Source organism: Brachypodium distachyon, chromosome 5 (assembly GCF_000005505.3).
Source record: "Brachypodium distachyon strain Bd21 chromosome 5, Brachypodium_distachyon_v3.0, whole genome shotgun sequence".
NCBI classification, from domain to species: Eukaryota; Viridiplantae; Streptophyta; class Magnoliopsida; order Poales; family Poaceae; genus Brachypodium; species Brachypodium distachyon.
In genome coordinates this window covers 4,041,322-4,112,257 of record NC_016135.3, presented here as the reverse complement: position 1 = coordinate 4,112,257, position 70,936 = coordinate 4,041,322, and the positions used below count along the sequence as shown (strand labels likewise).

The following is a 70,936-nucleotide window of genomic DNA, read 5'->3' as shown; positions in this document are numbered from 1 at the left end:
TGAGGTAACATCAGAGGTGTTGTTTGTCGGGACCCCGGGAATTTAATTTGTACATGATAAAATCAACCACATTGGGGCAGGTCAAGGCAGCAGCTCATGCCCATAACTTTGGATGTTATGAGTCAAATGACGCCCCGGTGATCAATCTTATCCATGCACAAATAAAATTTCCAGCGCCCGCATACACATCCGACCACCCCAGGATCACATACACGCAGATTATACATGGTGGAAGGATGTGTATGGAAAACAACATTGGATATCACAACACAAGCCTTCTACAAGATAGAGAAAATAAAGGTATATGTTACATCTGTCATACATAGAGCAAACAGTAGGTTACAGCCCAAAAGACCTGAAGGTCTCAAGTAGTAACTTAGTACATAAAAATTCAGCAGCGGAAAGGTAGATAAGAAACCAGGATGGCAGTCACAAGCCATCTCACAAAAGCCCAAAAAATAACCCACAAGATTCAGCCAACCGCGATAAGCCACTAAACGTCGTTATCATAAAAGTCTGCAATGCTTGGGTCACCTGCAAATCTAGGAAAATCCTAGGTGAGTACAATTGTACTCGCAAGACTTAATTGCGCTTGATTGAGAACAGAGCATGTAATAAAATTCTGAAGCATAAACATTGTATCAAGGTGGCAGCAATACTTGTGACCATGAGTATTGAAAATATGAGATAATTAATGATACCTCGACCCATTTTTCTAACAAATAACCTCAGGTCCAGCATGACAACATTACTAAGAACATTTACAAGCAATCAAGTTAACAATTTACAATTTTCATAAGGAAGGAGCCGGTCGTTTACAAGCACCAGCGGGTGTTCCGGAGGTTTTTCCCAAATGAGGGTAGCAAGTCCTCAAGAGGGAAAAACTGATCCGGAGGCACTCCTAGTGTGCTCACGACAGGTCCCTAGGGTTATTGGTAGCATCTCGGTGATCAACCCGGTGGCCTCCAAAAATGTTAGATACTCGACGTATGGTTCGAGGCACCAAGTTAGATACCCGACGTATGGCTCGGGGAACCAGCAACTTGCCACCGTTTGTCACGACATGCTACCACGCCACTCTTACTTTTCAAATTTAAGTTGATTAGAGCATCCATTTAATGCCAGCTACTGCTGGTCCAGAATCAAACAACTCCTAACATACTAGTTACCAAACTCTGTACAGAAAAATACACACAACAGCTTCTAACAGCAAAAGTGATTAATTGCTTGAATAGAATTGGTAAATGAATGCAACAAGCTCTGCTTGCCTTGTTCAGTAAACTCCTGCTCCTGTTGAAGATCAAAAGAAGCAGTCCCTTCCTCTCCGAAATCTACCAAAATCATTGAATAACACCGGAAAAGAAAGGAATAAGGAGAAAATAAATACCAGCAAATATGCATGATGAAAGAAAGATGGAATGTAATATTACTGCAGTTTGTTTCACCAAGTTTTGATTTGTAGAACAAAAGATGTACTGCCTGGAATAGAACATTAAATCAAATAGGGGTTAATCTGGTACCCTTTGTTAAAACTAACTTTCCGGTAATAATGCAGTGCATAAAAATGCTAATAACAGGTTCTGCACTAATTCTGAACATTTGCATGTTGATTTTATATTACTTGGTGCCAGGATACAAATAGGTTGTGCACTAACTCAGAAAATTCACAAGTTTAAGCAAGTTAACTTGAGTTTTTTTCAAAATTCCTGATTTATTTCGAAAATAGCAACAGGCATATATATATTTTTGTAAAGAGAGAGATAGAGAACCTGAGTATAACATGTGTGCCCAAAATGTAGGGATCTTTACATGTTAACCATTTTTACTGTCAAGCATTGATAGACCTAGGCATGATTTCTAGTTTAACAACAAACAAACTATTATACAAGGGTACAATCAGATTTTTCCATAGAAGAAACATTCAAAAGGATAAAGAAAAGAGAGCATGAAAAGAAATACACACTGAAACATGCACACACACTACAGATCTAAGCTAGAAAGGAGCAGCACTACACATGCATGTGTGTGTACATGCATGCAGCAATGTTGGCAACTTTTCCCATCATCAGCTCGATGCATGCATACATGCTTACTAACAGCTTGCAGAGAGAAAATGGTGGGGGCTGGAGATGAACATTCAGAGGTACTGGACAGAACCAAAGCAGGGAGAGATTTGATTGTTTCAGTGTCTCACCTAGCTTATAAGGAGAAAGCCAGCAGAGCTGCAGGTAAGGAAACAGGTCGGGAGAGAAATTGCAGCTTGTGGTTCCTGAACTTGGAAAAATGGAGCTCGATCTACTCAGTTACTGCTCAGAACTCTGCTGCCGATCCGTACGGCAAGCGACGATGCAGCCGCCACGCTGTCCGAAAGCTTCGTCTCCTGGAGGACCTAGTCGACGGCCAGCAGGGAAAAACATCCATGGGAACAAGTTCAAGGAGAGAGATCGAAAGAAAACTTGAAATCACTCCCTTACCAAGGGGAAGAAGCTAGGCTTTCTCTGCCCCTTTGCTTCCAGGATGAGGAGGGCACAGAGGTGGCTCTTCTGCTGCCTTGGTTGTGAAGGGGACTGGCGGTCAAATTGAGAGAGCTATTGGGGGAAGATGCGGGTGTGAAGGTTCTTGTATTGGCCAGTTTGGGTGGTGGGGAGAAGAGAAGAAAAGAATATAGACACAGTGCTAGCCGTGCTATACCAACGAGTAGGTGTTAAAGGTTTGATGGTCTGCTAAATTTTTTTCTTCTCTTGCTTCAAGTAATTTTTTTTAAAATCATCCATAAATAATACCCCACATATAATATTTATAATTGCAAGCTATTCTTATAGATCAAACAAAATATACTTTAGTGTCAAATACCAAAATTGTATATTTTTACTTGAACATATTCAGAGTACTTTATTAGCATAAGATACAATTGAGAAAAATAAAGGTACTCAAGAATCTTTTTTTTAGAGTTATGTTGTCACAGGGTAAGTTATTGAATAAATACACTATTGACTTAAGCTAACAGGATAAATCTTGCATGATGCATATAATGCACAAATCATAAAAATTAAACATGGTACGATATGCCTGCATGAATGCTTACAAACGATGTTTATGTTATTTGCAGACTGGGTTGTTACATTGTTCGTCTCCAGGCCTGTCTGGTGTGACTCCTGCTGCATCCACGTCCGACTGGAACTCGGGCAGCCAAAGTCACCCTACGGAGCTCAGGGACAAAGGCGACGTAGCCGTCCCGTGGATGGCGGACTCCAGTTCAGCTAGGATCCTGGTGCGGGCGTCCTCCTCGCCACGCCCTCGGGCGCGGAGAAGCAGGCCGGCCATACACCAAGGAGACCAAGGAATATCTCCTCGTATGTTCTCAGTGACCTCATCTATCACCAAGTAAAAAAAAGTATGGGCTCAAGGCTAAACCTTGATGTAGTCCTATAGTAATTGGAAAGATATCGGTCTTGCTATTTCCTGCACGAACACTTGTCACAACAATTCTTCCCTGCAGAGGATTAATTGGATGGTGCTGTGTGCTTACATTTCAGTCAAGCTTCCTCATGAATCACATTGTTCTGCACAATGGGCTCCGACCGTAGGCAGAGCGGATTGAATGGTGACACTTGCATTACAACTTCAGTGAGCTGGGTATTCTCCAGACTATCGATCGGAACCAAAGTTTAGTCTGTAAATCCCAAACCTTAACCTTCTTGGTTAGTAATTTGGTTATAGATCGAACTCAACTTATGTATTAGTAATAGAAACTCAATTAACTTCAGTATTGGTAATAGTATCATGTGAGCCTGAGAACCAAGCATAGCTTGGGTGGTCAGTCATGTAGGTGTGCTGAGCGTTCTTATAGTTTAAGTCAAAAAATAAAAAATAAATATCACATGAGCCTATCTGACCAACAGAGCCAATGTCAACATTCAGCAAGAAATGCAACAAGTACTCCGCACTTCGCCATGATCCGAAAAGCATCATTTACCTACCCTAGAGTACGTGAGAGGTACAATTAGTCTAGTCACTAGGTATGAATGATACTCCATTACAATCAAGAAACAGCCATCGAATTCAGAACTTATAACAAGAGATAAGGATGGGTAACAGAAATTCAGTTCTGAGGAGTTGGAACTCATAATGTATAACAGAGGATAATAAAGTCTTACTTGCATTTCGGTTGTTTATCACAGGCTATAGAATAGCCTTCATCAAATCTGAATCTCAGGGTTCCTTCGGAACAATTGCAGATATTAATCAACAAGTTCCAGTATTAAGTAGGATAATGTCGCAGGCTTGCCTTGCAAATTGACCTGAATAAATTGCCTACAAATCTCGGTACAGCAACTGGGATATACTTGTCTGCAAAACCAGCAAATACATTTTTTTTAAGTGAATGTGGCATGCGTTACCTACAGAAAATACTATTACTGTCGAGATCGGAAGAAAGAGTTGAGAGAGCAATTTTTCTTTAAGCATTTTCTCTAGCTTCCATAAAGCAGGCAATTCAAATGTATTCACAATAGTGAAGTAATTGCAGGAGATGATAACAGTTCATTTGCTAAACAATAACGACAGTATACATCTAAAGGATTAAATTCCCATGCTAAATACAGGCAGGTCGAGATCACGTGGGATTGAGCGTTCTACTCGAGCTGCACTGCGCCAATTCTCTGTGAATTGATTACATGTCATTTTTTATCTACTCCCTCCATTGGAAAATAAGTGACGTGGATTTGTATAAGAATCTTATAGAAATCCAAGTTTCTTATTTTGGGACGAAGGGAGTATATGTTTTCGATATAATTATGGAACACTGGAGAGAAAATTAAAGTTAATAAGCTAGAAGTGTGTTTATTTCAACAGAAGCCCATAAATTTTCTAACAAATGATGAAAATGTGGTGTATCTGTAGGTACACATACATGCTTGAGACTTTTGGTCAGACTAGCTGAAATACCCCTGCGTGCGTTGCAACGGAACAACAAAATAAAATGATACATTCAAAAACATGCATCAAAACATCTCTTTGCTCTTCTTTAACGATCACCAAATATCCATTTAGAAAAAATTTCTTCCGAAGATTGTGTCTTTATATTCTAGTCTCTCAAAATAGAACAATAAATTTTTTTCTGAAAATTATATAACATCACCTGGTCAAAGAAGTTTTGAGACGGAATCACTTAATTTTTTTAGTTCTCTCCACTATCTCACTTCACCTGTTAAAACAAAGAGTTAGAAGGGGCAACAAATTTATGTTTTGGCAGTTGGATGTTCTCTCTACTATGCCCTAGGTGCTGCCAACATTCTCTCTCGCAGTCTGTCTCATTAGCTTCTTCTAACAATTCGCCATCTCCTCGTGTAATTTAGTCCTAAGAGGAGACGGCCGTGGTTGGGAAACGAAAGAGGGGACCAGCCATGGCCGCGCCTGAGAGACAAATGGGATGGTCGTGGCTTCAGTTCCTTGTCTGATGGGTGCCCGATCGAGTCTCATCTTCCGACTCCCGAAGTGTTTCGGCGGAGCGATCCCGCTGGCCATGGATTTCCTCGTGGAGTTCCAGTCCAATTCAGTGCAGGTAACGGGCCAACCGGCTTAGTAGTTCCAGTCCAATTTGGTGTAGGTGTAGGTAACAAGGAGATGGCCAAATATACGTGCAATCTTGGGGACTCACAATTTTTTTGAAAAATTTGATAGACGACGATGAAGAAAACGGTCCATATTTTAGATAGGTTAGATTTCAGAACTGTGGGTTAACGGTCCAAAAGACCTCAATTATTCGTATTCGTTGTGCCGATTTGGACCTTGCGGATATTCTTGAGGGTTTCCGGGCACCAACTGCCACATTTCTATACTTTTATCTGGGTTTTCCTCTTTCATTGACCTCGCCCAGGAAGGTCTCGTTCCAGCTGCCTATTGATAAGACTGAGTCCAGGCTCGCTGGATACAAAAGAAAAAAATGGTAAGCAAAGAGGAATTCTCACAATTCTTTCGGTCTGTCATTTCATTGATTCCGGGTTTCCATTTGCCTGCTCTGCAGATGCCTACTTGGATCAGGACAAAGATTGACAAATGCAGACTTTGGAAGGGTGATCTCAGCTGTGCCGGTTCTAGCTGTCTTGTTAGCTGGGCAAATGGCAAGCCTAAGATATTTGGGGGTCTAAGCATCTTAAATTTGGACAAATTTGCTACGGCTCTCAGGTTGCGGTGGGCTTGGTCCAGTTGAACTGAGCCTACCAAGCCATGGATTGGGATGGACGCCCAGCTCTCGGATTCGGATTCTCAGTTGTTTTCTGCCCATCTTTTTTTTCTTCTAAACTTACCATCGTTTATAGAAGAAGCTGCAGAGCAGCAATAACAACAAAATTCAGTTACAAACTAGCCAGTATCTCTCCACTGAAATACTGAATACCACTACCTGGAGCCCTACCAAAAACCCCTTCCCGCAGGAGCTTAGCACGGCACCATTTCTTCATCTTGATCCCAAACTCAGATAGTAAGACCGACGTGCTAGGGCGGATTCCATCGAAACCACCTTATTTCTGTGCCTCCAAAGTGTACAGAAGATAAGAGTTGAGCTTGTTGTGAATCCCTTCTTTCCTTGCTATCCACCGCTAGAGAGGACCACCAATCCTGAATTTTTGAATCTGTCGATGGCATCCAGGAAACTCTATCCCAGACAGATAGGATTAGGAACCAATCCTCACGCGCAAAAACACAACCTAGCAGAAGATGATTGATGGTCTCAGGTTCTTGTGAGCAGAGGGGATAAGCAGCAGGGTCATCCAGACACCTATGTTGCAGTCTATCCGCAGTCCAGCAACGGTTTCGGCAGACCAATATACATGAAAATCTTGCACTTGTTGGGGGCTTTGGAACTCCAGATGAGATCATGTCCAGGCAGATGCTCTTCCCTCAAAGAAAGCCACATAAGCAGATTTAGGAGTGAACAACCTGAGGTGGACCAGTTCCATCTGAAAGTATCATCACCATCCTATAGTGTAACCTGCTCAACCCGATCCCACAGCTGTAAGTATTCAGTGAAGTTGTCAGCTATAATGTTCAGGTTAGATTTCTCGCCCATTGATGATTATCCGATCCATCCGCCACTGAAATTGTCAAGTCACCCCTAGGAACAGCATTCATGATGTTAGGACCAAGCTCTTTGATTCTGGTATGGATCCAACCAAAACAGAGTATTATGACTATTCTTAATCGAAGCATTAGTGGCCGCCTCAAAAATCACAGAAGACAGCTTTGGCAGTTGTAAACTGAGATCTTGCCATGGCCTCCATGGCTCAGTGTGCTGGAGCCAAGACCACCAATCCTTCGGGGAGTGCAAAGATCCTGCCAAGCCACAAGACAATGACCACCTCCAACATATTTTATTCCTTTCCAAAGAAACCCACGACAGACTGTCAATGTTGGCGATAACCTTGACTGGGATGTCCAGAGACAGCATGGCATAAACTGGAATAGCACACAATGTCAATTTGACAGCAGTCAGTCTACCCCCGTTAGTAAGCATAGGAGCGCGCCAACTTACTAGTTTCTGCCCAACCTTGTCCACCTGGACCTGAAACTGAGCCACCAATGATTTGCGAACACCAAGCAGTAAACCCAAATAAGTACATGGGAAATTGGGAAGCCAGCACTTTGGCATTGCAATTCGCTGGCAAGGATCTCCTACTGATCATCAGAGAAATTACTTGGCAAGATTAGCAACAAGGCCCGAGGCCACACCGAAGTCATGCAAAAGGGCAGCACAAGCAGAAATGTCACCCCTCTGTCAGAGCAATGAAAGTAACCACGTTGTCCACAAAGATTAATGTGTGATGCCGCAAACCAGTCAGAGAGAATACCATCTTCAGTAGCACAGACTAGCAGGGAGTTGAACACATCCATAGCAAGAACAAACAGCATCGGGGACAGAGGGTCTACTTGACGAAGGCCCCGCCAGTGTATCGTCTCCTCTGGGAGGCCGTGCCCAGCAGGCCACCCACCCAAGACATCCAACGCCTAGCGAAACCCCTCTTGAGGAGCACGTCGAACAGAAAAGGCCAGTGTAGTGAATCAAAGGCCTTTGTGATATCCAATTTGAGCATGACAGAAGCCCTGTTCGCCGGATGCAACCCCCTAGCAGAGTTTTGAACCAGCACAAAATTATAGTGCAAACATCGCCCCTTGATGAAAGCGCTTTGGTGCGGACCAATGATCTCAGGCAGACGAGTTGCCGACCGATTAGCAAGGACTTAAGCAATCAACTTCCCCATGGCATGACTTAAACTGATTGGTCCGAATTTTTTATCCTAAGAGCGTCCTGCTTCTTGGGCAACAAACATAAAAAAGCCTGATCGACCGCTTCCATGCCATTGATGCTTTTCTGGAAGGATGCCTGGCTGCATGGTCAGAGTGGACGTGGCTCCGGCACTCTTCACTATGTCATCCCGGAAAAACAGAGTTCTCATGCAAGCACTGTTAGACTATAAGTGGATTGCGGATTTAGGTATCATTTTCAACGAGTCTCTCACCCAATTCGTCCAGATCTTCACCGGGGTTTGCAGTATTTCCCTTCTGCCTGAAGTTCCTGATTCTATTTCATGGAAGCTCATGGCCAGCAGCAGCTACTTTGCCAAGTCAGCTTATCTGGCACACTTGAAGGTTCAATTAGGAAACCATTCATGAAGCTTATTTGGAGTTGCTGGGGTCCTGAGAAATGCAAGTTTTTCGCTTGGCTTTTTGTTCAAGATCGGCTTCCAACGTCAGATATTATGTCCAAGAAGGGTATTGACAACGGCAAGTGGTGCCCTTTCTATCATATTGTTTAGGAATCAGCATTTACCTTCTCATCAATTGTGCCTTTGCCTGCCTTGTTTGGCCATTTTGCCACTTGGGCTGGCTCCCAGGTTTTTCTTCCAGCAAGCTGGCCGACCGGTTCAACTGAGACGTTGATGTACATCCTATCTTTATGGTCAGTCTGGAAGGAGCGCACCAGCAGGATTTTTAATAATAAATCCCTCTATGCTAGACCTGTCTTTCATTTTATCAGAGCTGAGGCGTCTCTTCTTTGTTCTGTATTTTGTGTAAACTTTCCTGGTCGATTTCATTTCGACCATCTTGGCAAGGAATAACACGCTGTGTTGTCTCATCAAAAAGAAAGAACTAGAGTCATCAACCATGCTGTTGTCCTAGGAACTTAATTTCCAGGTGCAAGAATACAAAATTTTCACAAGGTACCTGAAAAAAAATTACCTTTTTAACATCCAGTTGATTAGCATTTCTGCAATAGTTGTCAAATCTTTCCCAGAAACTTTTCAGCTGCTCCTGCCATTCAGTTGACCCAGCAGAGACATTGTCTAGCTATTAATGTAGCAGAAAAACAACATTAATAGGATTATGGCAACAGTTCGATTCTCATATTACTGAAGGGTGACATAAGGAATAAATCTTCCTACCCCTGCGTCTTCTATTCATGACATCATAACCATACTCCTTTTTTTAGAGAAAGGATGGAAGTAAAATCTTCCTACCCCTGCGTCTTCTATTCAGGACAGCATCCCCAAAATCCTTTTTAAAGAAAAAGGTTATGTATCATATGTATACTTAGTATTAAAAGAATATGTTATGAGTGAATTTCTTCAAGTAAGTCATCCATAGCCTTAGCGCAGAATTCCTTCTTGACTATTTATCCTTTGATCCACTAAAAGTCATCCATAGTCTCAGCGCACAATTCCTTCACGACTCTTCACCCTTCATTCCACCATGATTAATGACCAATAGCAGAGTAAGCTTCAGCGAGGATTAGGGAGACTGTACACGAGGAGAACTGCCCCTTAGGGTAGGCTGAGGCTAGACTAGCTATCACACATATCTTCACATTTGAATTAGTTAGATGCATCTCATTACATTAGAATCGATGCGATCTTTATTTGATAGGTTGCAGTAAGCATCCTTGTTAGATGGCTGGCTATGCAAGCACATCATTCTCATTAGCAATGAATAACAGGTGAAGTCTTCCCAAATTCCCACAGTTCAGCTTCTAGTATCTCCCTTCGCCATGTACTCTAGATCTTTTCCTGCCCCAGTCATTGCCCTCCATCAAAGAGATGTTTATCCATGTTGTGAACTAGGTTGGTGACAAACACAGGGTTGGCAGTTATTTATAGGAGCTATGAAGATACCGTTCATGAGAAAAATCTTAGAAAAGTCCCCTTATCTGAACAGGCTAAATTTGCTTATTTGCATATCTGTCTCCATGTTTTTTCTCTTTCCTAGTAGTTCTACTGTGAACCTGAAGCCATGAATCATACTGGAACTGGACCAACTGGCCAAACAAGTCAACTTTGCATATTATGAAACAAATCCACATTTCCAGAAAGTATGACTACTATGTTACAGCAAAACAAATTATGAATACAGTTACAAACTTTCTTAATACCAATAGGCTTCAGTCGTTTATATATGGAATTGACTTTATTTCCTGGAATTTCATATTGCTGAATCCATGCATCATTAAGTTGCCACATGCCATATGTTACACATTGTGGCATGCGCAGTAATGCAGAGATAGCTGCATGAGCCAACCGATCAGACCATGGCTTTAGGTATATTAGAGCATTAATAAGATCTAGCTCTAAACTGTCAGATCAGATATAGCTATCCAACATTGAAAAAATGCAATGAAATACATTTGGGCATATCAATATATCATCAGTTCATCACCCAAGGAAGTAGGGTAGTAGCATGTTACGCTACCTGCAAGTTTGCAACACTCTCATTCTGAATGTATATGTATATGTATATGGCCTTCCAATTCCCAGTTCCTTGCTTTTTAATCTGAGAGGATAAGGCACAACATGAAAATCTTATGTTAAGAGGAAATAAATAATAAGGGAAGGTAGGTATCTCATGCTTGGACAATGCTCCGAGTAAATAAGGAAAATTCAACACGTAGGATTGACCAGTGCAACCTCAGAATAATGTCATGGGGGTTTAGTGAAGTGCTGCGCAAGATGCACATTAACTCGAGACACCAAGTTCTTCACCTGAGAAAAGGAGATGCACCAGTATTGTTGAACTAGGAAAGTGGCCCTGGCAAATGCAAGGGCGTCATCAAAACCTGTTGCAGGAATCGACTGAAAGTTTTGTAACTTCATAGGTATAATTTTATGGCTCTATAGGTATTTGTATTTTGTTATTACAAATAATTAGCCTATGAAACAACGTTGCTTTCAAAAATAATATTATGGATTTACAGTAGGTGTAGGGAAGCCTTAGAGCCCTTGGCAGTTGGCACTATGCCATCTTTTCCTGTCTTTTGGGGCTAAATGCTGGCGACCCAGGGCTGGGTCCAGCGACTGACCATTGGCTTCTTCCTTATTCCTTCTTTGGCTACTCTGTGGATATGATGGAAGTTTGGGATAAAACCTTGTCCAAAATCTTCTTCAATATGCCCAGAATGTTTTCAGATCTGAGACCTTCAATTGCTTCCCCCTCCTTGCTTTCTTGTTGCCATGGTGGTCGACGGGAAGATGGGGAAGAGAGGTCCCATTGCTTTCTTGGATCGGAAGCCTTTTTCTCCTTTTCCTCTTGGTTGGATCGACCATTGCCTTGCATCCAATCCATTGCTCAGTCAATCTTCGGTAGAGCCTCAGTTCTCAAGCCGGTGAAGGTTTCTCCACTGACAATTCGCACCATGAGAGGCTGATCTTTGATTATGAATTTGTGGAGGAGCTGTCCCATTCCCCGGGGATGGTCATCTTCAAGGTGAACTTGCCGTCAGTGCTCCGGTGTTTGGAAGTCGCCGGAGTTTAGGGGCTCACTCTAGCAGTTCGGTACTTGGGCATCTCCAAGATTTTTGGTGATGATATCGTCTTCTTCCTCCAGATCCTCAGTTAAAGGATCGCAAGGAAGCCTTCTATCCTCGAGCTTCAACACATCGTCAGTGGCAATTTCAGGATCAGAATCATCACCGACAACGACTCTCCCCATTGTGGACTGTCGAGAAGCTTCAGGATCACCTGTACTACTACTACCACAGGGGGTGAAGATGTTGTTTCACCACACATGTCTCTTGGGGGAAGTTGTAATTGTCAAACATTTTCATGCTCTTTTATGTCTGTGTTGTACATGTAATATCCTGAGGGTTTATGTCCTCTTTTAGTACAATGTAGCAGCTTGACCTTTCATGAAAAGACACGCATCATGACTAAACTGTGCACCTTTCCAAGTTACAGGATACCCTCTAAAGTGTGCAATCCAAATTTCCGTACATTTGAAAAATAATTAATAAATAACTATTTGGATTTATTAGATTAACAGTGTACCATTATATTCGTCTTGAAAAATAGTTTCACAATACATATTTTTCATAATTATTTACATATCCATACAATGAATAATGGTCAAAGTTGCTCATAGGAATCTGCAACTTTAACATCCTCTCCAAACCATAGTTTATACCTATCCTTTTGGCTCTTCATGCTAAAAATAGGTGAACATAGTATCACATTTTGTGAATTTTGCTACACCAAAGAAAATTCAATCAATTGAATTGAACATTGATAATTCTGTTTCAAACAGACAGAGCGAAACTTAAACTTTTACATAGTATGACATTCAAATGATGGAACAACAAAATTGATTGCATTTGACATTTGGTACCATAATACTTCGGAAATAACACAATAATAAATAATATACTCAACTACATCAAACTAATCAATTTTGGAACCTCGTTAAGAGGTAAACAAAATTAGCTAAACTGACTGCATGTAACTACATTGAAATTTGCAACTAAATACAGATTATGCGAATAGAAATTTAGTAACAACATTTCTCTTGGATTTAGAGCCAACACAATAAATGAAGATGCCACTTGATGAGTTGATGTATAGATTCAACAACAGAAATATACTAGAATTGAATCTAGAGACTCAGTCCAGGTCAAAGGAATATTCCGATAATTTTTATGCCACTTGATGACTGAATGTATATTAATCAATCATTTATGGTCATAGACTGAGATAAATTAGTAATAAAAGAGGCATTGTCGCATGTCAAACAAAAAGGCATGGATATAAATACAACAGAACAGAAAAATGCATGGATGTGACTTCAGTGAAGTTAGTTCTCCGTACATAGCAAGGCTTGAAAGTTGATCATGCAGAGAAGTCCAGTGTGTTGCCTACACTATTGAAACCGAAGCCGGAGGTTTGGAGAAGTAGAATTTTTCAAGTAGCGAGCAGATAGATTCTCATTTAGGAGCAAATATACATTTAGTATGTCAAAATGGAAAGAAATGCTAGAAAAAGCATATAATTTTTCAATTGAAATTACACGTCAATCCTATATTCTGCATTTAGTTTTATTTATCTGCAGCCTGGATGTGGTAATAACTGAGGAAAATTATCTGTTGAATCTTAAGGCATTTTGCACTGAAAAATCCGTGTATCTTAGCAATAAAATACCTTGGTCCACCTTTTCGTTGGAAAATTGGTTCATCTCACGCATCCAACCTCATGCATAATCTGCATCAATTATGAATATGTAATAGAACAATATATAATGCCTACTATAAGAAAAGAAGTTTCAAATAAGAAAATCTCAGAGCTGAGGCGGCAGCATCACTAGATTGGTAGATGCGCCAATAGTAAGGTACTCCCTCCGATACATATCAATTGTCTCAAATTTGTCCAAATATGGATGTATCTATGCCTAAAAAGCGACTAGATACATGTAATATTTCGACAACTACTATGGATCGGAGGGAGTAACAGAAATAGAGAAGTAGAGAACAAATGAATTAGATGGTAGGGAGGATACTAGAAACAAACTTATAAGCGAAGATTTGGTACTGAAAATGAAGCCACTGTTATCGATTACATTGATTTCTGCAGGAACGGTTCATTCAATCAAGATTAGATTAGGGAAAACTGCTTGATACAACAGAACTTTTTTTAGGGAAACATAGAAAGTTTGAACATTAATTGAGACTGCAATCGAACAAAGAAAATTACCAGTCCAAGATAGAGAAAAGGATCAATCATGATTTACCCAAATGCAACAAATCTGAAGATAATAGATATAGTTAGTTACAGAACAAATAAAAGATGAAGGGCAACACGGGATCAGGCCTGCAACTACATGCTATGGAGGATTGAGATGGCCTGAGGAAACTCCAACGCTGCTCCAGATAGGATAGGTTACCTTTTAAACATTGTAGATTAAAAAGAACACAATAAGCAACTGAAAAATCTGTGTATCATTTGACAATTATGGGAATGGGAAAATGCGAATGTCACGGTAATGGCTCGAAATGGTGACTGGCAGCAGGAAAATTGCACAAAGGTAACAACATCATCTACAAAGGTAAAAAAATCACCTCCTAGCCAATGACCATATCTGACTCAAATTACAAAGGCATAAAAAATGCATTAGTTCTACCAACTGTTCTAAAATGTGAAACATGAACACTCCCACGATATACATTGGCTGGTATAAAGCAACATATATGATAAATTAACATGGAACTACTGGAAGGGAGAAAAAACCTTTCAGGTGTCAACACACCTGATCGCTTTACCTAAATCTTTTTCATGGAGTTTATAACTTCAATTAGTTCAGATCCTCAGTGGTCCTTGAGCCGACTAAAACAAAAAATTGTAAATTACCACTACCCTTGGGAAGATGAAAGCCACCTCATTATATTTTTGATGGCCAATGCTCAAGTAGGTAATGAATACAATGTAAAGCAAGGAGTGTTTGCATTTTTTGTGATTATTTCAGCACAACATCTAGCTCGGAAAATACTATATTCATGTGTCCTATTTTTATTTTTCCTTGACATATACAAATGATTTTGTTGATTCCAATAGGACAGATAGTTCTGAAAATTAATATTGTTCCTATGTGTCCTTCTATTTTTGTTTTTCCTTGTCAAGTACATAACTACATATGATCAATCAATATGGCGTAATCGATCAGTAAACCTCCTTCTGATTTCTCTTGTTAAAAGTGATTTTGTATGAAGGAAACTGATAGAATAAACAAAATATACATAAACTTGGGCATTTTGATAGAACTTTGGAATGTATGAGCTAGCATGCAGTCTGTACTAATGGTATGCAGGCCTCTACTCATAAATGTAATCAAGGGACAATGCTAAACTATATACACAGTATAGGTATGTTTGGTCTACAATCCTCGTAATGCCCGGCCATGCAGCTCTTGTATCATCCATCCAAAAATGACGGTGCTGTATTCCCTAGCACATGTAGTATGGCAGAAAATTCATTGAGTAGAATGAAATTATTATACCTAGACTGCAAAACTACGTTAATGGGGGATACATACGTGACCAATATGAAAAAACATACCTTATCTAAAGACTACAGCAACATATAAGGATAGAGCATGTAGATGAAACTAAACTGACTCAAGGACACATTATTTTGCATCAACACACACAGAAGGAATAAAATTGAAAGCTCAACCGAGAAAGAAATAGCAGTACTTTGCATCAACACAGAAGAACTCCATGGGTTACTATGGATCAAGTGGCCACTTGTGTCTTTTGGAGGAAGACGCTGGGAGACATGACATCGTAGAAGAGGAGGGGCGGGTCAGAGATATGGTGCCGCAGCAGAGGACCTGGTGGTCTGCCTGCAAATCGCGTAGCCATGAGCCCATGACGGCGCAGAGAGTATTAGGAAGAATCCATTACTGCCTTCCAACCCCTTGCATAATCAAGAGTTCCATCAGAAATTACAGAGCAGAAACACATAGGTAGCTACACTAGCAGAAATTACGGGGTCGCCGGCGCCGGGAGGGGAGGAAAAGACAGATCGACGGGGCCGGCTCCCCATCTCCGCTGCTCAGCAAGCAGGACAGCGAGAGGAGGAAGGAGAGGGCACAAATCGACGGCGGCGGCGCCCCCATCTCCACTCAGCAAGCAGGACAGCGAGGGGAGGACAGGGCCGTGAGCCCAGCATAGCAGCCCACTAACACCAAACGGTGCGCGCATAATATTAGCAAAATTTCTTCCCCGCCCCCGTTCCCGCTGTGCACGCAGCAGGCCTCGGCTCGGCCTCGCCACCGGCGCCGCGCCTTGCCGCCGATATAAGAACTCTTTCCTCATCCCTTCCTCCTAGCCGTGGAACCAACCCAATACAACCCCCCGTGCTGTGCACGCCTCCTCGGCCTCGCCACCAACAATCTCGCCACCGCGCCGTGCTTCTCCTCCAAGACAATAACCCGTGCTGTGCACGCCTCCTTCTCGCCACCGCGCCTCATCCCCATCCCTCCCTCCTCGGCCTGCCCCTCCCAGGAAGAGGAAAGAAGCCAAGAAACCTCACCACCGGTCTATGGCTTCCATCGACGACCTCCCACCGGAGATTTTGCGTCTCGTCTTCAAGCGGCTTCCCACGTTCGTCGAGCAGGCAAGGTGTTTGGCCGTCTGCCGTCAATGGCGGGACCTCGGTAGGCAGGCCAGCCCGTCTTCGCTGCCCTTCGTCCTCACTCCCTCGGCAGAGCAGGGGAGGACGATGCGGCTGCGGGTCTTCGACGTCGTCATCCGGCGAGGCGTTCGACTGATTACGGCGCCGAGCCTCGCCGGCAGCCGTTTCTTGGGTTCAAGTTCAACAGACGGCGGTTTCTTGGCCGTCGCATTCCCAGAACCCAATCCAAACCCGACGGCGTACGGGATCGTCAATGTGTTCGATGGAACGATCCTGGCACTGCCGGACCGGCTCCTCCTCCCCTCTTCGCCCAACCCCTACAACGTCAGCATCCGGGCGATAGCACATGGCCGCGAGGTCTTCGCAGCCATCGCTGCCGGGGAGTTCCCGCTCCTGTTCTCCACTCGCGGCATGGACTTCTGGTGCCCGCCCCTGCCTGCTCCGGACCCCGACGAGGACGAGGACGACTACCCCCGGTGGTGGCGCTCGATGGCGCCAAGATTTGACCCGATAGAGGACGTGCTCGCCAGCGCCAGCGGCGGCGACGACCAATTTCATGTGCTGACGGCGTCAGAGGCTGTGTATACATAGAGGCGCGCCCCCGGCGCCGGCGGCGCACTCGCGTTCAACAGGGAGCTGGCCGTCACAGGGCCAGCGTTCTCGGGTAACCCAGCCGCCCGCTACCTTTGCGAGCTCCCTGGAGGGGGATTGGTCATGGTAAGGAGGTTCGTATCGTGCTCGCAGTTCAGAGATACCGGGACATTGGACTTCGACGTGTTCACTGTGCAGCGCCGGTCGTGGCGTCGGCAGACCGACCTCCGGGGAGTTATCATCTTCGTAGGGCGCTGCTGCTCCCGCGCATATGAAACGCTCCTGGACACGTCGGCCTGCGTCTACTTCCTCGACGACAGGGACGGCTTCCGGCGGCGGAGCGACAGTTACCGGCGCACTGATACTGGCCGGTACGATCTGCACTGGGGAATGCGGCGGGTTCTGCCGCGCCTCCCTCCCTCCAATGTCTCCCCCTCGATCTGGCTGCTTCATTGATTAGGTGCATATAAGACTAGTGCGCATTGTCCCTAGTTCGAGCCCTTGCGGCCACATTTTATTTCTTTCTATCACTGTTTTCTCTGTATCATAGTACTCTTTTGAACTAAAGGCCCCGTGGGTTCCAATCCCAGCTTCACCAATTTTTGCAAAAATTGATTTGTTAGCATCATGGTTTAAAATTGGGCGCAATTTCTTTGCCATAGCATGTCTGAAGAACTGGCGCTACGTTTAATCTATTTTTCTCGCTATAGCACGCTAAATAGCGCTAAACGTTATTTCGCATAGCGCGCTAAATATTTTGCATCCAAAATACAAACAGTACCACGTCGGCCTAAAGGCCCAGGCCTAATATATATCAAACATGACACCCTCGAACGTGAGCGCAATCCCTAATCAGTTCCACCCCGAGGGCAGCGCATTCTCCCTTAGTTCAGAATGAGTATATGCTATGTTGTTGACTCGTGGGCTGTGGAAGTTACACACTTTGTTTCTTTAAAACTATTTAGTCTTTCAATTATGTCTATTATCTATGTTTATGCCATGGATTTGGTCTTGCAAACGATTGGAGAATTTTTAGTACGTTTTTATGCCGAAATTTTTAATTTTAGGCTATATTTGATATATTTAGTTTGCAAAACGCTATTTAAAATAGCGCACGCTATAGCATCTGGAGGAATCCGCCACTAAATGTTATAGTGCGCTATTTAAAACTATGATTAGCATATCGCTCCATCTTTTTTCGTTAAAGATTAACAGACCATGATTTTGATTATCTAATATCCTTATAACGATTATGATTATCTTTCACGTGCATGTCTGCCCCTTTTGTTAGTCTCTATCTTATTTTTATAAGCCACAATAAACCTCCTAAAATGCCCATGTTTTCTCCGTAAAATCAAGCTTAGTATCGTGCATAACGTAACTGTAAAAACAAATCATACTTTTGTGACTAGGTTTTCATTGAACTGCACTTAGTGCTAATTGTGCGTGAGAACCACCAATCTTCCGGCAGACGTTCTCACAAAACGCAAATATGCTAGACTAAGTTATTTCACGGCGTTTCTAACAGTTAGGACCCGCATGTCATATGAGACATGTCCCAGCTAAACCATTTTCTTTGCAATGAACCGCTCTCAGCCCAAATCTGATGTGACAAATAAAGGGGCCATTCTAGGCTCCCACCCACATTTGTTAGAAACGGTGTTAAATGGCTTAATCTAGCATATTAGGGTTTTGTCGTCCGAAATGTGGTGATTCCGTGAGAAGATAATACACATAAGACATGATAACCATAAAAAAATCATGAACTCTAACAGATAAATTAATCACTATACAATCTCATCCGAACATGGAAATATTTCAGGGAAGCGAGTCTAGCGGTATGTCGAGATGGCATAGAGAGAAGCAGGTTCGACGGAATGGATATGTTCCATGTCGGGGTAGCCCCTCATTGCTCCGATCGTCAAACAAGTCGAGTTCTGTCTATCTTTTCTGGCACATGGATCTGTACCATGTCCAGGGTCGTTGGGGCGGGACAGGTTTCGCCTTGGCAGGCTTGTTTCTTCGGATTTGTCCTGTGTTTGCTCATAGCCAAGGTTTTTTGCACGGCTTTCCTAGAATAAGCCGTGCATTATATAGTTTTTAAGCCCAGTTTTCTTTATAAAGAAGACCAATTTTTTCTTCTAATCGAGCAAAGAAAATCGATCGTACTGAGCTAATAAAATGGCCAGTATGCACACAGAGCACTGTGTGGCTTAGGTAGCTTCTATTGTGATGTCTCGCTTGGTTGGATAGAACGCTAGCTCCGTAGACAGAGGACAGAGCCCCAGCTCCATAGACAGAGCGCTAGCGTTTGCGGGCTTAGGGTTTAGGGTATAGAGTTGGCATGAACTATAGGTGACCAACGGGCCAGGCCAAAAACCACAAGCCCGTCATGCTTGGCCCGTTACAAGCTAGTCCAGGCAAGGCCCTTGCGCCCCGGGCCAAGCAGGCTAAATGGGACTTGGCCGGCTCGAACCAGCCCGACCGGGCTACTGGGTCTGGGATTCCTCGGCGCAGGCCAGCTCGACACGGCCCACTGGGCGAAGCGGGTCTTGGTCGGGCCCGGGCGGCCTGTTGGCTATGTAGCATGAACTAACTATGGAAACCTTACGGGCGGGCCAACCGATTAGAATTGGCCTTAGACTTATGACCCAATCAGCGCGATTCAAACACTTGTCTGAATAATGACGATTAGTTGAAAAATTACCAAAATCGGTACGTAGTTATGTGCAATGAGTGCGTTCAATGCAGTGGTTTCGAATAGTGTAATTATTAAAGATTAACAAATAGTCTTGCAAAATGACCGACTGCCTGTTGGCCCTTAAGACTTCCTATGGTGATTTCGATTATCTTAATTTTCTTATAACGATTTTGATTATCACTTTTACATAGTTTTTCTACATTTGAAAAAATAATTTTCTCCCTCCGCGGAATGTGGGGGGGAACTCTGAACTTTCACAAAGTAGGAATGTTTATCGGTTCTCCCATGGGGGTATTTATAGCCTAGGGGTCCATGACAAAAGACCATGGCTACCCTTGAAGGAGAGAGAAAAGTTGGGACAAAATGGTAAAAGTAGCTCTTTTGGTCCATAGCGTTTGTGTGCACCATATGAGAAAAGAAGGGCTTGGTCCATGGTCCACCCGTCGCACCGGACCTAGCAGTCCGCTGCCGGAGCTCTTCGTCGCACGTGTGGATACCGGCAGAGGTGCTGTACGTTCAGCACTTCGACGATCGCGGGATTGGATCGGCTGGATCGGATCGAGGGACTGCACTGCATCAAGGCGCCGCATTGATAATCCGCAACTGTGCGTCTAGTGGTAATCCTCGTGGCCTTCTACCTCGGCTAGATCTTGGGAGTTCGCGTAGGAAAAGTTTTTGTTTATCTCTACGCGCCCCTTCAGCGCGGTGCGTGCGAGGTGGCACGAGCGCGGGCACGGCACGGCACGGGCGAGCGGGGGCGCGGCGGCGAGCACGGCGCGAGCGGGGGCGCAGCACGTCGGATGTGTCGCGAACGCGTGCGGAGCCGCGGTTTCCGCGCGGCACGCACGGCACGGGCGCGGGCGCGGGCGCGGCGCGCGCGAGGAAAGGCAGGCGCGGGCGCGGCGCAGCACACGCGGCACGAGCGGGGGCGCAGGCACGATGCGCGCGAGGCAGGGCAAGCGCGGGCGCGGGTGTAGGCATGATGCGCGTGTGGCAGGGCGACAACGGGCACGGCGTGGCACAGGAGGCACGGGCGCTGGTGTAGGTGTAGCGGGCGCGAGGCAATAGGCCGAGCGAGCACCTTGCATGTACGGGAGGGGGAGGTGGCTCCCATCTTCTACTCCCTTGTTCGGGCTGGCTAGCCGGGCGGGCCACGGCCCGTGAGATGGCCCCGGTGGCCTGGCCCTCCTTTTTCTTTTTTGTGTGGGCCGGGTCGGCCCGAGGAGCTTGGCTCTCCCTTTTCTTGTCTTTTTCGGAATTTTTCCGTATTTTGCTAATCCTTGGCGGGCCTTTTTCAGGTGAGATGGCGAGACCCGATGTCGAGCGCCCGGTGGGTGAGCCGGCGAGGGGGTCTTCGGTGGCGCAACTTGTGGCGAACCGACCGTCGCGGAAGAAGAAGGTTTCCTTCGGCCCTCGTGGTGGCCCTCCCTTGGTTCCGACAGTGCCGGTGGACGGCGGAGGTCCGGCGCACGACCACCTTCTCCCTTCGTCGATGAGCCCCGAGGATCTTGCCCAGTTGGAGGAGGCAGGATACTTCCCCAAGGGGGTTGGTATCCTGCCCGATGGCGAGGAGGTGAGGCTCAACCAGCGGCGGCGTCCGGGATGCATCGTGGCATTCTCGGCATGGTTCCACGCTGGCTTGTGCGTACCTGTTCACCCCTTCTTGTTGGAGTTCCTGGATACGTACAGCATCGAGCTGGCTCAGCTTCACCCCGGCGATCCTCGGTCAGACGACCTTTGGAAGGTGGCCAAGATCAAAGAGGTATCCGCCGAGAGGAGCTTTCGTGACCTCATGGAGGAGATGGTGATGGCGGGGCGCTTCATGATGAGGAGCCGTCCGAGGTCCGAGATTAGGATCCCTCGATCTTTCCGTCCTCCACAGCTCGTCACCGCACGTGAGTGGTGCCCCTCTCCCCTTCGTGCTATGACTGTTTTCCCTTGTGAAAGTACTTGATGGTTTTGGCTTGTCTTTTTCAGTGAAGTTTTCCGAGGAGAGGGCGGCGTTGTGGGCCACGCAGCTGATAGGTCCGTACGGCGGGCCAGAGCACCGCGACTACGAGGCCAAGATCAGCGAGGGGGCATGCCACAACATCATCGCGAGGTGCTTCGGGAAGTTGGTGCCTGTGCGACAGGACCCGAAGCTTGTTCGCCTTCTTCGAGTGGGCGATCGCTACTCCCGCTTGGCCACACCGTCGATGTTGGCGGTGGGGTCCAAGCTGCGAGACTGCTGCGGGAAGGGGAAGGCAGGAATGGCGGTGCTGGGCTTGGCGGTGCCTGTCGCGCAAGTCCCCAAGATACCTCATCCGTCGAGTGGATGCAAGAGGAAGGCTCCACCGACTCCTTCTCCTTCTCTGGACTACACCCCGGCGGATCCTGTCGCGGGCGAGTCGAGGTCCCCCCTGAGGGTGACCTGAGATCTGCACATGAAGGGGAAGATTGGACTTGAGCAAGTTCTTCCTCCTTCGAGTCACGAGGTTGAGGCTTTCACTCGTGAGACAGGGCGTCGGCTTCGGAGAGACTCAGTGGTGGAGTTCTCGACTGGAGCCAGTGGTGCGGGCGTCCAGGTGTTCTCCATTGGTCGCGAGCGCCCTGAGGAGGATGCTCCTACCTCGGGTGAGTGCCCCTCTCTTTTGGTCACGTCATTCTTTTTCCGAATGATTTTGACATGATCTCCTTGGTTTGTTTTTAGGTGCGAGGGCCGTAGAGCCCGGGGTTCCCGAGGGCGAGCCCCCGACTCAAGCGAGGGATGGAGCACTTCCAACGCCCGAGGATGGAGCGAGAGACCCTTTCGTGACATTGGAGCTGGTGAGCATCTGTGACGTATCTCCCTTTGTCCTTTAGGTTAGCTTTGTGCTAACTCCCTCTTCTTTGCAGGTGAGGGGTTTGGTCAAGGCCGTGGGTGCCCTTCTTGCCCTCAAGACTCAGGTGGGGGCGCTTTCTGCTACTTTGGACGTGGAGATGTCCAAATCTACCCTTGCCTTCAGTGAGTTGGCTTCGGAGAGGGTGCGGCGCGAGGCCGTGGAGGCCAAGCTTTCCCGCTTTTCGGCGGAGCTCGCAGCCATGGAGACCAGGGCTCGGCTTGCTGAGGAGCGCCAGAAAGACGAGGTCGCGAGGACCCGTCGAGTTGAGGAGGACTTGGTGGTGGCCAACCTTGATAGGGAGCATGCCCGCGCGGAGGCTGCTTCCCTCAAAGTGGAGTTGGCGGCAGCGGGTGACGGCTCGATGCTAGCTCCTCGTGCTCGTCCTCCTCTGGATCGTCGTCCCGAGGTGGTTTCGCTTTTGCTTGCCCAGGCCACCGAGATTCAGGAGACGATGACTTGCTTGAGGAGTGTTCCCCAGCTGGATCTTCCTCCGTGTCGCACGGTGGATGAGGCGAGCAGGGTGCTTACTTCCCAGGTGGAGCTCATTGAGCCTACCGTGAAGAAGTGCCTCCTGAGTACGGGTGCCCAACTTGTTTTGTCGGCGGTTGCGGCAGTCCTTGACGGCGGTGCCCGGATGAGCAGTCTTGAGGGTGAGATGTCTTACGGGGCGAAGAAGTTTCTGGCGGACCAGGGTGCTCCTCTTCACACTCAGGCTCGACGCTTCGCGCGTTGCCTTGAGCCCGCTCTTCCGGAGGGTGACGGTGAGGTGTGAGCCTCGTCGCCCTCGGAGGTGGTGATGTACCTCAGCTGCTTACTTATGCGACATTGCATATCTCCACCTGACTTAGCCTCATGGCTAGCATGCTTAGGCTCTTAGTCGTAGAGGTTGCAAGGCAGCTTTTTGTTGTGTTTCATGCTTCACTGTGTAGCCAATATTATCGGAAATGTTAACTTAGCTCAGCATGTATTTCTCATGTTTCACCATGTAGTCGACATTATTGGAAATGTTAACTTGGCCCAACATGTGTTTCTTGGAGTACTATATTTCCTTCTTGTGAAGTACTATATTTCCTTAGTTTATACAACTCGCGATCGTTCGTTATGATTGCACTTTTGTGCCATCAATTGCTGTCGCCGTTGCGATACGACTTGGCTTCGGCGCCTTAGGCCATGGTTACAAGCCATGGGTCCTAGTACCCCTGTGAGGGTCGCTATTGATATGCCGGTAGTGATCCGGACATTTCGACCTGCCGTTCGGGAAATTTCATGCGGAATTTTCCCTCTTCGGACTTCAGGAAGCTATGTTTTCCCGCGATTATTATGGAGCCTTAACTCGGTTACTATCATGCAGGCCCGCGACGTCTCGCATACGGGTAGCACGGTTCTCCGAGGTAAGTATGCTCATGCATAACTCGCTTATTTACGGTTCTCCTTAAATGCGTTTTAAGGAGCTTCCGGCCCTCGGGGAACTTGGTTCTACTTGGCGGATGGCCTCGAGGCACGCTAGGATCCACCAAGGAACATGTCACTAGTAGCGACCTATGTCCGTGGACATTTTTAGAGGATGCTTGGGCCAACGGAGGCCTTTCCGTGTTCCTCGGTGAGCGGCACAGGGGCAGCGGCTCTTTTTACGACGATGAGTCGTGTGAATGTCTCGTGTCACTCTTAATTTTTCCTTAAGGACTTGTTTTATTGATCCTTGCTTCCTTGTCTTAAGGTATGGCCCGATCGGCACTTACAAGCCTTATGTAGACGCGGCCTCGTTGTCGCTTACGATCCCTCGACGTTTCGTATGGAAAAGGCCGGTTGGGCGATGATAGTCTTCTTTCGGGAGCGGCAAGGATTGCCCTTGAAATTCCTTCTTAGGCGTAGAAACATCGGAGCTTGTCGCTGTTCCAGGCATGGACAAGGTTTTGCCCTTTCATATTCTCGAGGTGGTATGCACCATTTCCCAATACTGCGGCGATGCAGTATGGTCCTTCCCATTTAGGATCGAGTTTGCGCTGGAGCTTTGGGTCGACATTCTTTTTCAGCATGAGATCTCCTTGGGAGAAGGCTCATTCCCGCACTCTTGTGTTGTAGAATCGTGTGGCGCTTTGCTCGTAGACGGCGTGCCTCATGAGAGCTTTGTCACGACCTTCTTCCACAAGATCAACGGCCGTCTTGTGATGCTCTTCATTTTCGATGAAGGCAATTGGGGTGGCTTCTTGGAGCCTTTCGACCCGAGGTGAGTGGAACTCGACCTCGGCGGGGAGAACTGCTTCGGCTCTATACACCAAAGAGTCGGTGTTCGGCCCGTGGAATGGCTTACTGAGGTGCGTATGCCCCAAACCACGCTAGCGAGTTCATATCCCCATGCTCCCCTTGCTTTGCTAACTGTGTGCTCTACCCTTCGGGCGAAGTCCTTGGAGGATTAGTCCATTCACCCTTTCGCATGCGCCGTTGCTCTTGGGGTAAGCTACGGATGCGAAGTGCAGCTTGATCTCCAGGCATTCGCAGAATTTGATGAATTCCGCGCAGTCGAACTGTTTGTCATTGTCCACGGTTAGCTCTCGCGGGACGCCGTATCGGCATATGATGTTTTTCCAGAAAAAAATTTGAACAGCCTATGACGTGATCTTGCCGAGCGGCGTTGCTTCTATCCATTTGGAGAAGTAATCAATCGTTACCACGAGGTATTTGCAGCCCCAGTTGCATGCGGGGAAGGGCCCGAGAAGGTCCATTCCCCAGCGTGCAAATGGCCATGTTATTGGGATATTCTTCAAGGAAGTCACGGGCGCATGGATTGATTTAGCCATTTTCTGGCAAGCTTCGCATTTACGCAATATGGTGATTGCGTCTTGTACCATGGTGGGCCAATAGAATCCCTGACGTAAGGCTTTTTCCGCGGTGGCTCTTGGCGCAAGATGGTGGCCGCATAATTCCGAATGGATTTCCAGGAGGAGCTCGGCTCCCCGGTCATGAGTTATGCACTTAAGCAATGCACCCGCTCCCTTCTTGTATAGGATGCCATCGAGGAGGACGTACATCTTGGCTTTTGCGAGCAGAGTTTTGGCGCTTGGGCCTTCTGCTTCTTCGTCCACCTCGCATTTCAAGGCGCAGATAATCAGTGTCATCCAAAAGGATGGAGCGTCGATGACCATGCTGGTCTTTGAAGCTTCGTCAAGGGCGTCGGCTTCTTCCTTTATGGATGGGGCGCGAATTACTTCGAAGAATGCACCGAATGGCAGTGGCTCTTTGGAACCAGCCGTTCGGGCTAACCTGTCGGCCAGGTGATTTTCTCCTCGTGGCATGCGTCGCGCCTCCATGCCCAGGAAATACCATTCCATCTTGCGAACTTCTTCGATATATTTCTTCATCCTTTCATCAAGCTATTGATATGACTTGTCCATTTGGTTTATCACCAGTTGGGAGTCTCCTTGTATGAGAAGGCGTCGGACTCCCATGGCCTTGGCCAGTCGAAGCCCGAAAAGTAGCGCCTCATATTCCACCATATTGTTGGTGGCGTTGAAGTCAAGATGGGCGGCGTACTCCAAGATTTTGCCTTCGGGGCTGATGAGTATGACTCCGGCCCTGGCGCCGTTGAGGCGCTTGGAGCCATCGAACCTCATTATCCAATGTGGTTCGGGGGGCTCGATTTTGGATGCGATTTCTTCAGGCGGGGCTAGTGGAGCATGCCACTCGGCCACAAAGTCAGCCAGGACTTGGGATTTTATGGCCGTTCTCGCCGTGAGTTCTAGCGAGAAAGGGGCCAATTCCGTTGCCCATTTGGCGATTCTTCCGGTGGCTTCCTTATTGCCGAAGACTTTCTTGAGTGGGAAGGTAGTTGGCACCATGATGGTGTGGTCCATGAAGTAATGACAGAGTTTTCGAGAGGCCATGAGGAGGGTGTATGCGATCTTCTCGATCTGGGTGTATCGACCCTTTGCTCCTCCCAAGGCTTCGCTCACGTAATATACTGGGCGTTGTGACCCGTCTTCCTCTTTCACGAGTGCGGCGCTTACGGCGACCGGGGTCGCGGCCAGGTACAGGAGCAAAGGCTCTCCTTGCTTCGGGCTCGTGAGAAGTGGAGGGGTTGACAAATAGGTCTTGAGTTTTTTGAAGGCCCTTTGAGCTTCATCGATCCACTCAAAGTTGTCGAGGCTTCTCAAGACTTTAAAAAAAGAAAGACCCTTCTCGGCGGACCGGGCGACGAATCGTCCCAAGGCCGCCATTCTTCCCGCTAGGCGTTGCACATCTTTGACGGAGCGAGGAGGCTCCATCTCCAAGATGGCCCGGATTTTCTCTGGGTTGGCATCGATTCCTCGTTGAGAGATGAGGAAGCCCAGGAGTTTTCCTCCTCGAACTCCGAATGCGCACTTCTCTGGATTGAGCTTTACGCCGCACTTGCGGAGATTGTCGAAGATTTCCTGCAGGTCCTGGGGATGGGTCTTCGCAACTTGACTTTTGATGACGGCGTCGTCAACGTAGACTTCGGCGTTTCTCTCCAATTGTTCTTTGAGGATGAGGCTGACGAGGCATTGGAAAGTTGCGCCGGCGTTCCTCAATCCAAAAGGCATTCTGCGATAGCAGAAGGTGCCGACAGGAGTGATGAAACTGGTCTTTTCCTGGTCTTCCTTGGCCATGCGGACTTGGTGATACCCTGAATAGGCGTCCAAGAAGCTCAACCTTTTGCATCCCGCCATGGAGTCGACCAGTTGGTCGATCCGAGGGAGCGGATAGTCGTCCTTGGGGCATGCCTTGTTCAAATCGGTGAAGTCGATAGACATTCGCCACTTGCCGTTGGCTTTCTTTACCAACACCGGATTGGCCAACCATTCGGGGTGCCAAACTTCTCGGATGAGCCCGGCGTTGGAGAGTTTAGCGATTTCTTGTTTGATGACTTCACTTCGCTCGGTGGAGAGCTTCCAAAGTTTTTGCTTCACGGGAGCTTTGTCAGGTCTCACGGCGAGGCGATGTTCCATGACGTCACGCGGGACTCCTCCCATGTCGAAAGGTGACCAAGCGAAGAGGTCGGAATTCTTCCGAACCAGGTCGACGAGTTCTTCCTCGAGTTTACTCGGGAGGTCGGCTCCAATCTTCACCATGCGCGTGGCGTCATCTTGGGAGACGCGTACTTCCTTGAGCTCTCCTTCGGGGAGAGGCTTGGGGATGTAGCGCTCCTGTGGATTGGTTTCGGATGCTCCCGCGTTCGAAAGCAAGTTAATACTCTTGGATGATTCTCCCTTTTCGGTGCACTTGGTCTCATGGCGGTAGAGTGTCTTCCTATCAGAAGATTGCTCGCCGCGGACCGTTATCACGCCCTTCGGGCCTGGGATCTTCATGCACAAGAAGTTGTGGTGGATGGCGGCGCAAAGACGGTTTAGCGTCGTCCTCCCGAGGATGGCGTTGAAGGAGGCCTCCATATCCACCACATCAAAGCGTACGAGCTCAGTTCGATGATTTGTGGCGTCTCCGAAGGTCGTGAGGAGCTCAATTTGTCCGAGCGGCTAAATGGACTTCCCCGGCATGAAACCGAAGAGGGGATAAAGGGATGGCTGAAGCGAGCCGTTCTTGTATCCCCCCTGTGGCTCCATCAGCTTTTTTAATGTGCTCAGATATAAGATGTCGGCGGAGCTTCCTCCATCCACAAGAATCTTCTTGATCTCACAATTGGCGACGATCGCCGTCATAAAGAGGGCGTCGTCATGTGGGAAGCGTATCCCCTTGGTGTCTTCTTCGGTGAAGGCAATTGGCACGCTCGCCCACTTGTGTGGTGGTGTCGGGGTGAAGGTTCCCACGACATTGACTTCGCAAGCATACTCCTTGCGTTGTCGCTTTGATCCCCGTCCCATGGCGGAGCCCCCGAGTATCACTCCGACGTGATGTGCGGGTTCCTGGAAAGGGAGGTTATCCTCCTTGGGTGCTGGGTCAGCGACAAGGACGTTGGCGGGGCGTGGAGCCTCGGCTGTCTTCTCATCCTTGCCTCGGGCTTGCATTCGTGCCTGGAACTCTTCGCGAGCTGCGATGAGATTGTTGCACTCTTCGGTGTTGTGGCTTGCCGAGTTGTTATGAGGCATCTCCCAGTTCTCCCCTCGGCGGGGCGAGGTGGCTTCTTGGGGTGCCAAGTCTTTTGGGATGGTGCTTGTCCTTCGACGGCGAAGATCTTCCGGGCTTGGTCGCCGGGGGCCTTTTTCCCCCACCTCCTCTTCTTCTTGGAAGACGAAGTAGGCGCAGGGGGTTTGTCAAACGAGGGAGCTCCTTCAGGAGCGACGCGCGGCGCGTCCTTTTTGGCGATGTCCCCGTCTTCGCCCCGGGCGTATTCTTGCAAGCGATAGAGCTCCTCGGTCGTCTTTGGTGGGTTACGACTTAGGGCCCGATTCACTTCTCCTTGGAGAAGACCTTGCATGCAAGCGTCGATCACGGTGGTCGACGGCGGGTTGGCGATTTGGCTTCATACCTTCGCAAAGCGATGGAAGAAGCTTCGGAGGGATTCCTCCGGCTTTTGTTTCACGACGTATAGCTCGTGAGCCTGCACGGGCTCTTTGAAGTTTCCTTGAAAGTTGGCGATGAAGACCTCTTGGAGGCATTCCCACGAGTGCACGGAGTTCTTCCGCAGGTTATAAAACCAAGTTTGCGCCATTCCGGTGAGCGCGAGCGGAAAGAGGTTGCACATCTCGACGGGACCTCCCCCGGCGGCCCGTATGGCGGTGGAGTAGGCAGCCAAGAATTGAAGAGGATTTGACTCCTATTGTGGGTGGCTTGAACCTTGGTGGAAAAGGCGCGTCTTGGATCTCCCGCGTGAGCGGGTTGCAAGTCGGCCGATTCTTTCGGTTCCTTCGGTGGCGAGGTCCTCCCTCGTCGCTTTCGTCGCTAGAGGGGTCGCTTGGAGAATGATCTCGGCGTTTTCTTGGAGGGTCCGAGCGTCGACGGGAATTCCTTTCGCCGACGGCACGGGCTCCGGATTCCGCCACTTGCTCGTTTCCATGCACGCTGGGGTCTCGTTCCCCGCGAGGCGCAGCTTGAGGTGGTACCTGGTGGCCGCCTTGTTCGACCCCGACGGGAGGAGCAAGGGGCGCTTGTGGGGCACTCGCAAAGCGAGGTTGATGTTGAGTGTGTGCGACTTGGAGAGCGCCTTGCGGCGGAAGCCCCCAATAAGGATGATGCCAAGGAGCTCCTTGGGCGATTGCGGCGAGCGCCAATGGAGGTAATCCCGGGTTGGAGGGGTCATAGGCCGGGACTCCTTGGTTTTCTGGCGTGGATCCTCCTGACGCCACATTGTTTCCTCTTGTAAGTTTCGAGGGCAGGGTCACTACCGGTTGTAGGGAAGGTGGCACGAAGCCCATCGAGCGAGGCATGCCGAGTTCCGTATCCCCTGCGGAGGCGGCAATCGTAGGCAACTCGCCGATCCTTGCCACTACGTTGGTGAGTGTCGAGGGACCGCTACGACGGTTTCGAGCACCTCGGTTCCTTCCGGGACGGCCGGTAGCGGAGGGGCGACCGCGACTTCCGTCGTGGCGACCATGCTTGCAGCGACGTCCGGATTGGTGAGGGTTCCTTCTTCCTCGGGAGCCCCCGAGACACTTGCTTTCTTCGTTTGCAACCATGTAGACTTCGCGGCAAGTTGGGGACCCAATGAAGTAGGCTTCGTCGGGGCCATTAGATGTTCAATTGCGGCGAGGGTTCCCCACAGTCGGCGTCACTATTGTTGTTCTCTACAACAATTAGAGTAAGGGGTGCCAATGCTTGATGGCACAAGTGCGGTTATAAAAGTAGGGCGTGTACGCCGGCCTTATAGCGAAGGTCGCCGTACACTTCGACAAGTTGACACGTCGATATTTTTTTAATAGGTTCGGTCGACCCTGCGGGTGCGACTTAATTCTATGTTAGGAAAGACTTCGAGGGGGTTGTTAGCCAAGGGCTTGAGCCGAACGGATCTTCCCAAGACACCTTTTAGCAAGAGGTTCGTCGGGGCCGCCTCGTACTTGGACCGAACGCGTCTTTCCAAGTATCGAGGTTAGGATATCTTTGGAACTCTAACCCAACCCCTTCTCCTTCGAGCCCGAGCCAACCAAGGGCAGCTCAGGGCCTCGAAACTAGAGTCCCTCGAGGCCGATCGACTTTCAGTTGAGAGCGGCGCGCGAGAGCGAACTTTAGAGTGAGCACTCTAATCTTCTCCCCTTGAGTTTATTCAAGTGAGAGTGAATGGTACATGCCCCCATGGGGGGTATTTATAGCCTAGGGATCCATGACAAAAGACCATGGCTACCCTTGAGGGAGAGAGAAAAGTGGAGGCAAAATGGTAAAAGTAACTTCTTTGGTCCATACCTTTTGTGTGCACCATGTGATAAAAGGGGGGTTCGGTCAATGGTCCATCATGGACTAGGGGCCCCCTCCTCACACATTTTTTGTCTCCTACTCTATCTCATTTGACCCTTTGACCATGGCATGAGAGGTTTGACTTGTTGACTTGTCTTCCTTTGCCATGTAGGATTGACCGCATCACGTGGGCTTTTTGACTCATGCTTGGAAAATGTTGACTTAGTCGTCGTCATGTAGAATTTACGGCCCGACCCATATAATGGTTTTATTTTACTACAACAATACTAAGACCAAGTTGTGTCCTATTTCGTTCTTTTTAGAGTAAATTGAATGAAACAACCACATTTGAGATAGAGGCATATAGGTACAACATGATCACCACTATTTGTAAGTTTTTCAAAAACCAACCTTGTTAGGAGACAGACTTGACAAATCGCACTTAACGCCTCTTCAGCGTGTTTTGACACCAGAATTGATGGATAGGCCCGCGTGTCAGGACTAGAGAAAATTTCACATAGTATCATGTCGCGAGAGAATTTAACACGTAGTGGCTGCACAAATTACTCTAGAATTCATCTTCCCTAATGTTACATTTATGCCTTGATCAATAATGCTTCTTAAATCTCGATTTATGTTACTCGGCATTGCCAACAAGACCAGGACATATTCATCAATCGGTTGCCTTGGTACTACGACCGGCTGGCGTACTCCTGAGCCATCGCTACAAAAGCTGATGGCCTTCCCATCAGTTTGGATGGCGCATCAAACTCTACCACTAGTCCTGAAACGAAGAGCACATACATACACAAATCAAACAGAAGCTCAACCTCCTCCTTATCGGAATATCATTCTGAAGCCAGCATTAGCAACGTACCTGCATCCAACACCAGGACTCTGTCGCTGTCCATGACAGTGGGCACACGATGCGCGATGCTGATGACGGTGCGCGCAAGGAACTCCTCCCGGATGATCCTTTGGATGGCCGCGTCAGTCTGGGAGTCAACGGAAGCAGTCGCCTCGTCCATGAACAAGATCCGGCTGCATTTCAGTATCACACGCCCAAAGCAGAGAAGCTGCCTCTGCCCCACGCTCCAGTTCTCACCCATGTCGGCCACTGCAGACAACGAGCAAACAAGTATTCATCCATCTGTTGTTCGGTTGTTCCCAAAGAACAGATAATGAATCCCTACAGTGCACTTCCTGCGAGTCTCATATATATTCCCTCATATATATTCCCTCGGATTCATAAAAAATGTCGTCCACTTAATATAAAATTTGTACTAATTTAATACAAAATGAAGATATTTTTTATGTATCGGAGGGAGGGAGTAATTAATACAAGTTCACAGTCCGTATATACTAAAGAGCACAAGTGACTCGGCCAGAATTAATAATGGAATTTACTCAAAACCATGATAGGGCACAGTCCAATATGATAAACATACCTAGTGCATCAAGCTTCTCAGGTTTGGCAGCTACTGTATCTTTTAGCTGGCAACGCTCGAGAGCCTGCAGTGCGATAAAGATATTAAGATAAACAGAAACACAGAATTACTCGTATATCGAAGAGGAAGTTCATGTGTTGAAACATATAGCAGCTGAAACATGTACCTGCCATATCTCAGCCTCAGAATACTGTCCAATCGGATCAATGTTGGTTCTTAGGGTTCCTTCAAAGAGCGCAGGCTCTTGAGGAATCACACCAAAGCGAGACCTCAGATCATGAAGGCCCAAAGTGCAAATATCTACCCCATCGATGATGATCTGGCCTTTTGCAGGCTCCACAAGCCTGAATAATGCCTGGATTAAAGTCGACTTGCCACTGCCGGTTCTTCCCACAACTCCTATCTTTTCTCCACTGCTGATGCTAATCGTAATGCCTTTCAGGATTAGAGGTGTGTTTGGTCGATACCTGACCTGAAAAGAACAGTATTTTGTGGCCAACTTCCACCAATCACCTAAAGAATAATATTTTAAAAAGTTCGCACTACAGAAAGAATCAGCAAAGGAAAAGAAGAATTACTGACCTCTAGATCTGTAATGTCAATATCTCCTCGGCATAGCCAATTCGGCAAGGAAAGGCAGTCTGACACTGTCCATGCTGCCTCAGAAGGAAGAGTGCTGTACTGATTCACTCTCTCCACAGCTACCATATCATTTTCTAGCATACAGCTAATGGAAATTGCATAGTACACCAGGGAATTGAGAGAAAGACCGTAGGAAAGAGACATGCCGACAAATTCTACATCAGAAACAATAAAAAAACAGAATGAACGAATGTTTTGAAGGTCACGAACTATTATATAGAGCCGGAAAGTAAATGAAAATAGATGAAGTTTGCTCAGTTCCATGTTACTTTTTAAAATCGCATTATTTAGAACATGAACAACTAACCATATATCCTGGTCTACCCAGCGATAAGTACTACACTTAGCGGTTCATCTAGTTATATTGTATTATTATTACATCTCAAATGCTTGACAACTTAATACACCTTCTAACATACCTTCAATGCCTAACACTTAGCATAAGACTAATGGGATACAAGAGAACAAGTAAATTTATACCAAAAAAAACTATAGAACATGAGGACCATAAAGTCGACTCCTGTTACATGTAATTCTATAAATAATCGACAAATGGAGATTTAAATGATACCTTTCTTGATGAAATTGCTAGGCAAACTGATCATGAGAAAAGCAGTTATAGACAACACAAGTGTGCCAATTAGCTCCAAGCGAAATCCAAACCACTCATTAGCTGCGTAATTATGGAAAGACATGCGCAAATTTGAATTGATTCTGTCCAAGTTTGTTTGGTAAAACTCATCCTCCTTCCCAAAGCACCTTATAGTTGGAGAACCCAAAAAGGTCTCTGTAAAGTGGTCAATAACAGGTGCCCTTGTTACTCCTTGAAGACGAGTTAATTCTCGAGATGTTGCAATATAACGATTCTGAAAAATATAAACAAGAAATCAGAAATCAAAATTTCATGATTCCTGGTATGAAGAATGATTTCAGTCCTCTGATATGCATTGATTATACCCGGTACCAAATGTTCAAAAGCAGTAGGGGAAGAACTGCTATGACTGATGGCCATGCCACTTGGCAGGTAACAGCAATGCTGCTAACAACCGAAATGCACATTGATATGCCGGCACCAAAGTAGAATAGAAGGGCAGTGTCTATTTTGCTTTGGTCCGATGATGCCTGAAGAAAATGTTTACACAGAGGTAAATAACACTTCAACAAATGATTGTGTACATGAAGGGTAACAAATTTAACCCATGGCTTCATTAGATAAGACGTACCCGGCTTAGGATCCTTCCTGAAGGAGTGGTGTCAAAAAATGACATTGGAGCTCGTAAAATGCTGCTAAACATCTTACCGAAAAAGGCCTGGGCTGATTTAAGCCCCAAGAATGCGATGAAAAGAATGGTGATAAATTGAAATACAACCGAAACAGCAACTATCGAAACATAAACACCAAGAAACATGGAAATGTCAAATATGGTTCCTCCTGATGTTTCATATGACAGCCAGTAGTTACTAGCCATTCTGGAGGCCTCTGACAGCACTGATATAGCTAAAATGAGTACAACTCCCCACCAACCCCAAGCCTGTGTGATGTATAGCTTGTACACTTGCCAACTTACTCGACCACTCTCCTTCTCCTCTTCCTGGACAATCTTAGAAGAACCTGCTTCTTTGCTTGGTGCAACAGAGTTTTCATTACTGGATTTGGAGTTAACAGAAGGGGTCTTTGGTAATACCATGGTGTCCTGAGAATTCTCAGTGTTCTGAACATGGCAGCCATGTACTCCTGGTGCTTCCATGGAACTGTCATGAGCAGCAACAAGAGCTAAAAAATCTGAACATGAATCTAGCAACTCGCCGTACTTCCCTGATTGAATGATCTCCCCATTTTTCATTACCTGTGTGTGCACGTAAGGTTAATGTTGTTTCATCTATGTTATCACTTATCAGTCAAAAACATAGCATGGTATCTTTCGCATAGTATAGCATATATTGATAATCGAGACAAACTTTAAAGTATATTTTAAAGAAAATACGCATAAAGTTATTTAGGAACTACAAGTATGAAGACTGAACTAGTCCTTTTCTCTGGTTCTAGAACCAAAAGAAAACATTGCTACTGCTACTCTGGAATACGTTTATGTTGCACAATATAATACTCTTATTTTCTGAACCAATAATATATGGCTACTCTACTTTCTCCAAAATTAATACACACAGCTCTTAAATGGAACTCACAAATACAGTGTCAACATTTCGTAAGAAATCCACTTGGTGGGTCACAAGCAAAATAGTCTTATTCTTGAGTATGCCTCTGACACATTCCTGCAGAACAAGACACTGTTAGAGTGCTACTCAATAATTGGCTAAAATACTAGCCATAGTTATCTAATTGTTCAGAAAAACCTTTTTGCACTACTGTTGTAATAAGAAAGCTATCCAAAAATTGCATTAAAAATAAAGTAGGTAGTTAGTCCAACTTATAACCAACTGATTCCATGTCATTTTAAATGGACAACCTTTCTTTTTAGTTTGCAAAATGGTAGGTAATCTAAAACAAGAAACAAAAGAAAAATGCAGGATATAAAATTACTCAAAATAAAAAGAAGGGAAGGACAGGAACAAAACTGTTTGTTGCTTTGCTTTTCAGAGAAGCCAGCACAAGAAGGAAAATGAATAAACAGACAGGTAAACAAAGTGAGATCTGAAATATGTGAGTATAAAAGAATTTTGAACTTAAATACTATTTAATTTTAGCACAAAAATATATGGGTGCTGATATAGCTACTACAATCATGTCATATAACTGGCACAAAATTTGATGTTAGGCACTCTGTTTCTGAAATGTACACTACAGTGATAACTATGATAAATGATACAAGTCTCTACACTTCAAGGGAGCGGAGTATTTGGTGACTGACTTCCCTTCTATTTTTAATGGGGTTCCAGAGAAGTTGGCCAGATAAGTTTATTTTGTAATTTACCAACGTTGTAGAGGACTAAATTGAAACAACGAATGTGATGGACAAGTGCAGAATTTTCTTATTTCAAAATGGCTGTATATATATGTTCTGATTATCTAATGTCAAAATTTCTTTCTGAATCCAGTACATTGATAATTAATAAAACCTAGTACTCCCTCCGTCCCATATTAACTGAATTTCTATTATATGTATCTAGACGTTTTTTAGGCATAGATACATCCATATTTGGACAAATTTGAGTCACTTAATATGGGACGGAAGGAGTAGATGTGGTTTATTGCAAGAATGCACTATTTCTTAAAATTTTCTCAACATTTCAGTCTCCATATTCGAACTTTTCCTCAACCCGCTCTATATGGCACATGGAATCGGACTTTCTCATTTTGTTAACATTTCTTCCAGGTGCCTTGATGCTCATTTAAATGTGTACTTCCGTTGCATTTGTTGTAAATTAAATCAACCATATGAATTGCAAATAGTACATGAATAGAAAAGGGAAAACCAAACATGAATTTACCTTGAAGATACTTGAGCCAGTATGAGCATCAACTGCACTAAATATGTCATCAAGAAGATATATATCACAATCCTGATAAACTGCTCTAGCTAGCTGGATGCGTTGTTTCTGACCACCACTGAGGTTGATCCCTCGCTCTCCTATTTCAGTCTGGTCTCCGAACTCCATCATTTCTAAGTCTTTTCCTAAGCAACAAGCATGTACAACTTCCTGGTATTTCTCTGGATGCATCGCCTGTCCAAATAAAATGTTTTCTTGTATGGTTTCATTCTGGATCCATGCTGTCTGAGTGACACATGCGGTGCTCCCACGGACGCTAACCTATATCAAACACAAAGTATAGATAATAAGACAGATTTTGATAAGGAAGAAAAGTGAAATGATTTGAAAACATAATGCCCTTAATAGGTGTCTATAAATAATTGCCACAACACACAAGAAGCACATCTAGAGTATTATGGTTGATTAGTTCTAGAAATTAGATAAACTCTAGGATTTCAATATATGTGTAGTTCTCATGAATCTTGATATCAATCAAAATCTGCAAAATATCACTAAGTAACACAGGATGTACTAATAGAGCTCGTTATCCATGTAGTAATGAATTACTTTCTAGAACAACTATTATCTCCCGTTGACCTGTTACGATATTTGTTCCCTCGCAACATTTTGTCATGTAAGATTGTAATTTCAACTGTAAGTAACGTTCACTACAGAGCCTATATCTGTAAAGTAAATATAAGTGAAAGATGGTGTGGAGTGTCTTCTAAGTTGTACTGCAATTTTCTAGTCTTCTTGGAAACATTAATACTGTACATTTTCTACACTCACAAGAAGTGAAGCATTGTTCTATGGTTTTTCTGAAGGAAGGACAAAGGCGCACCATGTTTTACAGTGCATTGCTATTCACGATTCCATATGTTAACATCTGTCATGCTCTTGTATTTCACTAGGCTAGATTGCCATTGTCGTGACTGACAGCTACACCCTGCTAACTTTTCAATCAATCATGAGTATCACAGTGATAAACTGACCTCTGGGGCTCTGGGTTTGAAACTACCATTGCTAGCTCGATACTACTTATTTTGACAACTTGTTTGATAGTTCGATCTAGTTGTATAATGCCAACTAATTAGACAGTTGGAATTTAAAAGTGAATCCTTAGGATGGCGGTAACTGCATGCGTTGATATATCAGTCGTTACTGTTATAAGATTAACAATCATTCAGGTTCTAGACCTCAGAAATTGAAAAGTACTCCGAGCAAGGTATACCAAGAAATAGACGGATACCCCCACGCAGTCAACCAACAATTACAGGTGCCCACAACTTTCAATGGCAACATCATATTTTTTTTCATTTTGGTCTAACAAGCAATATTCCATGCTGCGGGTCAAGAATCTGCGCATATATAGAAAAACTACGGCTGAAGCAGTTTAAAAAAACAAGAAATAAGAAAACGTGACGAAGGCGTTGAACAATTCGACTTCGTTGCGAAGCCATCACAAGCCGGTAGCCTGGTAGGAGTTTACACACAAGCAGAAGAGAAATAGGAGCAGATATAACTGAGATGAGGAGACCGACCTTTCCGGAGACCTTGTGTGTTTCTCCCATGATGCAGGACAGCAGTGACGACTTGCCGGAGCCAACCGTGCCGACCACCGCCACGAGCTCACCCTTCCTCACCTCCATCTCTATCCCTTTCAACACCGGCTCCTCTCCTGGGCCATCGGCATTGTCCTGGACGTCCCACGCAAACACTCCTCCTTCCACCTTCACGGCCACGGCGACGTCTCCTGCTCCGCCGCTGTCAAGACGACAGTCCACTGCCGCGCCGTCGATCTCCGCGTCCGACAGGAACTTGTCCAGCCTGCGGAGAGACACAAACGCCTGCAAGGACATGGCGATGGTTTGCGGGAAGCTGCGCATGGGGCCGTCGAGCATGCTGAAGAAGGCGGTGGCCGTGAACACCTTCCCGGCGTCGAGCTCCCCTCCGGCCGCGAGGTACGTCCCGAAGACGAGCACCGTCATGGCGACCGGCCCGCTGGAGAACAACACAGTGCTGCCGCACACGAAGACAATCACCCTCTTGAGCCACCCGACCTCAGCCTGCCGGAGCTGCCGCACCTTGCTTCCGAAGGTATCCTCCCACGCCTGCAGCTTAATGACGCGCATGTTGTTGAGCATCTCCGTGATGGCCTTGACACGGCTGTCGCGGGCGCCGACGAACTCGAGCTGGTAGGCCAGGCTGAGCTTGCCAGCGAAGGCGGTGACCACGGTGACCGCGGCAATCACGGCCAGCGTCATGAGCACGGCGGAGCCGAGGTGGGAGTACAGGAGGAGCAGCGCCACGGTGATCTGCAGCGGCATCAGCCACAGCCCGTGCAGGCCGTGCATGGCGTTGGACACGATGCCGGCGTCCACCTGCATGTAGTTCACGACGGCGCCAGCGCCGTGCGCGCGGCGGGCACCTGGGGACAGGCGCAGCGACTTGCGGTACATCGCCGTGAGCAGCGCGCCCCGGATGCGCATGCCCAGGAGCTGGCCCTGGAAGTTGTAGTGGTGCGTGGCGAGCGTCTCGGTGGCCTTGCCGACGAGCAGGATGCCGACGAGCCAGAGGCCCTCTCCCCACGCGTTGGCGTCGCCGCCGCGGCGGATGAAGTCGACGAACTTGTTGATGAGTGACGGGCCAACGTACATGGTGGCCAGCTGAACCAGGCCCAGCGCCGCGATCAGGACGAACTGCGGCCAGAAGGACAACCAGAGCGCGACGCCCACCGGACTGATGACTCGCTACGACGAAGGCGCCGGCCAGTTGGAGGAGAGCAGAGCGTGCGCCGCCTCCGCGCGGTGGGCGCGCGACACCGGCGGGACGTCGTCAGCTGCCAGGGAGCCCTCTGCGTGCCCCTTGGAGACCAGCGGGTTGACCCAACTGAAGGTGGCGCGCGAGAGGAAGGACGCGCCCACGTACGGCGTGGCCGCGCCGGGGTCCTCCGCGGGTTCGGGTTCGTCCTCTTCCCCAACTGAACTGCGTGGCTCGGAAGAGCCCGTGATGGCCAGGTACACGAGAGGGAGCGAGACGAGGAGGCCGGCAAAGGCGAGGGGGTCGTCGGGGAAGAGCGGGGAGCCGTCGGCGAAGCGGATGGACGCCGAGGCGGAGAAGAGCGCCAAGGCGAGGGCTGTGGCGACCCAGAAGACGCGAAGGTGGACGAGCCGTGGGTGCGCGGCGGCGGCCACTGTCCACGCGGCCACGGCATGCGCGGCGCAGTGCGTGGCGAGGAAGGCGGACTCCATGACGCGCCATGGCAGCGGCGGAGCGCCCTGCTCCGGCGACCGAAGGGGGAGGAAAACCGCGAGCGCGAGGAGGACGGCCGACCCGGCGGCGAAGACGGCGGACGCCCCGAGCGCGACGGCGCCGCCGTAGCGGACGGTGTCCTGGGGCTTGGTCGGTGGCGCCGGCCGCAGCAGCGACTCGTGTTCTGGCGCATCATCGTCAGCGTCCGCGCTGTGGCCGAGGGGGCGGCGGAGGAGGAGGAGGAAGAGGGAAGCGAGGAGGAAGAGGAGGTCGAGGGCGCCGAGGAGCGCGCGCTGCGGGCACGGGGAGAGGAAGAGGAAAGCGAGGGTTTCGGAGCTGCCGGAGGAAGGCGGCGGCGAGCAGTCCGTGGTGGCCAACCACCACGGGGTTCCTCCCATGCCGGTCGTCCTAGGAATGAGAATGAGGAATATCAGCAACTGCAAGGTGGCTCCGTGGGCTGGGCCTCATTGGTGGGAGACCGGCCGGGCACAGCCAAGCACGAGTGGACGACTGGATCTTTGCATTCGCCTCGCACTTCGGTTGCTGAGATCAGTGAGTTGGCTTTTAGACTTCCGTTGGCAGTTCACGAGAAATTCGATGATTTGACGTGCGTGAGTCGAAGACGTGACTTGAGTTGCCAAAATCCTTGTATTGGAGTCGTGAGCAACAAGATTGAATTGTTCTCGAAATCCTATCCCGTGCGCGCGCTTGCAGGCTTGACTCTTGTCGATCGCTGTTGGAGCATGCGCGCGCAAAGTCCAAACGGCCGGGTCGGAGCAGCGGAAGATTGTTCTACGCCTTGTATTTCTCGTTCTTCCAGAACGATGAATGGATGGTACGATGAAGGATGCCCGTCACAGCTGCATGAACGCGGAGTTTAGTCCATGAACTCGGAATTTAGTCCACGAAAGATGAAAGATGGTATTAGTATAACACTTGGATCCAAAACGGTTCGCCGTTGTTAATTCCGATTACGAACCGTAGGTTGCTGCTAGGTTTCTCGAGGGGTTTTTCAAAAAAAAACATAATTCAAAAAAAAATTAAGCAGAAATGTCCGCGTTGCAACGGCACAACAAAATAAAAGATACTCCGTACATTTGAAGACATGCGTCTAACTTCTCTTTGATCTTTTTTGACGACCACCAATCATCAAACACTCTTAAAAAAAGTCTTTCATAGATTTTGTCTCTATACTTTCTATCATAAGACAACAAAATCTAGTAACATGCATTACTTTCTCTCCGTGCTCCCATCTGACGGCCACCAGACACCCTTTGTCTCTGTGCTCTACTCTCGAAGAAGACGAGATAGTACCTACTGAAATTGTGAACATAGACTTTGCATAATATAGATTTGATGCAAACTAAGATTACAGGATAGAAGCTTATACTCAACATCTTCACTGGTGGACAATCAAATTAAATGGACAGACATCTTCCTTAGAAGTGAAGCATGAAAAATATTTCACATGGCGAATATTCAGTACTGCATCTATGAAGGAATATTTCAGCTCTAGCAAGGCTTTACCTGAGATATTGGACATAAATTGATCATGCAAAAGAGCCCATAGTTGCGTGTTTTTTTTTTTACAAAAACACAATGAGATGAGTGCATACTGGTCCAGAGACATGCTTGTAAAACTTCAGAATTGGTTGGCATCAAAGAAATAGCCATACAAATTACTTGAGACATAAAAAATGTTTCATTAGTCTCAAATCTCTACGGCCTGGTCGGTGAATTTAAAAGATAACTATTGTCCTGGCGGTGGCTAAATGCTCATCCGGATTCCATCGTCAACACAAACAATAAGGACGAAGATGTACAGCAGGATTATCCTAAATTACCTTTCGTAATCGAGACATATTATTCATAGTCTCTACTCTCGCCTCCCTTGTCCTCGCCCCAGCTGTGCAGCCTGTGCTATACAAGATCGATGCGCCTGCTGCCAAAGAGCCCCAGACCTCACATGCTTTGATCTCTCCTCTCCCAATCCTCCTCTGAATCCTCCTCCGATCCTTGCCAAGCCTGCGACGTAAAGATCACCATTATTTTCTCGGGCTTCGATCAAAGGAGGAGGATCAGAGATTCAAAGGAGGTGCGATATTAATTAATTGGTCTCGAACTCAGTCGGTCTATCAATCAATCGACCGGGAGAGAAGCTTGCTATAGCCAGCCAGCCCATGATGATGATAGGGGTACCTAAACCGCCGGGCGCTGAGCAGCTGGTCGGCGAGAGGAGGAGCAAGGCGGCGGCGGAGCGGGCGGAAATGCTCGACGGCACCGGCGAGGAGGCGCTGGCGGTGCCGAGGGGGTACATTGCGGTGTACGTGGGCGCGGAGGAGCGGCGGTTCATGGTGCACGTGAGCTACCTCTGCCAGCCGGCGTTCCGGGCGCTCATGGAGCTTGCGGCGGAGGTGTTCGGATTCGGCCTGGCCGGTGGCCTCCACTTCTCCTGCCGCGAGGAGGAGTTCCTCGCCATCGTCGCCCAGCTTGATTCCGCCCAGTGGAGCGACTGGGGCTGCGGAGTAGTGCGGCGAGGCGTCGGGAGGAGACGAGGAAGCCGAGGGGTTTGGGGATCGGGCGTACGGAAAAAACGGTTCGACGAAAATTACAATTTGCCCACCACGGTCGGCCCAGGCGTGTTTGACAGACGACGAAAAAAACGTGAAGGAAACGGTCTGTATTTTTTAGATAGGTATAGATTCTCCGCGGGTTGTAGTTGAATTGAAAAAAAAATACTGAGTACATAATTTTTTGCGGATTGTTGTTAATTTTTTTCGAACCCCACTCCCTAGAAACCCCAACACTAACCCACGGTCCTGATTTAATCCGACGTGGCTGCCACGTGGCTAGAAATAACCACGTCGAACCGTTTTTGCACCTAAATGTTACACTAATACTACGAGTTTAGGGTTTTATATGTGCGTTTTCTGAGTTTGTGGACTTAAACTGTGCATTCGCTATGAGTTTATGGACTAGTGATGTATTTGAGTAGTGGGAAAGTCTATATTAGCTCTACTCTACCAACGGTAGTAGCATCTTATTTGCTAATCAAATGCTTGTTTGATTCACAAAATTCTTAGAAGATAGGAATAGGAAAAATATAAGATCACGGAGTTATGTCATCTTAAATACGGAGTACAAGAAGATTCAAATGATGTTTGATTGTGAGTAGGAAAAAAATAGGATTGTTTCCGAGAGGATGGAGCAGTAAAAAGGAAGATTACATCGGAAACAGTAAAACAACAAAAGGTGATGTCACACCATCATTCTTCATCGCGTAATTTGAAAAGCAGCCGTTGGATCGACGATGGACAGGGCAGGTGAGAAGATACCGCTTCGATGAAGTTTCTGAAGATTGACCCTTGTAGCAAGAGGTCCGAACTGCTGATCCAAGAGTTGAGACAAACAGCTATGGTCAGTGAGAACAAGAAACTCAACGTGGTGAAGATAACCCCACTTACTATAGAATTTAAGTGCATGTACTTTCATAAGTACTCTCGCCGATCCTAAATTGTTGTCGAAATATTACATGTATCTAAACGCTTTTTTAAGAATAGATACATTCATATATTTATATTTGGACAAATTTAAGTCAAAAATTTAGAATAAGAGACAGTGCTAGATAAGTCGCGTGTGCGAGAGGCCTCACAAGCATGTTGGAGAACAGGAGAAGGTTTCCTCGTAGAATTGGGGGCAAAGATATGATTTCAGAATTAAGTCACGAGAGTCTTTTTATGCAATCTGTGGCCGAACCCATTCCTTTTTTTTTGGTGAGAATACAACCCATGTCCATGTCCAGTTGGGCAACCCAAACAGCCAAAGGAACAATGTGGGTTTGCGGGCTGTTGCTTCTTCTGTCGAGCTGGGTCTCCATCCTTCTCCTGGACTGTCGTCGTAGGTGGGCCGCATGAGACTGCTTCCTTTCTGGCTAAGATATCGAGCTTATGTCCGGATTCCTTTTGCTCCTGACGAATGACGATTCTGCTCGTGAGTGAGTATATACGAGGAGGACCTGACCAAGTCGTGCCAAGCGGGAAATTACCTTCGCGTACAAGTATAATCTCTGCAGGTGTTTACTTTGCAAACTGGCTGCATAACTTTTTGTTGCATTCTTGTTTGAACCGTTGCAACGCTTTTGCATGCTTTTTAATAAAAGATGTTGACGAATTTGATGTTGCAACGCGATCACAATCTCATTGTTTAAGTGAGATAACGCGGATGGCGACCAATACCCTCCGTTACGGTCGCTCTATCGATGCCAAGAAATTTGCGTTAAGTTTTTTCAGGTATATACACTTGTGGCCCAACTACTTTGCAAATTGACTGCATAACTTTTTGTTGCCACTAGTACAAAACAGGCCATGAGTGTCGTTCAAAAAATGCTATCAATGACGTGTGCCTCACACGCTACTGACTTCTAGCCACTGATAGTAAGACTATCAATGGCGGGCACAAAACACGCCACTGATGGGGTCACCCATCAATGTCGGGTATTTTATACCCGACATTGATACTCATATGCCAACATTGGCGTCATTTTCTCACAATGGTCATTTAGGGATTAAAAAAATATAATTACATATTAATTTATATACACGTGCAAACAACTAATCAACATTTACTCTTTTTTTCTTATTTCATACAATGCATAGTCCATACAATTTTCGGATCTATTCTCAAAGATTTACAGTCTGACAAAATTACACATTCACAGATGTAAATTCAATAGAAAATATCATAGCCAAGCAGCCTTGCAATCTTGTAGACGGCATGGTGGAGCTCCAAATCGCTGGTGTGGACGGAGAACAAGACAAGCAAACACGTACCAGACGCCGCCGTGGACCACCATCTCCAGTCGTCCTCCTTGCACCGGCCAACGAACAACATCCGAGGGAGAGCCTGGATCCGCCCGCGTCGCGACGGGTAAAGGCCGGATCCGGCGATGTGGAGGCCCAGGAAGCTCGCCGGCGCCGCGGGTAGCTAGCCACGCCGCCGCTGCCTGCCGATCCAGTCTCCGCGCGCGCGAGGGACACTGGTGGCGACCTCCTCTGTAGACAGTGAGAGAGAGAGATTCAGGAGAGTTAGAGAGAGAGAGAGATCCTAGAGAGGGGAGAGGGAGAGACGCACCGAGAGAGGGAGAGGCAGGTCCGGCGGTGAAGGGCTCGACGGGGGGTGGATCCAGTGGCAGCGGGGTCCAGGGAAACCGGATCCGAGGCGGCGGTGGATCTGGGGGCACCGAGCGGGGCCGAGGGCGGGCTCAACGGAGTCCTGGGAAGGCCGGGCGGCGGTTCCAGTGTCTCCGGTCAGGGCCGAGGGCGGGGGCTGCCGGTGTCAACGAGGTCGGGAGGAGGAGAGGCAGAACCGGGACTCCATGGCTGCCGACCGGCGGCGGCAAGGACAGGCAGAACCGGGACTCCATGGCGGCTCCCGCGAGGGAGTAGGGAGGAGGCTGGCTCATCGGGCTTGGGAGAAAAGATGGAAGGGGAGAGGTCGGGCATGGGAGAAATGAAGGAAGGGGAGAGGCGGCTGAGAGGGGGAGGAGGGGAGATGAGTAGATAACTAGGGTTTCGGGTAGCATATATAAGCAGGAACAGGTTGTTGGGCCTTAGATGGGTTGGGCCCAATTGTCCAAAACAACATTAGTGTCGTGTTTTATAACTAAACCCGCCACTGATGGGTTTAAATATGAATTTTTGCATTTGGAAAATGAACAAAATATTATTTTAAATCAAACATTTGTAAATATCTTTGGAAATATTATTTTCCATGACAAGATGCACCTCTGTGAAAAAATTGGATCCAATATCATGAAACATGGCATAGAAACATGTCTTTTGGCTTGAAAGCAATAAACGTTTATACGTGATGGTCCATTTTGTGAAGGATTTTTTTGAACAGTTTTCAAACTTCAAGTTTATCATTTTTCCTCGTATCTAGTACACATAAAATGACTCCATGCCAAAGAACTAACTTTTTTGACATTTTATTCATATTTTTTGACTTTTCTCAAGATGGGGTGAAAATTGTCGGTACATCTTTCCGTAGCAAGGTGCTGAATATATCAACACCCTATGTAAATATTACTTAATTCTTACTTTGGTACCTTAAAATGACTTTTGGAATTTTTTTGGAACGAACGATCACACACTTGTAGTTCAAAATTGAATTACTTTTCAGAAATACCTATAAATTCATTTAAATGACAAAAATTAGCTATAAGGCTAGAAAATTCACAATATTTATACAGTAGCAATGAAATATGGTGTACTTCTTGTGAAATTTTTATAGATTCTATTTTGAACCTTAACAATTGTACTTCCTTCACAAAATATTTCATTTTTTGCATTTAGAAAATGGAAAATCACTTTTCAATACGAAAACGTTGTATGTCTCTTTGGAAATATTATTTCCATGTCAAGATGTAACTTACGCAAAAAGAATCACATTTTTTCGATTTTTTATGAATTAGTTATGAATTTTTCAAATTTTAGCGATCTCGGGGGGTCATCAGTGGCGGGTTTTAGGTAAAAACCCCCACTGATAGCATGGCCATCAGTGGCGGGTTTTGGAGGTAAAACACGATACTGATAGCACGGCCACTGAAAGGGGGTTATGAGTGGCGGTTTTTGGAAGAACGGCCACTGATGGGTGATTTTTGGCTTTTCCGGGTTTCACAAGGAAGCCATCGGTGGCGGGTTTTTTAGAACCGCCACTGATGGGGGTTCATCTGTGACGGGTTTTAAAGGCACGCCAGTGATGGGGGTCTCCTATAGCCTGTTTTGTACTAGTGTGCATTCCATGTTTGAACCGTTGCCAACGCTTTTACATGCTTTTTAACAGGTTGTGGGGAACCAGTACACTAATGTTAATATGCGTATAAAAGGCCCTAAAAGATTTTGCAATGATCACACTCCCATTGCTTAATAAGTGAGATAACGCGGGTGGCAACCAATTCCCCGCTACATCGGGCGAAGAAATTTGCGTTCATGTAACTTCATCAACTTTATGAAAAAGGGTCACAATCATGCTGGCCATCCTATAAAATCATAATATGTAAGTAGTTTTTCTCTATTTATAAATCTCAGGGCTCTCGAAAAGACAATATCCATATCTACATCCATACTAACATAAAAACACAAATCATGTTCTTCCTCGAAAAAAAAAATCATGTTGCATCCGGATGATCCTAACCATCAATCTACATTGACATACATCTAAATCTATATATACACTAATATAGAAAGGCACGATGCGTGTTGGATCTAGACGATCCTAGCCATAGATCTGCCTCAATCAAGCAACCTATGTTCTTCCACGATGTCCCACATCACATCGGGACAATTTAGAAAACTTCCAGTGAATTATGAAAAAACCCAACTAAGTAAAAGTCAAGCCGATTAACTTGAAATTACTTCACCATTTTAGAAGGTTCACTAAGGCCAGTCCCTCCCTTAGCACCAGAAACTAGAAAAAAGGTTGACATGGCACTGTATTTAACGAGGAAAAAGTAGAGATCGGTTCTTCCATAGAAGTCGATCCTTAGCGCGTACACCAACGCAGACATTAACTTCAATCGATCCAGTGCGGCTTGCGGTGATTTTCCTCTGCTCCCTACCCTTTCTCCTCCGATGCACCCCCGTCATGCCTTGCCAGCCTCGCCGCCGTTCCCGCCATAGCTCGCTGCCGGTCTCCTTCGCGCCCCCTCCCACTGCTGCACCAGTCCCGGCCGCCCTCCTGCCAGTCCGTCGCTTTCCTCTTGTCCATCACCGTCGACGTCCCTGCTCCACGACGCCTCCTATCCCCTAGCCATCTCCACTTGCATCGAGCAAGGAGCTTCTCTCCTCCGCCCGGTGTGCAGGTCTTGCTGTAGACACTGCTCCTTGGCTGTTGGTAACATCGTTCATCCTTGTGCACGCGACCAGCGCCATGGACAAGCCACAGCAGCCCCGCCATTCAGAATATCCTCCAAGCACCAGCTCTGCTCGCGGACGGCTACAGGAACGGGCTTCTCAATTTTCCTCTAAAAAATTCGCGCTCCATGAGTTACCATCTTCAAATTCCTGTCTTCCACGTTCTTGTAACATCAATACGAATCCACTTTGTCAGTTCATGAGCTCTATGGATGTCCATCGAGGCCAGATCTGGCAAGCAATTTTTCTGAGATGTGAGAAGGAGACAGAAAGCATGGCTGCCTGATGCATGGGGAGAGTGTGGAGAGAGAGAGCCAGGACCAGGGGGTGTGTAGAAAATCCCAGAGAGAATTTATTCCCAATTTATCGTAGAGACAGAAGAAAAAACTTTGCACCGGGGTACTAATATCATGGACTGTTTTCTAGATGAGGTGGCATAGATGGGACGCCTGTTAAGCGACAAGCGCTGCGACCAGCCTAACGAACAATTTTATGTGCATTAGTTGATACATGCATTAGATAGAAGCCCGTGCATTGCAACGGAAAAACAAAATACAATCAAGAGCAATTGTTGTCATTAGCACAAATAGGACATCTCTCTCTCTTCCGTCCATCCCTAGGTTCCAATGCCACACCAGTTCGCAATCACAGTTTTCTACTCCCTTGCTCTTTTTGCTAAGGCAAGGTCCTCCTTGCATCATAACTCCGTGATGGTGATGAATAACGGCACAATAAGCTGTATAGTAAAGACATGTGACAATGGCAACATTTTTCTCAAATCAACAGTCACATTATAATTGGTTCCCTAGTTAGAAACCCGTGTGTTGCTACGGAACAAGAAAAGTTCAACAGACAATAAAATATGGTCCTACATAAAAACAAAATCATTTAGTCCGTCTCGTCTGATCAAGATTACCATCGTCTTACCAAGCTTCTAATTCCTTTTAAATTTCCTATATATATGTATGTACGTAGCACTATTTGGATAGTTCTGTAATGATTGATAAAATGGGCCGGCTTCTAATTCCTTTTAAATTTCCTATATATATGTATGTACGTAGCACTATTTGGATAGTTGTGTAATGATTGATAAAATGGGCCGAACCCAAATTACTATTCGGCGCCTATATTCTTGGATGGTTTACACTATAGGCACCTACATATTATACTCAAAAGTTTTACCTCTATACCACCTACATATTATACTCAAAAGCTTTACCTCTATGCTACTATTATATTGTTAGCACCCATATTTATATTAAACCTTTAAATCTCCTACCTTATATATAATGGCCCTACCTTTTATCTAGTTCATCATATGATGGCATTTTATTCTAAAAATCCAGATTTTCTCCAAAGTTTATGTAAATCATGTAACAGAGGTAAGGAATAATGACCAACTTAAAATAAACGGATGTTCCCCTTTTCCTCTCCTAATATTTCACACTTCAACCATGCATCGGATGACGTACAACATTTCACTTAATTGGTTGGGATGTCTTAAACTAATCAGAGATAGATTTCGGTCGCCTAAGTTCCCCGAAATTTCTTTTTTGATGCCATGAAATACAAGGTTTCACCAGATTGGCTGGGGATGTCTTGAACTGATTGGAGATGGAGTTTGGTCCCCTAAGCTCCCCCGAAGCTCCCTGAAATTTCTCCCCCATGGGATCTGGTAGTCTAAACAATAGCCTAGGTGCTTGGTCTTCTAGGTTCCAACATTGGCAAAGAGCTTGGGTCCTTGCAGATGTTTGAGATGTTGGTGAGAGGTGGTCGTCTCCTAATCCCCCCTTCCTCCTCGTCTCTTGCATGCTCCGCTGTTCGATACAGATGAGTTAGCTTGTGGAGTACTGGTAATGCTTCACTTCAATTAAAAGAGTATAGGATCCTGAGCAAAGAAATAAGACACACTATTAATTCAGTGGCAGCACCAGGAGGATCAAGGAGATAAATTATTGGATCAGTCAAACATAGGTAGCAGAGTTTCAGTATATATATAGTTTATATATACATGTCTACCTTAGTGTCAACAGTGTCCATATTGAGATAGCAAGAAAGGGAAAATGGTTATAAACCAACATTCATCACTTATGCTGCTTCAACGAAAAGGGGAAATAGTTGACAATATATGACAGGAAAGAAATCCCCTGAAACTCTAATTTGTCCAGAAATTGACAACCAGAATAACCCTGACACCCGCTTCTTACAAGACGGTTATAACCCAGAATTCTATCACTAATGAGTATAGTACTTAAAAGCTAAACTTTCTTAACAGAAGCAACTATACTCTGAAACACATGGAGTCAAGAAATTCTATTTGGACTTGTAGCAACTTTTAAGCTTGGTGACATCAAAATGATTCGCCCAAAAGACAACGCCATGGACAAATCATGAAGCATAATTTATTAGAGAACAAGAAGGCACATATGAGCAAAATGATAGACCACGGGAGCAAACCAACGATGTGTTGGTGTACAATAAAGAACATATGCATACTTGGGAGTTTATTTTTTGTTTCCTGCAACAATATTGTACACCAAGACTTGCAACCCTGTCCAAAATACATAAGGTGCCAGCCATCGACTTAGGTTAAAGCTTAAGCAATATGAACAAAATGACCGGGCTAAACATGGGTTACCTGTGGTACATCAGCTTCATCATTATGTTCTACCTGATATTCATGCATCACCCCCACCTGGTTCTCATACCAGATCACACTTGGCTTTCATAAAACTCCGGACTAATTTTTCTCAACAACATTACCTATGCACTTCCAGTATCCATTTTTTGCCTTCTTAATAGCAGTTTCACCATATGCCATGGGGTTGTTGGTCATCTACCAGTTCAGGTACCAGATGTTCCCTGCAGTCATGTGAAACAAACATTATAGTTTGTTTACACGAAACATCAATTACTGTAGTTTGCAAACATTATTAAAAAGGCATGACTTCTGCTATGCCATGATGTTAAAATAATATCCATAGTCCGTCACAACCACAAAATTCAGAATTAAGAACTCAAACTACATGCTACTCCCTCCGATCCATAATACGTGTTGTGGATTTAGTCCAAATTTGTACTAACGTCAGTACAAATCCCAGACACTTATTATGGATCGGAGGGAATAGCATTTGAACGATACAGCATGTTGTTGCATCCTGGTAGAGAATTATGTTGCTTATCCACAAGTATTTAAAACGACTGGATTAAGAAAACCACACCACAGGGCACAACATAGTCATCCCCGCAAACAAAAGGTACAACATAACCATAATATTTCTGAAACACACCATGAGTTCAGACTGCAGGAGTATGTAGAACAGGTCAAAAATAGGGCATTTATTATGTTGTGCATCAACTCAGCGCTAACCGGGGAGGAGTCCTGCAGATCAATGAGACCAAGGTCCAGGCTGTCCAAATGTTGCGTCCAGATCGCTGCTAGAGCTCCAATGGGCGCCACCATCAACAACAAAGAAAGGGAAGGAGTAGCACCTAAAGAACCAAACCACAAAATTAACTTGAGAACTCTTATGGCGGCCGAACATGGTGGTTCATTAGCTGATGAGATCAAGATTACCTGTGAGCTGTGACACATGGTTACTAAAGTGATGGACATCATTGACCAGATAAGAGGAACCACGAAATGTTCTCTACCCTTGTAAACAACCCCTCTAGGTTTCTAGACGAGTAATCCCGCAGATTAGGTGAACAGTTCATCGTGAACTAGAAAAGCTACCAATACAACAAACCTATCGATGATGCATCAACGATTTGCCCATTCCTAACCAGAAAAGAAAAAAACGCGTATGCAGCAAGTTGCCCCTTGGGAGGATCGGACAGCGACAGGGTCTGAGAAGAACGCAAATTTCGCGTCATCCAATCAATCCATTCACGAGAGGCAGATCGATTGGGTAGGGGGGAGGGCACCTTGGGGTCGGAGACGCCCTGGTTCTTGCGGACCTGCTTGGAGATGGCGGAGCGGAGGTCGCAGGCGGTGACGACGTCGTCGAGGTTGTAGGTCTCCATGACAGAGGGGATGGAACGGGACGCCTGCATCCCTGAAGAAGCCGAACACGCGGTGCCGGATCCGGCAGCGGGGGAAGCGATCTGCGCCCGCGCAGCTCGGGGAGACGGGAGGCAGGGAGAGTAGTGGGAGCAGAGGAGGGGAGGCCGTGGTGGCCCTGCCGGTAGGTCACGGTCGCCGTTCAAGATCAGGATGAGGAGGGTTGGGCGAGGCGGACAGCGGCTCGGGCCGGCGCCATGGCCCCAGCGGCGGGCGGCGTTGCTGCTGCGGCGATATATTTGGTTGTCTATATATGGTATGGAGATATACGCAATGGTTTAAAAAGCTTCTTTTTTTAACATCTTTCAGTTTGTCACCGACTTGTCCATATACACTTTGTCTACATTTCTCCTATCTCCATACCTAGATCATTTCTAGTGGTCATTTGGACATTATGAAAAGTCATCTATGTATAGCTCCAATTTGGTTGGGTTTAAAAGTGTTTTTGATTTTTGTTTTATAAGTCATTGCGAAGAGAAATCTGGACAATACCTAAATTTAGAGAACCAATGTATACAAGTTGTTGGAGGCTTATTTTGACTTTTGTTACCATATACACGCTGTTGGAGATGTTTTTAGAATTGAATTACTCAAAACTTTTTGTCACATCGATATAGTTTGTGATACGCTAGTACAAAATATGTTCTGTTTGTTTAACTAGTGATTAAAATTCAACCTCAAATGGTTTACCTTTCGACGAGTCAAAAGCGCGGCGGCAACTACACGCAGAACATAAAAGGTGTCAAGATTTACGCTTCGACGAGTCAAAAAAGAGCAGTGTGAACTACACGCAAAACAGGAGGGTGTCTCTCTCTGAAAAAGGAAAGAGCGTGCAAAATGCGATTGTTTTGTGTCCGTTCACTGTTGCCGTTCCATCTCCGGAGTTGCTGCAGCAGCCGATTCCATTTCCACGACGCCGCGTCACCGTAAGCCGAGAAGCGGGACGCCGATACGTGTCTACACGGGAGGACACACGGCGGCGAAGATCGGCTGCTTCCATCCGGACCCACTAACCAGTCACCAACTTAAAAAGAAGTCACAACTCAGTCAATGCCGTAGTACTAAAGAATTCAAACAATTTTCCACGACTCAGTCCACGTTTCGCCTCTGCTCTGCTGACAGAAAACCTTCCCCCATGCCTCCCCCCCATGTGCCTTCTTATCACGGCGTCGCCACCGCCGCCGCGCGCACCAACGATCTTCCTAACCCAATGTGACACCAGACAGCCAGCAGCCTCCACACCACCACCACCACCACCATGCCGGAATCCTACTCCGCCCCGTGGTGGCTCGCCACCACCGCGTGCTCCCTGCCGCCGGCGTCGACGTCCTCCCTGGCCGACGGCCTCGCGTTCCTCTTCCTCTCCCCATGCCCGCAGCGCGCGCTCCTCGGCGCCGTCGACCTCCTCTTCCTCCTCGCCGCGCTGTACCTCTCCATCCGCGCCCGCCTCCGCCCCCGCGGCACCCAGCAGGAGGAGGAGCCGCTGCTCGCCAAGCCAACGGCGGCGGCAGCGGCGCCCCGTGGCGGCGGGAGAAGCTTCCGGCACCGTGTCGCGCTCGCGGCGTCCACGGCGCTCGCGGCCGCGTCGCTCGTGCTGCTCGCGCTCGCGCTCCTGCTCCTCCCGGGGCCCGCGTCGTGGCGCGCGGTCCAGTGCGCCTTCCTCGCCGCGCAGTTCCTGGCGCACCTCGCGGCCGCGGGGACCGTCGCGGCGGAGAAGACGGCGGCCACGGCGGCGGGGCGCGCCCATCCGGTGCACCTCCGCCTCTTCTGGGCCCTGACCGCGGCGATTGGCGCGCTCTTCTCCGGGTCCGCGGTCGCGCGCTACGCTGCCGGGGCGCCCATCCTCCCCGACGACCCCATCGCGTTCGCCGGGTTAGTCCTGTCGCTCCCTCTGCTCTACTTCGCCGTCGACGGCTCTAGTGGCCTCGGTGATCCGGCGGCCACAACGGCCATCGAGGAGGAGCGAAACGGTGCTTCTGATCCTGTCGCGGCTCCTGTCACGTCTTACGCCACGGCGTCGTGGCTCTCGCTCGCGACCTTCAGCTGGATCAGCCCACTCATCGCCAAGGGCTCCAGAGCGGCTCTTAGCGCCGAAGAAGTGCCGCCGGTGGCGCCCTCCGATACCGCCGTGGCAGCGTACACGCTGTTCCTGTCCAACTGGCGGGTGCTGGTGGCTCCGGGGTCCAAGCCCAAGCACCCAGTGATCACCGCACTGATGCGATCCTTCTGGCCTCAATTCTTGCTCACGGCCGTGCTTGGCTTGGCGCACCTTTCTGTCATGTACATCGGGCCGTCGCTCGTGGACAGGTTCGTCCAGTTTGTTCGACGCGGCGGAGAGATGACCGAAGGGCTGCAGCTCGTCGCTATCCTCCTCGCTGGTAAGGCTGCTGAGACCCTCGCGTCGCACCACTATGAGTTTCAGGGGCAGAAGTTGGGGATGCGCATCCATGCTGCTCTGCTTGCGGTGGTGTACCGGAAGGCTCTGCGGCTGTCCACGGGGGCACGACGCGCGCATGGCACCGGCACGATTGTGAATTACATGGAGGTGGATGCAGAGGAGGTGGCCAATGTCACGCACGAGCTCCACAACCTGTGGCTCATGCCACTGCAGATCGCGGTTGCTCTGGCCCTGCTCTACACCCACCTCGGCCCATCCGTGCTTACTGCGGTTGCCGCCATCGCTGTGGTCACCGTGGTTGTGGCCCTCGCGAACCGCCGCAACATGGAGTACCAGTTCAAGTTCCTCGGCAAGCGCGATGAGCGAATGAAGGCCATCACCGAATTGCTTAACTATATACGCGTGATCAAGCTCCAGGCATGGGAGGATACTTTCGGCTCCAAGATTCGCAAGCTCAGGGAGGCCGAACTTGGGTGGCTGGCCAAGTCCATGTACTTCATGTGTGCCAACACAATTGTACTCTGGAGCGGCCCGCTCGCCATGACCGTGCTTGTGTTCGGCACGTGTGTGCTGACAGGTGTCAAGCTCGATGCTGGCAAGGTGTTCACGGCCACGGCATTCTTCCGAATGCTTGATGGACCCATGCAGAGCTTTCCGGAGGCAATTGCTGCCGTGTCGCAGGCAACTGTGTCACTGGGTAGGCTTGACAGATACCTGCTCGACGCAGAGCTCGACAATGACACCGTGGAGCATGTCCATGATACCGGCATTGGCGCAGCAGACTGGGTGGTTGTGATGGTGCACGATGGCACCTTTGCATGGGATGTGAGGGGCAAGGACAATGAAAACGAAGACGTGGAAAACGACGACGATGAAGGTGAGGAGGATGAGAAAAATGTGGAGGAAACACCAGTGCTGGAGACAGTGCTGAAGGGAATTAATATGGAGGTAAGGAGAGGCGAGCTTGCGGCGGTGGTTGGAACGGTTGGGTCTGGCAAGTCGTCGCTGCTGTCCTGCATTATGGGGGAGATGGACAAGGTCTCAGGCAAGGTGAGTGTGTGCTGCACATTTTACTCATTAATTATGTACAATACTCTTCTTCTTTCTCAAGAATTATTTGTGCAACATTCTTAAGATAAAATGCAAGGGCTTTGCCAGTTTATTTCCAGAATGGTTAAAATCAGTGTAGAGAAAGTGTGATGGTTTGGCAAGTTATTTATGGAATCAGTGCACAACAAAATGTTCCAACTGGCAAATACAGTTCCATTGAAATTAGGGGCACTGCTGAAATCTAGCAGGTAGATGATACCAGTTTTACATTGTTATTCACCCTCCTAGGAGAGGCTCTTGAAGTATCTTTGAGGGTTATGGAACTGTCACCAGATGTGAAGCTATCTGGTTTGCTTCTTAGATAAGAAACATCAAATACATATTGTTTGAGTAGGTTTTTTCCTGTTATGCTCATGCTAGTTAGATGCTCTGTGCTGTTTTTGTTTACACATTTAGTGAAGTAAAGCAGGATTTTTCGTGATGGTATAGTGAAGTAGCTGGGAATACAGACCATGATTCACAGGTAAAAGATTTGTCTATAAGCTCTGGTGTCTGGTCTGCCATTTTAGTTTTTACCTTGCAAAAAATAACATTAGGGAAATAGTTGGAAGTATATTAGCATTATCCATATAAACTCCGTTGCCTATATGCTGCTTTATACTTTCAACGTGTGTACTTGTTTGCTTAATCCCTTGCACTTTTTAACAGGTTACCGTTTGTGGGAGCACTGCATATGTTGCACAGACCGCTTGGATCCAAAATGGGACCATTCAAGAGAATATCTTATTCGGACAGCCAATGGATACTGAAAGATATAAAGAAGTTACAAGGTCTTGTTGCCTGGAGAAGGATTTGGAAATGATGGAATTTGGTGACCACACTGAAATAGGAGAGCGAGGGATCAATCTCAGTGGTGGGCAGAAACAGCGTATTCAGCTTGCCAGAGCAGTTTATCAAAATTGCGATATATATCTCCTTGATGATGTCTTTAGTGCTGTTGACGCACATACCGGTTCACATATCTTTAAGGTAGGTTCTTTATTTGTTTTGTCCATGCAATTTCCCTGTTCACCTGCGCTCTTTTCGAAATGATAAATAAATACTAACCACTTCTGAAAAGTCAACACTTGTTTAGTTTTCTTTGTTGTGCTGTTGTACCATGACCCTGCATAGTAATTTCTGCCTGCTTATGGTGATAAATCCTAGAATATACTCCACCTTTCTCATAACAATTAGTACTACGTTTCTCTTGTCCTGATAGGCTGATACATCGAAGAGCTGGTAAATGAGTCATTGTTTTTGTTAGCTAAAGTATTACTGCTAATCTGTCCAATGTTCAATGTCAATCAGATTCCATGTAATGCTCAGGTTGCGTCATTTGCCATTTGATTCATCTGAGTGAGGATTTGAGTGTTAACGTTTTCAATTTGTGAAGAAATTTGCAATTTGCCGCAGCCAAACTCAACGGATGTTAAAATCTTGTAGAAATTGTTATATTCAGGGGATAGCATGTAGTACGTAGTGCCATAATTACTCGTAACCCTTCAGACACGGCAGTTGTCAATTCAATCATATGTTTCTCGGCATATTTTGCTTCACTTTTAAACTTATCTATTTCTGCCAATAATTCCATAAGCTGATTAGTATGTTGCTTTCTTTCGAGAGAAACTTCTTATCAGTAAAACGTAAAAGCTTTGTGTCTCGGTGCATCGATAATAATAAGTTTATGTACAAGGCCACAGAAGGGCCCACACCCCAAAAGATACAACACAATTCTGTAAGGACTAGGCACTCCCAGGAGCAGTGCTGTGAGATCATTGATACTACGCAATGAAGTAATTAATAACCAAGAGTTTGGGAAATACTTGTCAAATACATGTGATGGTTGTTCTTCTCTGTGTCAACTAATTTTAAGTGAATGCTCAAGTAGCTCCCTATTAATATGTATGAGGCTGAAACAAACCCTCTTTATATAATTACCACCAATATGCAAAGTGTGCGTTTTCTTTGTTCTTTTTTTGAACGCAAAGTGTGCCTTTTCTTATTATACGTCTTATGCCACCATAGTTTGTGTGGTATGACAAGAATGCTCTTTGTCCTGCAGGAATGTCTAAGGGGCGTGCTCAAGGGAAAGTCCATTTTACTTGTGACTCACCAAGTGGATTTCTTGCATAACGTGGACAAAATATTTGTAAGTTAGATGCTAAAGTAGTGGAATGCCTTCTCAGGCAATATCGTTTTTCCATTGGAGAATATAATTAAAGTTGAAGTGTTTTTTTTCCTTCCAAATCACTCAATTTTATTTTCATGGCATCTGTGTACAGTTCACTTTGCTACCATTCTAGTTTCATATCATTCTTTTTTGCATTATATCAGAAGTCTTATGCTATGATTACTTCTCATCATAACACCATACTATCCTATATCTAGCTATCAAAGTTCCAATTATTATCCAAAATAACCTACATACGCAGTAGTATACTCAATACACATGTAATTTTTGTATACTTGAAACGTCGAAAAGTTAGCTGATCATTGAATCACTATCACACTTTTCTTTGTGTGATTTGCATGATTGTCATCATATAGTTACGGTATTAGCTATTGCCTTCAAGCAACATTTATCTGTGACCATCTAAATCTAAGGTAGTTATTTTTTGTTTTTGGTCATATATTCTTGCAGAAGGCACAATTCTAGAACCTGTGTGCTGTGTACTTGACTTACTTTTTAATAAATATTTTCAACCATCTGAAAATAACCAGGTCATGAAAGATGGTATGATTGCGCAATCTGGAAAGTATGATGAGTTACTAGAAGCAGGCTCAGGTTTTGCGGCTCTTGTTGCTGCTCATGATAGTTCAATGGAACTGGTGGAACAAAGTCGACAAGTAGAGAAGACTGAACATTCTCAGCCTCCTGCAGTAATCAGAATCCCTTCTCTTCGCTCTAGATCCATTGGAAAGGGTGAGAAGATGCTCGTTGCACCAGAAATACAAGCAGCTACTTCTAAGATTATACAAGAAGAGGAAAGGGAGAGTGGTCAAGTAAGTTGGCGTGTGTACAAGCTCTACATGACAGAGGCTTGGGGTTGGTGGGGGATTGTGGGCATTTTTGCTTTGGCATTGGTGTGGCAAGGTTCTGATATGGCTAGCGACTATTGGCTGTCATATGAAACATCAGGCAGCATTCCGTTTAATCCTTCCATGTTTATTGGAGTGTATGTTGCCATAGCTGCTGTTTCAATGGTCCTTCAAGTAATCAAAACTCTTCTTGAGACAGTCTTGGGACTTCAAACAGCTCAGATCTTTTTCAGCAAGATGTTTGACAGCATTTTGCATGCCCCAATGTCATTTTTTGACACTACGCCTTCAGGAAGGATTCTTAGTCGGGTAAATCTCTTCTAATGGTTTATTTGGTGATAGCATTAACTTTCTTGTGTGCCTAAATGAATTATATTCCTTAGCAAACCTTATTTTTCTGGTCCCTTCCTTCTATTAGCTTAAATAAGTGTAATAACTGCTAGTTTGGTCTTTTAAATTGTGCACTGCTTGTACTCTGACATTTATAAAAGGAATGAGTGACTTATATTTTTTTTTGCGAGGCCAGAAAAGAGGCTTACCCAGTTATTTCATCTTCTACTGAAGTACTGATGCGATAACTCCTGTTATATTTTTCAGGCATCATCTGATCAAACAACCATTGATGTTGTGCTGGCATTTTTTGTTGGCCTGACAATATCAATGTACATTTCAGTATTGAGCACCATAATTGTTACTTGTCAGGTCGCATGGCCGTCAGTTATAGCTGTAATTCCACTTCTACTATTGAATATTTGGTACAGGGTATGCTCTTATTGTAAATCGCCTCAAAACGCCTTTATAATCTGCTCATAGAATCATTATATCTCCAACTTGCTATTTCCCCTTTTTGTGCAGAATCGCTATCTTGCAACTTCTCGGGAGCTAACTCGACTTGAAGGAGTAACAAAGGCACCAGTTATTGATCACTTTACTGAGACTGTTGTAGGTGCTACTACCATAAGGTGTTTCAAGAAGGAAAACGATTTTTTTCAGGAGAATTTAGACAAAATCAATTCAAGTTTGCGCATGTACTTCCACAACTATGCAGCAAATGAATGGCTCGGGTTCCGACTGGAGCTGATTGGAACACTCGTATTGTCAATTACTGCTTTTCTCATGATCAGCTTGCCTAGCAATTTTATCAAAAAAGGTAACAATTGGGTGTATAATATAGATAGATTTGATCTTCCTAGCATAGACACGTGGAGATAACATATCAGGAGAAAGATACCAATTTCTGTTTCATCAAGTTCAGCAGCTTGTCCCGAACAGCTTCATTAATAAAAGAAAAAAATAATCTAAGATATCAGGAGAAAGATAGCATCTGTACTGTATTTTGAGTTCGATGTTAATAAATTGGATGAAGATATATAGATGATAGGTTTGTAACTTTCTCTTGGATATAGCTACATTTTTTGAACTGGTATACTTAGTAAAGTAGTCTAGGTATTTATAGGCTGGATGAACTGATTCGTGCTATTTTGTTACAGAATTTGTTGGCATGTCTCTTTCATATGGCCTTTCCCTCAATTCGCTGGTGTACTTTGCAATATCCATTAGCTGTATGTTAGAAAATGATATGGTTGCTGTGGAGAGGGTAAATCAGTTTAGCACTCTTCCTTCTGAGGCGGCATGGAAAATAGAAGACCATCTTCCTTCTCCGAGTTGGCCCATTCATGGAGATATTGACATTAAGGATCTAAAGGTTAGTAGGTTTACATACTTGAATATGCATGACTTCATCTTGCAGGTTTTTTTATTTGTACTGACTTCTATTCCACGTGAATTTGATGCACCTACTGTTCCAACAAAGTAGACAATGGCACAATGCTATGAATATTTATTGATTGACTAGCCAATATAACTCTGCATTTTTATCTTTTCAGGTTAGGTATCGACCAAATACACCTCTTATTCTCAAAGGCATTACTGTAAGCATTAGAGGTGGTGAAAAGATAGGAGTTGTTGGAAGGACAGGCAGTGGCAAATCAACTTTGATCCAAGCATTATTCAGGCTTGTAGAGCCTGCAGAGGGGAAAATGATCATTGATGGAGTAGACCTATGCACATTGGGTCTGCATGATCTTAGGTCCCGCTTCGGCATAATTCCTCAGGAACCAGTTCTATTTGAAGGGACAATTCGAAGTAACATTGATCCAATTGGACAGTATTCAGATGCTGAAATATGGCAGGTATGGTGTGAGTAACATGCTTCTTTCCGTCTCCAGTCTTTATGATGCATTGTGTTTATTAGCCGTTTGAATTACTTCACATGTTCGCAGGCATTGGAGCGTTGCCAGCTGAAAGACGTAGTAGCTTCAAAACCTGAAAAGCTTGATGCTCTAGGTTTGCTAACTATGCTCAACTGTACTTCTATTGGCCTAAGTTGCATAACGGCTTAATTAATTAAATTTGTTTAAAAATGTTCCGAACCACTGCACTTATTTAAAACATTAAATGTATTAAGTAGTACAGCTAGTCACTTACATAACTTACAGAAACTGTCAATATCATGCCTTGTACATATGGTGATCAATCCTCATCAAATAATAGCCATGTACAGTAAATAATTAATGCAATTCCATATGTAAACCAAAAATAATCTGTGGATATTTTACTATGCTAGCTACTAAACGACATTACATGGTGGGAAAAAAAATCTAGAGCTATAAATGAATCCAAATTGCATTACCTAAATTTTCACGACTGCCAATTTGCAAAAAGCATACTGTCGCGTGCTTGGGGAATTTGGGGATTAGAGGAAGATCGCAGGAAGTAAGGGTGCTCTACGGGAGGACGAGGTTTGTAACCTCGTCGCCCGTGGCAGGGAATTGGGGCGCCCAGGGCGCAGGGGGAAATAGGGTTTGGGTTTTTGATTGCTTGCTTTATTGATTGACTAGGGGGGCTATAAATAGCCCTTACAAACTTGGGGATCAAGCTAGACTCTTACAGAATTGGAATAGGACTCCTAATCAGATTGGAAACAGTAGGGAAAACCTTCTACGGGACGAAACCTTTCTATCTCCTATCTGCACTCTTAATTACTCAAATTAACTAAGCTGACCCAGGTCCTTCTCTGCCCTAGGTGGCCGGCGCCTATACGTGCACCCCCACATGACACATACATTCATTGTCCAATGTACAGAATGACTTGTTGACTAAATAAAAATATTTGCTCATTACCATTTTGTACGTTTTCAAGAACGTGAACGAGGCCCTAGTGTAATGGGTAGGTGGTTCTAGTAGCACTCCTCGGGTCCTGAGTTTGACGCCCCTTGGAAGCGAATTTCAGGTTGGGGTTAAAAAAAAACCTCGTCTATCCCACGCCTTAAGCACGAGCTTAGGTCCGTTCCGGTCTAACACGGGCGACGGCAGCGTTGTGTATGGGTGGGGCAGGGGTTTGGGGGTTTCTCCTTGAAAAAATGCCCAGGGGGTGGCTTCCCTTGTGGGTCGAGTTTTTTTTTATGTTGTCAAGAACGTTATGGAAGTGATATATGGGTAGACAAAAGAAGCTAACTCTACAATCAATGATGTCAATTCAATTCCCGTTTCCTTTCTCTTCAGAAGTTCCCATTTTGTTTTGTTACACAGCTAATATACATATGCTGGTTCCATTTGGTTTCTTAACAGTGGCTGATAGTGGTGAGAACTGGAGCGTAGGCCAAAGACAGCTTCTTTGTCTTGGTCGTGTGATATTAAAGCAGAATCAAATCTTGTTTATGGATGAGGCTACTGCTTCAGTTGATTCTCAAACAGACGCCACAATTCAGAAGATCACACGGCAAGAATTTTCGTCATGTACGATAATTAGCATCGCACACAGAATACCAACAGTGATGGACTGTGATAGAGTTTTGGTGCTGGACGCAGGTAGGTCTCCACTCTCTTTACTGCTTTTTATATGAACATACACATTCTGATTTTAAGTGCTCTTTTACCTCTTCTTTTTCTGTGATAAATTTGTGCATATGTACAAACTGTTGCTACGCCTCTTTCAGACAAATGAAATCCTGCTTTTCGTTTTATTCTGTTATGGTCATGTTATTTCTTTCCTCAGCGCCATTCGAAAATCTCACTATTTCTATTCAGGCCTGGTCAAGGAATTTGATGCTCCATCGAGGTTGATCGAACAACCGTCCCTCTTCGGGGCAATGGTCCAGGAGTATGCCGATCGGTCGTCCAATCTGTAACTTGCTCTGTCATACTGCAAATGTTGTCAGGAAATAAATAAGAAGCTGTTTTGATAGGTTGACTATATGAGTGTATATAGCGCAATATATCGAAAGATATAAAAACCGTTGTTAGCTACTGGCTTTATGTCCAGCTAGCATCCACAGAAATGCGTCTTCTTGGTTGGGTGATATTGTATCACTCGAGCTTAACAGTTAACATTTTGCTCTTGGATGCAGTTCTAAGTTACAACTTGACGCCGTTGTAAAAAAAAGTTGCATCTTGACTGGATGCAGAAAACCACGACAATTGAATCAAGCATAACAAAATTTCACAACTAGCTTCAACGAACCACATCTTTTGCCTTTTGGGATGATCTTATAGAGCAAGAATAATGCAACAACCAACTGCTGCTGATATTGTGTTGCTATGTCATCTATAGCCAGTGTATATATTAATAAGCTCTAAAAATGTATCGGAGCTTGTGCGGCAACTGTTTTTAATTTACTGCTCACTTATCTTTTCTCTCCTCTTCTCACAGACTAAGCAAAAAAATATGATTATTTAAATTCTTATACTTCCTCCAGCCGGAATTATTTGTCGCTTGGGTATCACACTGAGATGCCACGTGAGCTCGGTCTGATGTGACAACTGAGGCAGATTAAAAGAAATCAAACCTTCTGTTTTTCTTTACATAGCCATATTTTGTTGGTAAAATTCTCCGCCACTCCTAAACGTGTTTTGCAAATAAAATAGATCTATGACTGGGGATCTTCAATCCCTGACTGCACGTGGAACTATCTCAATAGTTTTGCAAAAGTTCACTTATGCGTAGCAACACACTGATATCTAACTAGTTATTGAAATGTGTCACAACTAATAGATCAAAATAATTTACCTAAATATATAGATCACAAGTTCAGAACCAATAGTTACATCTTCGCTAGTTGCACTTAAACGTAAACAATCGGCAAACCAAGAGAATGTACCCCACATATCTCAAATGATAAATGATAGTAGATCATTACTATTAATGCATCCACACGGACCACAACCTATATATCATTGCTAATGTACCTAATTAAACAAATCATAACAGATAGACCAGCGCATAAGTACCCGGATATATATATTACAACGACGATCTTCATTATTTACATTAAGATCAAACCATAACTACCAACTGAGCGTTCCGTCTAATATACTACAAGCTTTTGTTATGCTCTCATAAAAATGATCTGATATTAATTACACATACATACTTGACAGACTAGATCATGATCTAAATTTAATTATGTGCAATTACCAAATAGCACACAACCAAACGACACACCTATTGTGTTCTTAGAAATAGCACAATACAAATGAGACATTAGAGTTTGGCAATTTCACTGGTTTCGGGCCTTTCGGCCCATAGGAGATAGAAGACTTTCTACTTCTCCATTCAAAATCATTAGTTTTACCATTCACGGTCCTGCAATATTTGCTTGCCATACTAGTCATATCGATTCGTAGGGAGGGAAGGGACTAGAACGACACACATTCCCGCAAGGGGTAGTGAAAAGCCATTAGTGAAGAGATAGGTTTACCTACGCCCTCACCCGCAAAAACAAAGGTTTACCTACGCCCAACACGAAGTCCAAAAAGTTCTCATGCGCGGGAAGCTGGATAAAGTGAAACAAGGTAGGTGGAATAACCATATCATAGACAAGTAGTCTTTATGTAAGATTGAACTATATAACTTACATAAGAGAGAAATACCTCGTCGTCAACACCGTCTTTTGGGCTATATTCCAATATTTGTTCCTAGGCACGGCTAGCTAGTCTCAAGAGTCGAATCTAAAGAGTCTTTTCGACTTGTCTGATCAAATCTTTTCCACTGAATCGTGCATAGCTTTCACCGCTGGCATGTTCTGAGAACCTAGGTTTTTATTTTCGTGTTCTCTTAAATGTTGCCATTCTACCTGTTGTATCCCAATTCTTTTATTTAATTAAAATGGTGCAGGCTGACTTATGCCCCTAGTTCCCTTTTTTTTAAAAGAGTCGCGTCTTCATAATATATCCAACCATTGCCACCAAACCAGTACATTCCTACTTTCACAAAGCAAGGACTACGGTATATGAAATTTCAAAGATCATCATCAGAGGAAACCAACCTAATTTGAAAATAAAGGAGTAATTAATTATGTTGTCGTATACAGATCAAGGAAACTAAACTAAGGATAGACGTCCACAGTTCTGAAAATATATTAATGGTTCAAGAGATTAAATTTACAAGAACTATGGTACGCAATCTAAAAAGAAATAGACATCCACTACTACATAAAACCCCATCGGTGACCCCCGTCTAGTGGCGGTTAAAACGGACCAAAAAACACACCGCCACTGAAGCGTACTACGACGTGGTCGAAGAGATCTAGGAGCTTGACTACACCTTCACCACCATCGCCATGTTTCGCATCAGATGGGCACGCGATGTCAGGCATGAAGATCATAGGTTCACAACAATGATTATGCCAAAAGAGGTTCCTGTCATGAGGTGAACGTCAAAAGAATCTCAGCACTGCTTGAACCATGGCAGTTTGCTTCCAAATGCAAACAAGTCTCCTTCGTAGAAGACCCGATAGCGAAAAACCGCGTAGTCGTGAGGAGAGGTAAAAGGAGCATTGTTGGGGTCGACGGAGTAACTTCACAACAAGACTATGAAGGTTTCCCTGATCCCACGACCAGGCAAGAAGAAGAGGTGGCAAGACGGACGATTCAGACAAGAAAGAAGTCAAAATTACCCACACAAAACGGGGCCTACGCCAGAAGCAGCCATGATGAGGTCCAAACGTATAAGAGGAAAGAGAAGACAACAAAGAAGAAAGACAAGATTGTCCAATAGTTCACTATTTGTGTAATTTTGATCAATTATGCTCGTTGATGCTTTTCAATGTAATTTGAATTCTAACGAGGTTCGAATCTTAACTTGTTCAAATTTGAAAACAAATGCCGTAAATTTGTTCGCTATACTCGTTGATGATTTTCAATGTAATTTGAATTCTAACGAGGTTCGAATCTTAACTTGTTCAAATTTGAAAACAAATGCCGTAAATTTGTTCGCTATGCTCGTTGATGATTTTCAATGTAATTTGAATTCTAACGAGGTTCGAATCTTAACTTGTTCAAATTTGAAAACAAATGTCGTAAATTTGTTTGCTATGCTCGTTGATGATTTTCAGTGTAATTTGAATTCTAACGAGGTTCGAATCTTAACGTGTTCAAATTTGAAAACAAATGCCGTAAATTTGTTCGCAATATTTTTGTACTGTGAGTGCATATTTTATTTGCTTGTTTCATTATAAAGGAGAAAAAAGAAGTTTTTAATCCTGCCCGGGTCAACTGAGCATTTCGGGTTCGGGCCCAGCCAGGCGAACCCGGGAGCAGCCTACTATCTACTAGGCCAGAGCGGACCCGGGCCCACGGGGCTGTTATCCGAGCCCACAAAGAACAGTACAGGCACCGGGCCCACGGGCCAAGCGAGGAGCACAGGAGACAGGCGAGAGGAATATTCGGAAGCTGATGGGATAAGGGAGGAAAGCCTTATATGCTGGGTCGAATCGCTTGTAAACTAGCGAGGTAGGATTACACTCCCACCTCGCCTCGCGCGGAGCTCGCAGAAGGACAGCGGTATTCGGAATCTGCAAAGGGAGGGGGAGGAAGCTATTTATGCTGGTCGAACCGCTCGTAAACTAGCGAGGTGGGACTAAACTCCCACCTCGCCTCGCGTGGTAGCCCACAGAAGGGGTACCCGTGGCGGTGATTACAGGTAAACCCGCCACCGGAAGCTGGCACCAGTGGCGGTGATTTCGCTGAAACCCGCCACTGGTGAATGCTACTGGACTTGGGATTTCCCAAATCTTGTCCAACGCACCAGTGGCGGTGATTTTCCTGAAACCCGCCACTGGTAATGATTTCAGAATGCACTATTATAATCCTATTATATTCTATGCGTTCCAAAAAAATATAGCAATTGTACTTTTGGGTGTATAGTAATATTGTTTGTTCCCAATACAAGTTTTAGACATTAATTCATAGTATTTCATACAAATTTCTGTGGTTATGTGTGGCTTTGGTGCTAATTTAATTCCATAAAATTTAATTTTCATCAAAATGAGCTGAAAGTTGGCATGGGAACACCTCTCAGTCTAATGAAGCCACATGGAAAAAATCAAGCCCATAATTGTTATAATGTTACAATTTGAATGTTGGCTTAGAAGGTATCAGAGATATCTACCTAGATGATCCCAATATGGTATTATTATGGGCTTAATTCGGAATTTTGACACCAAAATTCATATACAGGCATATTGTTGTGTGAGAAGCCTCCATGCCAAATATCAGACCATTCTGAACAATTTTGTAATTTATAACAATTTTTAACCACAGTAAACACTACAAAAGCATAAATATTTCAATTTCAGCAATGTATTTAGCATTGAAATCTTTAGTGAGACAAGAAATAATTATTATACGCTTGAAAGTACATGTGCCATAATTTTCAGAGAGACACAGAATATAATAAGAATATAATACTAGAACCAAAATACTAACCAGTGGCAGGTATATACAATATCACCGCCACTGGTGTGTGAAACATGGATGTGGTTAACCCTCGCTCCTGTTCCAATTACCAGTGGCGGGGTTTTCATATACCCGCCACTGGTGGGTCACCAATGGCAAGTATCCGGAAATACCCACCACCGGTGGTCTCCTGTACCACTAACCCTAGGAAGGGTCTCCAGTGGCGGGTATCCGCGAAATACCCGCCACTAGAGAACCTCCCTATATATATTACAGGGCGAGACTTCGCGAAATTTTCGTATTCGAGATGCGGCGTCTTTCCTAGACCAGCAGCGCTCATGCCTCAAACCCTACGGCGAAGCCCTGCCCGACTCCGCCGCTGCCGCCGCAGCCCTTCCCTGGCGCCGCCGCCATGTCGCAGAACGACAAGACCGGGGGGTCGCAGCGGACGAGGAGGAGTGGGAAGCCCCTCGCCCGGCAGGCCCCCCCTCGCCGGCCGCGGCTGGCGGCCCCGCCTTGTCGCCCCCCGGCCCGCATCACCGGGGGCGCGGCCGGGCTGCCTCGAAGCCGCCGCCTCCACCGGCCGCCCCGGCCCCGGCCGCCTCCGCCCCAACCCCGTCCACGACCCCGACCCCGACGACCCTCGTCGTCGCGGCCCCGACCCCGGTACGCTGTTTAGGGTTTAATATTGTGGTTTAGGATTTAATAATGCTTTTTAGGGTTTAATATTGTTGTTTAGGGTTTAATATTGTTGTTTAGGGTTTAATACTGCTGTTTAGGATTTAATATTGCCGTTTATGGTTTCATATTGCCATTTAGGGTTTAAATCTTTATTTGGCGCCTCTTGTTTAAATATTGTTGTTATTGCTGCTCTTGGTGCAAAGATTGATACATGCATGTGATGCTGACTGTCGTGTCGGTTGATATGAGGAATGTGGGCCCGGCTATCGTGCCGGGTCGTTGAGAAGGGTTCGGCCATCGTGCCGAGGGGGTATATGTGGGTGGGAGTTTTTTTTATGCAGGTATAACATTCGGGTAGACTCATTTGTTGTTTTATAGCAATGGTCATGCCGAAATTTTCTTGTTTTACAGCATAGGTCATGCCGAATTTTTCTCTTTTTTTATATTACTTTTATAAGTGTTGGATAGGAACCTCAGGCTCGCGTTGAAGAGGTGCCTGAGCAGCCACTGGTTGTGGAGGGACAAGTCGAAGTAGAAGCGGGGGCATCTTCCTCGGGCTCGGAAATTGCCATGAGCGAAGAAGGAGCCGAGGAGCAGCTGATCCTTAAAGAAGCCGAGGAGCAGCTGCTCCTTGAAGGAACAACTAACGAGGAAGAAGCCCAGGGTGCGACGTCTCAGGCTACGGAGTCGACTACTCAGTCGAAGTCCAAGCGGGGGGCGAACAAGGTGCCGATGGAGTCGTGGGTCGTCACCAAGCTGAATAAAGAAAACTACCCGGAGGAACCGGTGGTGGTTGCAGAAAGATTCTCCAACACATGCAACGCCATCGTACAGGTACGCGCTCGGATCTATCAAAGATGGAGCGACGTCCCGGAAGCTGTGAAGCAGGACTGTTACGAGGCGGCATGGAAGCGGTTCGTGCCTGCCAATGATGAGATCAGGAGACGGTTGGAGTGGCGGATCCACCAACTCATGAGGAAGGGCCAAAGCACGTGGCAATATAACTGCAGGAAGCTTATCGGCAAAGACTGGAAGACAGAGGTTAACAAGCACTGGAAGGGGATCTCGGAGGAGGACTGTGAGAGGTTCAAGGTGTGGGTCAGGTCAGAAGAATTCAAGGCTAACCAAAAATGGTACAAGGAGCTTCGTGAGAAAAGGCCCTTCGACCACCGCCTCGGCAGTCGTGGACGCCCCAGAAAGGAGAAGGTGTGGGCGAAGGAGGACGCCGCATTGGACCAAGCCGGTATACAGCCGAGGGTCCCAACTTTGCTTCGCAGTGAGCGCTCCAGCAAATGTCTGCGGTCGTCCATGACCGCAAATCAGTGGGCGGCCCTGGAGCCTATGTCAGAGAAGCAAGAGGCTGCACTCGCAAGGTCTTGTCCTGACATCTTCTCTTATCGGTTGGGCTTCTTATACTCACATATAAGATTAACACCGAGCATGTTGTATTCTGTATACAGGGTGCAATGGCAGAGTGGGAGTCGGATGGCTCCCACTCGTCTATCAACCAACAGTGGGATGATGCCATCAGCTACGCTCTGCAACGAAATGAGCACGGGGGCCATATGCGAGGTGTCGATTCCGGGCCCTTTCGCAGGCAGATGGTGAAAGAGCAAGGTTCCCGCAAACGCAGAAGGGCGTCCAGCAAACAACAGAGCTCCGAGTACATGAGAAGATCCGGGTGTTGGCGAGGGAGGAGCTCAGGAAGCTCATGCGGCTTGCAAGGGACCAGCGTGACGTCGACAACTTCATCGATCATGGTGTTTTCCCACCAGCGCCCATCCAACCAACCCCAACCACACCAGATCCATCCCCGCTACCCAATAAGAGCACCTCATGCTCCGGCACCGACTGCCAGCTTGACCCGCTTGGGCCACCCGACGAGAACCTCACGGTAAGCGTCTTCCCGCGCTATGAAAAATTGTGAAATACCACTATCATGCTCCAATCTATTAATGATGTTGCCATGTTTGTAATGCGCAGAAGGGCGTCAAATGCCGGCTACACATGCCGACGATGGGGAATCCTTTGGGCGCGCGCGGGTTGCTGATGCCGCGTACGGCCGTGGTGCACCACGTGACCCTGCGAGACGACATGGTCAGGGTGCAGGTGGACTCTGTGCTCAAGGGCTCCGAGGACGAACCGGTCCCTTATCCTCCGCACGAAGAGGCGACGACCCTAAGGGATTGCGTCAACTCCTACCTCATCTGGCCTAGGAGGTTGGTGGTCCTCGCTACGGAGCCGTCTCCATCTTCGTCGCCCCGCCTCGGTCCGTCTCCACCCGCCCGGCGCCTGACGTCTCCGTCGCCGCTTGGCGCCTCACCCGGTCCTTTGGACTACGAGCCCGTGGAACGAGACTTCTCCCCTGCGGCGGAGTGTAGCGATGACAATGCAGGCCAAAATCCTCCGTCGCCGCCCAAACCGGAAGCCCCGAAGCCATCCGCACCAAGACCCGTCCCTCGGAGAGCCGCAGCACAATCGGCCCCGTTGGAGCGCCGTCCAAGTGCCCTTGCTGGGATGCAGGTCCTCCAGAAACCGGACAGTTCCGATTTCCCGAGATGCGGGAAAAACGAAAGGGGGACAGGCGGCAAGGCAAGCAAGGGCTCCTCAAGGAGGGGAAAGAGTCGTCTTCTACGGGAAGACAACCAAAGAGAGCACCGCAGATAGACGGGATTTGGGAAGAGCGACCAGACATTCTGAAGAAGCCCTCCCACCCCCGTGTTGGAGATAGATTGCCTGATGGGTCTTATTTCGTGGACAGACAATTCTCCCAATTTTTGTTGTTCCACCCCGGACAACCGATGGTGTCCCCGGATGACCTGTATCGCTTGCCATGGGAGATGCAAGAGCTCCATGAAAAATACATGAATGCGGCATCATCAGGCGCAGACCTCACAAATCTGGAAATCAGGGTTCGAGTGCCAAAGCATTATGGCTTCTTCGACTCCAATACGGGGGAAATCTAGAAAAAAAATGACGTTAGCTTTGGCATTGACTTCCTCGACTTGTTTCACCTCTTCAACCGCAAGTGCCTCGACAACGCCACATTAAGACTGTGGTGTGTACACTACACGAGGGAGGCCTATAGGGTGAAGCAATATGGGATGGCCGTCGCCGACCTCCTTCTCTTCAACGCCACTTTGCTTGGTCCAGACCCATTGTTGGCCGAAAGTAGAAGGTTGGCGATTGAATACCTCACTCAATTCATCTTGAAGCACAAAGACCGCCATTTTTTATTGATATTGTACCATCTACAGTAAGTTGTTTTCAATTCGCGTGAATACATT

The 70,936-nt window shown here is 46.3% G+C and overlaps 3 protein-coding genes, 1 long non-coding RNA gene and 1 pseudogene across 14 annotated transcripts; 2 read left to right on the top strand and 3 right to left on the bottom strand.

Moving 5' to 3' along the window:
* Positions 1 to 3,737: 3,737 nt before the first annotated feature.
* Positions 3,738 to 15,990, bottom strand: LOC104585284. 7 transcript variants are annotated; one of them, XM_024455939.1, is made up of 7 exons: positions 15,500 to 15,990; positions 14,004 to 14,055; positions 13,455 to 13,514; positions 11,031 to 11,104; positions 10,741 to 10,821; positions 9,238 to 9,345; positions 6,275 to 9,129 (listed from the first exon to the last, which is right to left on the bottom strand). In XM_024455939.1, the coding sequence occupies exons 3-7, from the start codon at positions 13,495 to 13,497 to the stop codon at positions 9,031 to 9,033; spliced, it is 405 nt and encodes a 134-aa protein (XP_024311707.1). In that variant the 5' UTR covers positions 13,498 to 13,514; positions 14,004 to 14,055; positions 15,500 to 15,990; the 3' UTR covers positions 6,275 to 9,030. The 7 variants fall into 7 exon arrangements, with proteins under 7 accessions (XP_024311709.1, XP_014751471.1, XP_024311707.1 ...); XM_024455941.1 differs by lacking the exons at positions 6,275 to 9,129; positions 15,500 to 15,990 and adding exons at positions 3,738 to 4,350; positions 5,141 to 5,206 and having other exon boundaries at positions 13,455 to 15,457; XM_014895983.2 differs by lacking the exon at positions 14,004 to 14,055.
* Positions 15,991 to 31,366: 15,376 nt separating this feature from the next.
* Positions 31,367 to 40,199, bottom strand: LOC100838756 (annotated as a pseudogene).
* A 1,708-nt stretch (positions 40,200 to 41,907) lies between these two features.
* LOC104585510 (auxin-induced protein X10A) lies at positions 41,908 to 43,152 on the top strand. The gene is made up of 2 exons (XM_010242426.1): positions 41,908 to 42,252; positions 43,099 to 43,152. Exons 1-2 carry the CDS (start codon positions 41,908 to 41,910, stop codon positions 43,150 to 43,152), a joined length of 399 nt encoding a protein of 132 aa, XP_010240728.1.
* Positions 43,153 to 49,023: 5,871 nt separating this feature from the next.
* Positions 49,024 to 51,959, bottom strand: LOC100824355. Of its 5 annotated transcripts, none has more exons than XR_138566.4 (5): positions 51,568 to 51,957; positions 51,011 to 51,489; positions 50,279 to 50,502; positions 50,137 to 50,191; positions 49,024 to 49,528 (listed from the first exon to the last, which is right to left on the bottom strand). It is a non-coding gene; the product is annotated as an uncharacterized LOC100824355 (long non-coding RNA). The 5 variants fall into 5 exon arrangements; XR_002961122.1 differs by having other exon boundaries at positions 51,011 to 51,132; positions 51,218 to 51,954; XR_732902.3 differs by having other exon boundaries at positions 51,011 to 51,132; positions 51,568 to 51,954.
* Positions 51,960 to 52,802: 843 nt separating this feature from the next.
* On the top strand, positions 52,803 to 62,742 carry LOC100821886 (ABC transporter C family member 14). The gene is made up of 11 exons (XM_003581147.4): positions 52,803 to 55,151; positions 55,860 to 56,180; positions 57,256 to 57,342; positions 57,915 to 58,541; positions 58,830 to 58,994; positions 59,088 to 59,382; positions 59,723 to 59,937; positions 60,119 to 60,424; positions 60,515 to 60,578; positions 61,863 to 62,102; positions 62,322 to 62,742. The coding sequence occupies exons 1-11, from the start codon at positions 52,962 to 52,964 to the stop codon at positions 62,420 to 62,422; spliced, it is 4,611 nt and encodes a 1,536-aa protein (XP_003581195.1). The 5' UTR covers positions 52,803 to 52,961; the 3' UTR covers positions 62,423 to 62,742.
* The last annotated feature ends 8,194 nt before the right edge of the window (positions 62,743 to 70,936 follow it).

Excerpts from the sequence above, each read along its gene's own strand:
- LOC104585284 (XM_024455939.1), bottom strand. The coding sequence starts at position 13,497 with ATGCGTGAGATGAACCAATTTTCCAACGAAAAGGTGGACCAAG. Across the intron at positions 11,105-13,454 it reads CAACGAAAAGGTGGACCAAG|GTTTTGATGACGCCCTTGCA; the intron begins GTATTTTATTGC and ends TTCCTGCAACAG. Across the intron at positions 9,346-10,740 it reads AGAGTGTTGCAAACTTGCAG|CTAGACAATGTCTCTGCTGG; the intron begins GTAGCGTAACAT and ends CTACATTAATAG.
- LOC104585510 (XM_010242426.1), top strand. The coding sequence starts at position 41,908 with ATGATGATGATAGGGGTACCTAAACCGCCGGGCGCTGAGCAGCTGGTC. Across the intron at positions 42,253-43,098 it reads GGAGCGACTGGGGCTGCGGA|CAAGAGGTCCGAACTGCTGA; the intron begins GTAGTGCGGCGA and ends TGACCCTTGTAG.
- LOC100821886 (XM_003581147.4), top strand. The coding sequence starts at position 52,962 with ATGCCGGAATCCTACTCCGCCCCGTGGTGGCTCGCCACCACCGCGTGC. Across the intron at positions 60,425-60,514 it reads CAGATGCTGAAATATGGCAG|GCATTGGAGCGTTGCCAGCT; the intron begins GTATGGTGTGAG and ends ACATGTTCGCAG. Across the intron at positions 60,579-61,862 it reads TGAAAAGCTTGATGCTCTAG|TGGCTGATAGTGGTGAGAAC; the intron begins GTTTGCTAACTA and ends GTTTCTTAACAG.